Source organism: Crotalus tigris, unplaced genomic scaffold (genome assembly GCF_016545835.1).
Source record: "Crotalus tigris isolate CLP2741 ecotype Arizona unplaced genomic scaffold, ASM1654583v1 scf7180000018462.226286, whole genome shotgun sequence".
Classification (NCBI taxonomy): domain Eukaryota; kingdom Metazoa; phylum Chordata; class Lepidosauria; order Squamata; family Viperidae; genus Crotalus; species Crotalus tigris.
The window spans coordinates 75,749-147,837 of NW_024097016.1; the positions used below are offsets into that span (position 1 = coordinate 75,749).

Sequence of the window (72,089 nt, forward strand, 5' to 3'; positions counted from 1 at the left end):
ATATTGTATATTCTTGCTTTGACAATATGCAGAACTGTCTGGTATAATTGGGGTTAATACAGAGCAGAAGGGGTGTGGGGGCAAAGCCCGGGAAAGAAAGAGGAAGGAAACCTTTGATCTTCACACTGATTGGATAATGTGATATATGACAGCTAATTTAGGGAGGGAACAAGCTGATAACTTAACTGCTCAGAGGAAGAGAACTTAGATCTTAGCATAAAGCCTCCGTTGTGCCTGTGCCGACATTTTGTAACAATAAATGACTTTTAGGAAAATAAATGCCTGGAAGTTCTTTGAAGTGTTTCATTAGCCGGAACCATAACAACATGCTAAGATCTAAGTGAAAGCACTGCCGCTGCTGCAAAACCCGTTGTGCTGCAGCTGCTGCTGTGAGGCACATCCTGCCAACAATGCCACCACTGCGAGGCACATCCTGTTGCCATTGGTGCCGCCATCATGGCAGTGGCATTAGCAGCAGGACGTACCTCGCGGTGGCGGCAATAACAGTGAGGTGTGCCTCGCGGTGGCACAGCAACAGGAGTCCTGCGGCACGGTAAGTGGGTGTGGGGTGCATGGGGCAGCTCCCCCCTCTCCCTGATTCACCCCACCTTGTGTCTTAGAAAGTAAGTAGGGCTTATTTTGGGGGTAGGGCTTATTTGCAGGGAAACATGGTAGTTGACAATATTAATCAGCATTTTCAATAAAGCATCTTGATCAAGCAATGCAACAGGCATTTACTTTTCTGCCTTCTGAATTGGATCTGTCAATGATACAAAACATTTTTAATTTCAAATATGTGCCCTCTAGATGTGTGGGAACAATGTTTCTCAAACTTGGCAAGTTTAAGGTGTGCAGATTTCAACCCCCAGATATCCATTATTGGATCCTGATCCAATGTCATGGCTTTGTCTAATTACCAATTGCAGGTTGGATGAATTGAAAAAGAAACTTCTCAAAGGTGCAAACAAATTTCCTACTTCCCTACAGCCCAGGATGGCCATAACTGGATCAAAGATCAAGTAGTTCCATGTAAACAGCTTGTTTTACCCCTGGTTAACTTTGGGGGAGCTTAGAGTTAACTCAACCCCTGTGGCAAGTTTACCATTCATTCCCCCAAACGTGGGAATGCTCCCACATATAGATGGGGAACTCATCAATTTTGCAGACGACACCAAGCTGGCAGGAATAGCCAACACTCCAGAAGACAGGTTTAGGATACAGGAGGATCTGGACAGACTTGAACACTGGGCGCTATCTAACAGAATGAAATTCAGTGGTGAAAAAAGTAAGGTTCTACATTTAGGTAAGAAAAATCAAATGTACAGGTATAGTAAAAAAGATGTTGAGACTCTAGAAAAAGTACAGAGAAGAGCAACAAAGGTGATTAGGGGACTGGATGCTAAAACATATAAGGAACGGTTGCTGGAATTGGGTATATCTAGTTTAACGAAGAGAAGGACGAGGGGGGACATGATAGCAGTGTTCCATTATCTCAGGGGCTACCACAAAGAAGAGGGAGTCAAGCTATTTTCCAAAGCGCCTGAAGGCAGGACAAGGAGCAACGGATGGAAACTAATCAAGGAGAGAAGCAACCTAGAACTACGGAGAAACTTCCTGACACTTAGAACAATTAACCAGTGGAACAATCTGCCTCCAGAAGCGGTGAATGCTCCAACATTGGAAGTTTTTAAGAAGAAATTGGACAGCCATCTGTCCGAAATGGTGTAAGGTTTCCTGCCTGAGCAGGGGGTTGGACTAGATGACCTCCAAGGTCCCTTCCAACTTTATCATTATTAGTATTATTAAAATGAAGAGGGATTGTGTTGAGGACCACTTTTCTCTGAATGCAGTAGCTGCATTTGGTTGATTACAGAATTTACAAGTGATCTCCGTGATGAGATCACTTGTAAGCAGTCAGTAACAACTTCCTTCACATGTTATATCTGGATATCCTCATCACAGTGAACTGCTGTTACCTAAACTCTCTCCCCTAGGCTCCTGCACCCCCACCTCCTTTTACTCCAAACTCAGTTAGAAAAGGAAAAGAAAGGCATGATTGTAGATAGAGATGTCTCTGTCCACCAAGATCTCTTTACATGATTTCCTATGCACCTGTGTGAAGGAAAGCGATCCCTGACATCCCAGAGAAGAATCTCATGTCCTCTTCTCGTGTCTAACAAAATTGCAGCTGAAAGATTAGCCAGTTAGAAAAAGATCCTAAAGCAATGGTTCTCAACCTGTGGGTCGGGACCCCATTTGGGGTCGAACGACCATTTCACGGGGGTCGCCAAACAACGCAGTCCGCCATTTCTCCCCCCCTTTTCCTTAGCTGTGCTACTCCCTTTTATTCTATTGCAGTGGTTCTCAACCTTTTTAATGCCGTGACCCCCTCCAACCGGTCGTAAGTCGAGGACTACTCAACCAGTCCTAAGTTGAGGACTACTCAACTGGTGCAGCACCGTTTGCAGAATGGGACTTTTGGCGGGCTCAGCAGGGCAGAGACAGCCTGGACCATTCCTATTGGCTTTGGAAAGCCAATAGAATGAGACTCTATTCAAGAGGGTCTATTCTATTGGCTTTCAAAAGCCAATAGAATAAAAGGGAGTAGCACAGCTAAGGAAAAGGGGGGAAAAATGGTGGACTGCGTTGTTTGGCGACCCCCGTGAAATGGTCATTCAACCCCAAATGGGGTCCCGACCCACAGGTTGAGAACCACTGTTCTATTGGCTTTTGAAAGCCAATAGAAGAGACTCTCTTGAATAGAGTCTTATTCTATTGCCTTTCAAAAGCCAATAGGAATTGTCCAGGCTGTCTCTGCCCTGCTGAGCCCGCCAAAAGTCCCATTCTGCAAACGGTAGTGGACCCGTTGAGTAGTCCTCGACTTACGACTGGTTGGGGGTCGCGGCATTAAAAAGGTTGAGAACCACTGATATAGACCTCTTGATGCTATGGAAATAGTGGAATTTCCTTGGGGGAGACGAAGAAGAAATTATGAGTCTGGAGACCCACAGCCATATTCATAAGGCAAATGGCATGATATGAGAAAGTGAGATGCAGAGCTTTGCTATGCCAGGAAGCCTGAAAACCTGACTAGTTTTTCCCTCCCTCTCTGCGATCCTCCAGTGCAATGCCCCCCCAACCTTTTGGGCACCAGGGACCGGTTCCATAGAGAGAGTTTTTTTCCATGGACCAGAGGGGGCATAGTTTCATGTGCTGCCTGCATCCCATGGACGGGGCTTTGTAAGATGCTAAGAAAAAGACACAGGCATCTCTTGAGCAGAGGTTTGAAGCTGTAGGACACATCTTGACAAACTTTGAGTTTATTGCTTCTTATATACTTGTTACATACATAGGCTTTACCATTAAATGCTGACATTTCACATTCATAAGTTTAACCATTAGATGCGGACATAAAGTTTCTTCATTGGAAAATTCCTTCATATAAGCAACTATTTTCTAGTAACACATTACTAGACCAGGTAAGAACAAATACAGTAGATCAGTGGTTCTCAACCTGTGGGTCGGGACCCCATTTGGGGTCGAACGACCATTTCACGGGGGTCGCCAAACAACGCAATCCGCCATTTCCCCCCCCCTTTCCCTTAGCTGTGCTACTCCCTTTTATTCTATTGGCTTTTGAAAGCCAATAGAATAGACTGTCTTGAATAGAGTCTAATTCGATTGTCTTTCAAAAGCCAATAGGAATTGTCCAGGCTGTCTCTGCCCTGCTGAGCCCGCTAAAAGTCCCATTCTGCAAACGGTGCTGCACCAGTTGAGTAGTCCTCGACTTACGACCGGTTGAGTAGTCCACGACTTACGACCGGTTGGGGGTCGCGGCATTAAAAAGGTTGCGAACCACTGCAGTACATCAAAAGGAGAAAGAACTGACAAAGACAGGAAGAGATAGGAAGGAACTTAAGCTTATTATCTATTTAAGTAGGTGAGGCATTAAGTCAAAAGGGGATGACCTTCTGGCTGCTTCACTGGGACAAAGGATATCAAAAGGCACGCATTTTCCCCCACAGGGCTTTACTTATTTGCATGGCCAAGTTTCTGGCATGCCATGACCCAATGTTAGTCCATGGACTGGATGCTGAAGACCCTTACTCTAGTGAACAAGGCAGGAATCAACCTAATGTGCTCTCTCATGCTTTCCGTTTCCTGGGCATAGAACAGGAACCCAACCCTCTGTCTAGCTTCTCCATGGTTCTCTGAAATGCATATTTTACACATTCCTAACAACATTTAAATTTCTACTGGCATTGCTCCTCCAATATCTGGAGATGCTTTAGGGGAGTCAGTCTCAAAAGGTGGGCTGTGGTTATGTGCACAAGGAAATGAGTGACATCCAACAGACATCAAGAAAATCAGTGACATCAAATGAATATTGACTTACCCCCTGTTTACTTGGCAATGTACCACCACTCTTGATGCCACGTGAATTCTGCAAGAAGGAGAAAAAAAAACAGTCATCCTGGATTATAGATGTCTTTGGATGTATTTTGTCATGTTTTCAGCACATGCGAGAGCCATGCCTTGGCCACTGAACTTTATATCAATTAAATGGGAACGGGGGTTGAAGCCCTCAATGGGTAATATTATATTTTAAATGTAATTTATCTAATTTACACACCACCTGACCCCCAACAATGAAACCAACAGCATAACAATAATAATAATAGCAGCAGCAGCAGCAGCAACAACAACAACAACAACAACAACAATAATAATATAAGAAGAAAGAAAGAAATGGAAAGCTTAATACTGGCTGCTCAAGAACAAGCACTACAAACTAATGCCATGAAAGCAAAGATACAACAATCCACTGACAATCCAAATTGCCGACTTTTCAATGACAAAGTTGAAACTGTTTCACATCTAATCTGTGAGTGCAGCAAAATCGTGCAAATTAATTACAAAGCTAGACATGACCGAGTTGCTAAATTAATCCACTGGGCATTGTGTAAAAAAATACGACTTGCCTGTGTCCCAAAAGGGAACATAGTGTGGAAAAAGTTGTTGAGAATGAGAGGGTGAAGATCTTGTGGGAGTTCTGAATACAGACAGATCGCCATTTGGAACACAACATGCCAGATATCATAGCTGTAGAGAACCGAAGTGTACAGCTGATTGATATCACTGTACCAGGAGATGCCAGAGTTGAAAAAAAAAAGAACTGGAAAAAATTATGAAATATCGCAACCGAGCCATCGAAACTGCGCGATTATGGATGAAACGTGTAACAGTGATACCCATTGTCATCGGGGCACTGGGAACTATGTCCAAAAACTTTGCAAAATACATCAAGAAACTGCAGCTTCCTGCAATAATGTTACAAAATAATGTTACAGAAAAAAAACCTGCGCTACTTAGAACATCTTATATTTTAAGGAGATACCTGGTTGACACCTAGGATGCTGGTAGCAACCCGTGTCAACCATCAGCGCCAGCCAATTTGAATGTTCAGTGGACTGAGGTTCATGTCTAATGAATAAAAGTATAATAATATAAGAAGCGAATAAAACATGGAAAAAAAACTCTTCCTGATCCCACAAAGCACTAAACCCCTTGATCTTTTGTCAGGCAATGAAGATTTGCATGGTGCCCCCCAAACATTGGGACCGGGTAGTGAGTGGGGCCAAAGATATTGTAATATTTTGCTGGTTGCACAATGATTATTTTTCTTTGTGTTTTTGGTTTGGTTTATAGAAGATTTTGATGGGCTGTCTGTCAAAACAAAGCAAGATTATGGCATACACTTGAAAGGAGACCAGGAAGGCTGTAAGTGGGGAGGTTGTTTGGAAGAACAAAGAATGCTTATTCACAGGGGATATGCACGTGTAAAGCGTGTAACAATTCTGTGTGGTCAAAAAGCTGATAAAAGTAACAAAAGACTTAGGCATCTTGCAAGCTCAGCTAGAACAGTGGTTCTCAACCTTTTTAATGCCGCAACCCCAACTGGTTGTAAGTTGAGGACTACCCAACCGGTCGTAAGTCAAGGACTACCCAAACGGTCGTAAGTCAAGGACTTTCCCTGCCAGGGAGTGCTGTGCATGCGTGGTGCCGCCCCCTGCACCGGCCGAGGCATAGCTGGCAAAGGGCAGCTACGGCGCAGGCCGACCACCGGCTGGGCCACCAGCTGGCCCAGCCCAAGGGAGGTAAGGCACCTGCCGGGCCCCACACGCACCAGCAACCCTCCCTGCACCCGCCGGCCTCCCACCTCCCACCCCTGGCCTCTTTTACTTACATTTTTAGTAGTTGCTCAGCAGGAAGGGGTGGAAAGTTCCAGACAGCTCGCCTTCGCTGCAGACAACTTGCAGCACCGTTTGCAGAATGGGACTTTTGGCGGGCTCAGCAGGGCAGAGACAGCCTGGACAATTCCTATTGGCTTTTGAAAGCCAATAGAATTAGACTCTATTCAAGAGAGTCTATTCTATTGGCTTCCAAAAGCCAATAGAATAAAAGGGAATAGCACAGCTAAGGAAAAGGGGGGAAAAAATGGCGGACTGCATTGTTTGGCGACCCCCGTGAAATGGTCGTTCGACCCCAAATGGGGTCCCAACCACAGGTTGAGAACCGCTGAGCTAGAAGCTAGGAATAGAGATGGCCTGGAGGAAATAGAATGTGTATTAGATAACTCCTGAAGCATTCATTAGCCAAGGCTTAGGAATAGGGAACGCTAGAGACCAATAGAATAATTGTTAGATTATTATTGAAATGTTTATTAGATGATATTTCTTATATATCCCACCTTATCCCGCCTTCTACTTCAGAGAAAATGTATAAAACTTTATTAATTCTGTGGTTCGAGGTTCCTTGGAATTTTGGCCAGGATCCCTTTTCTTGGAGCGCTTTAATAAAAGACAACAAAATCTACACCTCGTGTCTGGTGTTCTTTATTGGCCTCAGCACCAGGCTCAGACCTGAATTGGGGACAACAATTTAATCATTTTGAAGTGAACTGAAGGCACTTCAAGTCACAGGTTCAGACAAGCACAAATTACAGGGCTCACTTCCTCTGATTTAGGCCCAGTGAACAGCTGCCCATTCATGCTGAACCATGCTTAGTTGGTTGCCCTCCTCTGTCTAAGTCACAGTGGGCTACTTTATTTAATTATTAAATGCATTCTTTAACTCCTGAAAACAAGGCTGGAAAAATGAGGTCTGGAGACCTCTTGACCCTAGAGTTATCTCCAAAGCTGATGGGACCAATTTTTGCACCCCATTTTGGTACTTATTGGACTCAGCAGCCAAGTGAAATTAGCACATTATATTGGAGGCATCTCAAAGCAAGCAAGCACTTGCTTGATGGGGCACTTTCCGCCAAGTAGTTTCCACATTTGAGTCAATCACACTCTTAGCCCAATGTTGTATGGAAAAATTAAAGGAAGGTGTGTTATCTGTATGGTGTTAGCACTTCACAGTGGATAGAGACACTCTGCTGTTTTAGCTTCAGCTTGAACATAGATGATGGAACTGTGCATGATGCAATGAAGCCTTAAGATTTCATTGTAAATAAAGTAGCAATAGAGGCATTGTGTTTGGGCAACGAGGCCTAAGGATTAAGGTATCAAAATGTGTCAGTGCTACTAAATAAAGTCACTTAGAAGAACAGGAAGAACCAGAACAGTTGAAGAGCAGCAAATGAGATGCATCTCCTTTTAACCTTTGCTTTGACTTTTATGCTTTCTGCACAGCAGGTAAGTCTAAATTTTGTGGATTGCAATTGCTTTTCAAATGGGGTGCCTGCAGATGAAACAAGTTAGCATCTTTTTGAGCTTGTCCCCATGCTTGTCCCCACTACTGGGCCTTGAGCTGTCAGAACTGGCCCGCTGAAACTTGCGTGAGCATCAGGCAAGCGCATGCACACATGCTCCATTTATTAGGCACTAGTGATTGCCTAACTAAGTTTAGTTCCAGTGCCAGATCCAGATCCAAATCCAAATCAGTGTTGGGTTTCTGAGCTGTGTATCGATCTCACTTGATTCAGGCAGGGATAGAAATATCCCTGTGAGAATAATTAACCAGTGGAACAACCTGCCTCCAGAAGCGGTGAATGCTCCAACACTGGAAGTCTTTAAGAAGAGACTGGACAGCCATCTGTCCGAAATGGTGTAGGGTTACCTGCCTGAGCAGGGGGTTGGACTAGATGACCTCCAAGGTCCCTTCCAACTTTACTACTACTACTACTACTATTATTATTATTATCGATCATCGCACAGTCAGCCAGATGTTCAGACTGGATCTGGCATTTTGTCTACCTATTGAGTCCTTACCAAGGACCTGGGATAGGCAGATGTGGATGTTTGATGGTATTACAGATATCGTCGCAAGATGGAAGCAGTTCCTAGTAAGGCCACCTTTTGCAATTGACTAATGGCAAATTTGTCAATGTCAATGGTGTTCAAGTGGTGCTCCAGTTGTTTTGGGATTGCACCCAACGCGCCTATTACTACTGGTACTACCCTTCCTTGCTTTTGCCACAGTCTTTCTATTTCTATTTGTAGGTTTTTGTATTTTGTTATCTTCTCCAGTTCTTTCTCGTCTATTCTGCTGTCTCCAGGCACTGCCACATCCACTATCCAGACTTTTTTGTCTTTCTTATCGACAATTGTTAAGTCTGGGGTGTTATGTTGCAGGTGCTTGTCTGTTTGAATTCTGAAGTCCCAGAGCAGTTTAATTTTATCATTTTCTATGACTTTCTCTATTTTATGATCCCACCAATTCTTGCTTACAGGCAAATGATATTTCTTGCAGATCTTCCAATGCACCATTGTTGCTACTTTGTCATGCCGCAGTCTGTGCAATCTTCTTGCAGCAGCTTACCAGGTGGTCCACTGTTTCTTCTTCTTCTTCTTCTTCTTCTTCTTCTTCTTCTTCTTCTTCTTCTTCTTCTTCTTCTTCTTCTTCTTCTTCTTCTTCTTCTTCTTCTTCTTCTTCTTCTTCTTCTTCTTCTTCTTCTTCTTCTTCTTCTTCTTCTTCTTCTTCTTCTTCTTCTTCTTCTTCTTCTTCTTCTTCTTCTTCTTCTTCTTCTTCGTAGTATTAGTATTATTATCTGTTCTGGTCAGCATTAAATCACAATGGATATATCAGTATTAGATGTCTCTAATACATTTTTTAATTGTTTTGATGATTTCCCTTGGCTTTCCCAGGCAGCTTATCACCTTCTCATTTCTGATCTTGTCAACCCAGCTTATACGTAACAGTCGGCTGTAAATCCACATTTCAAATGCTTCTAGTCTCTTCAGGTGGCCTTCTGTCAGAGACCAGCTCTCTACTCCATAGAGCAGGGTAGAATAAATAAATAAAGTAAATTAAAAAGAAGTGAAGAAAACCAAATAAAATCTCAGAACACGGTTAATTCAGATTTGTTTTTTTGGTCCTAGCGTTCCCATTTATGATAACAAATATGTGTTTCCTAACTGGAGAGAAATAGCAGTTCATGGATAGGATATCTAAGTTGCCAGTGAGAACATGAGAGGTCCTGGATGTCCTGAAGTCTCAGGTTTCTTTATGCATATTGTGCTTGTGTGAATGTGGAAGAATATTGAAAAGAGAAAGGAAAGATAAACAGGTCTCAGAACATCATTAATTCATGTCTGAGTGTTTTGGCCTTGTCACCCCCTCTTGTAGCAAGAAATATGTGATTCCTGTTTGGACAATGCAGCCATTTATATGTGCTGGGATCTAGTGATGAGACAGTTGGAGAAGTCATATATGTTATCATGAGACCATCGGACTGATACCCTTCATTTCCCTTGTAGGAAAATGGCAGTGAAATGATGGAGAAAGTTATAGTAAGTAGTTCATTGTGCTCTAAACTTGTGTTCTTTTCTTGGGTCACTTCAGTCCTTGATTAGCAAATTTCTTGGAGGGTAAAAAGCAACCATCATCAAGATATGGATTCTTATTTCCACCCAAACTCAATAAACACCAGTTCATAGATGCTGCCATGAATTTGAGCTCTTTCATTTTGGAAATTAAACTTACACCTTCGCTTCCCTGCTTAACTGCTCATTTCAGAAAAAAAATATCAGAAAGGAACCACAGGCCACAAGGAAAACTGCAACTTGTGCCATATTCTGGCATGCCCATAAACGTCCCCTTCTTCCAGGTAGGCAGATAATCCCCCCACTGGCTGTTAGTGCCCACTAACCAGTCCCACTTCAGCCAGTGCCCCCCGTCAGCCCCACCTCACTGGCAGGTACCTCATCTTCCTTCACCAGCCATCACCATTAAGAGATTTCAAATTCTGGGCTTGGTTACAAAATAGCCAATGGCCTCTAACCTGTCAGTCTTGCTGCCAGCTGTTTGGGCACAAGGGAAGGCAGGAAAGAGGTCATCTTCCCTTGCGCCACGCAACCTATGGATTTCTGGGAAGTGTAGTCTGCAGCTTTCCCAAATTTTGTTTTTTTGGAAGCCAGGGATCCCAGCACCATGTATGTTACCCAATTGCAGGGATAGGCAACCTTGGCTCCTTTATGACTCGTGGACTTCAACTCCCAGAATTCCTCAGCCAGTAAGGCTCAGCTTGGAAACCTCTCCCTTTCCCCTCAGCGTGGCTGGCTGAGGAATTCTGGGAGTTGAAGTCCACCAGTCATAAAAGAGCCAAGGTTGCCTACTCCTGCCCTATTGGAATTACTTTGGTTCAAGAATGGTCGCCAGTTTGACTCAATTGAAGTTTATAGATGAACAGACTCAGGCATTTGAGGTAGTTTCTAGCCCTGAAGGTTGAGACTCATCACATATTCCTGCATCAGATGCAATTTTTCTGGTAAAATGGATTTCCCCCCTTCCTTTTTCCAGAGATTATTTTATTGAGCCATTTTTGCAAACCCATAAAGAAATATTTTACTCCCAAAAAATGTGTTAAAGGACTGATCCTTTCCTATTAGAAGAAGGAAGGAATTCATTTTTATCATATATGAGATGGCAGAGACACCAGGGTTGGAGATAACTTATATGTTCTCATGTGAGAAGAGAGATGATACCCTTTGTTTCCATTGCAGAATGCAATTGGTGAGGAAGGTCTAAAAAAACTAATGGTAAGTAGCTCTTTGATCATCTTCTTTCTTTTCCATGTGAAATAGCTTTCTTGCATGATATCAAGCAAGCCCTTTTGGGATTCTACCCCACCAAAATTTAGCAGATATATACGAAGTACTGACCTATATTAAGATTATATACAGTATTTAGAAAGATAGGTACTTTGTTTTGTTTTTTTTAGGAAAGCTGTGATAATAGAATAGAATAGAATAGAATAGAATAGAATAGAATAGAAGAGTAGAGTAGAGTAGAGTAGAGTAGAGTAGAGTAGAGTAGAGTAGAGTAGAGTAGAGTGGAATGGAATGGAATGGAATAGAATAGAATAGAATAGAATAGAATAGAATAGAATAGAATAGAATAGAATAGAATAGAATAGGATTATCAAATTATTCTCCAAAGTACAAGAGGGCAGGACAAGAAACAATGGTTGGAAACTGACCAAAGAGAGAAGCAACCTGGAATTAAGGAGAAAGTTCCTAACAGTGAGGACAATAAACCAGTGGAACTCCTTGCCTTCAGAAATCGTGGGCGCTCCATCACTGGACATTTTTAAAAAGAGGCTAGACAGTCACTTGTCTGAGATGGTATAAGTTCTCCTGCTTGAGTGGGGGGCTGGACTACAAGACCTCCAAGGTCCCTTCCAGCTCTATTCTATTCTACCTCAGGTTTCTCAATGCATACTATACTTCATTGAATGCGAAAGAAAACATTGAAAAGAGAAAGAATAAGGGGAAATAGCTTCAGAATACTGTTAATTCAAATTTGCTTTTTAATTCTACCCCTCTCTGTTATAATAAGAAAGGTGTGTTTCCTAAGTGGAGGAAAGCAACAATTCAGGTAAATGATATCTAAGATGGTAGCGATGGCAGGAATAGAGAGGTCCTGGGTGTTTTCATGTCAGAATACAATTTAACTTGCTTGTTTCCCCTTTAGAATGCTATGGATGACTACGATCTTGACAAATTAATGGTAAGTAGTTCTTTCTTGAACTTCATCCTTTTGTTTTGAATAATAAACGTCTTGCCTGCAATGAAGCATCCCTGTGTTAGAACAACACTGACCCCAAACCTACTTCATGTAGTTGTATGTGTGGACAAGGATTTTTCAGAGCTGTTCCCAAGGATGTTTTGCTCTGGGGAACATCGTCCTGGACAATTTTTTTCCCCCTGTAATTTCTGTCCCTTTTTGGTGTAACTCATCAGTGTGGTCCTAATGCAGTTTTGTTGATCAAGTGATGTATTTCTTCATCTCCTTGTCCAGGGTCTGTTTTATCAGGAAACGTTATGGAAAGGAAAAAGAGGAATTTTTCAAATGATCCAATTTTTTTTTAATGAAGCCTAAATCTTTCTCTTTTTTTAATAAAAAATTTTATTAATTTTTTTTTCATCAACATATGTTAATTTTTCCAATCAACAAGTTGTCTGGAAATGCTATGCTAATACATGTTCAATTCCTAATCCTTCGTTCTCTTCTCTAACCAAGAATAAAATAAATTCCAAATTTGATAGTAGTCTGTATCTTCTTTATCTTTCAATCTCACAGTTAATCTGTCCATCTCTGCACATTCCAATATTTTCCTGAGAATCTTTCTCTGGGTTACTTAGTCCACACTCCCTTATTTTGGCTACAAATACATCTGCATTTCTGGAATTTGCATAATATATTAAATACTAAAGTGATCAAATAATCTCCATTTCCATAATATAGTAAAGCATAAAAAAATCTAAGCAAGATTAAAACTATTCAAGTTTAGGAACCTGTGATAATGCAGCTACTATGTTATTATCTTGTTCTAGGACAGTGTTTCTCAACCTTGACAATTTTAAGGCATGTGGACTTCAACTCCCAGAATTCCACAGCCAGCAATGCTGGCTGTGGAATTCTGGGAGTTGAAGTCCATATGCCTTAAAATTGTCAAGGTTGAGAAACACTGTCTAGGATCATATACAGGTAACCCTTGACTTATGTCTTATGACCACAATGGAGACTGCCTATCATAGGCATAACTTGTGACAGATATAAATTGAGTCACCCATATGACCAATCTGTTTTTATGACTATTTTTGTGGTGGTGGTTAAGAAATGGGACACGCATTAAGCTCTGGACTTTTTTTTTTTAAAACGGAATGCATTTTCAGCAAAACTATTGTAAAACGCTATCATACGACCACAAGACACTACACACAGCTATAAATGTGGGCCAGTTGCCAAGTGCTCAACATGCAGAGACATGACAGCAATGGAGAAGGGTCTGGCTGTTGGAATTTGTAAGTACCCTTAGGGAGGTTTGTTGTAACTTTGCACAGACACACAGTGACCTGTCGTAAGTGAAGGACTACATATATGCAATGTAGAGATTTAATGCCAGATTCCAAAACAGCTAGAAATCCACAGCCTTCATTTGCCAGCAAGCATCTTATCTTTTCAAATAGTAATTTAATACAAGCATTATTCCACTGGATTCTCCGGCAGATTTGGGTTGTGTGACAGTGGAAGAATATTGAAAAGAAATCAGAACAAAATATTTCACAACACAACTCATCCATGTGTGCCTTTTTTTTTGCCGTATCAAAATCTGTTCTGAAATGTTAGTATCTCATCTGTAGAATGAAGCAATTCACATGAATGATATCAAAGGTGGTAGTAATGATGTGGCTATTTTTGTTTGTTTGTTTCAAAGATTCATATGGTGCCCATTTATGCAGCAGAAACCGGGTTAGAGAAGTCATATGTGATGTCATGTCAGAATAAAAATCATAGCTTTTATTTTCTTTTCAGGAATGTATAGAAAGACATTGTGAAATGGCTGATTTTGTGGTGAGTACCTCTTTGCTTATCCTGTTCTTTCCTTGTGAAATATTCTCCTTGCATGTAATGAAGTTCCCTTCTTGTGAGTCTGCTCCCAACCCAGAAACCATTACCATTGTCCCCAGAGCATCAAGAAAGAAGGCAAGGTTAAAATCCTGGGCCAGTTTTGATAAAGGTCCTTGAGACACCTCTTAAAATGCACCCACCACCTGCCCTATTATAAAACCAGATGCCCTAAAGCAGTGGTTCTCAACCTTTTTAATGCCGCGACCCCCAACCGGTCATAAGTCGAGGACTACTCAACCGGTCGTAAGTCGAGAACTACTCAACTGGTGCAGCACCGTTTGCAGAATGGGACTTTTGGCGGGCTCAGCAGGGCAGAGACAGCTTGGACAATTCCTATTGGCTTTGGAAAGCCAATAGAATTAGACTCTATTCAAGACAGTCTATTCTATTGGCTTTCAAAAGCCAATAGAATAAAAGGGAGTAGCACAGCTGAGGAAAAGGGGGAAAAAATGGCAGACTGCGTTGTTTGGCGACCCCCGTGAAATGGTCGTTCGACCCCAAATGGGGTCCCGACCCACAGGTTGAGAAGCACTGCCCTGAAGGCAGGGAGGGTCGATGGGATTATCAACTATTGTTGTTGTTATTCATAGTACTATTACTTAAAGTACAGATAGACAGGAATTGGGACCAGGAATTCTGTTGCTAAGCAACACGGTCAGAAATCATGAGGTCACATGATCATGTTCCTTAGGAACAACAATTCCACCAATTTTGCTTCTGTTCTTTGTATAAGGATAGGTCATTAAAGAAGTACCTTGTGTGATTGCAACTTTTGATTTCCTACCAGCTTCCCCACTGAATTTGCTTGTGGGAAGTTAGTAGAGAACATCAGAAATCACAGTGACATAACTGCAGGGATCCTTTGAGGAACTCCAAGGAGCCACTGTACATTCCTCTCATTCAGCGCCATTGTAATGGTATTCAAAAAATGGTTGTAATGCAAGGACTACCTTAGATATTGATTAAATTATTTACATTTAATAAATGTTTGGGCTCAATGAAGATGCTGAGACTCTAGAAGGAGTACAGAGAAGAGCAACAAAGATGATTAGGAGACTGGAGGCTAAAACATATGAGGAGCGGTTGCTGGAATTGGGTATGTCTAGTTTAACGAAGAGAAGGACGAGGGGGGACATGATAGCAGCCTTCCATTATCTCAGGGGCTGCCCCAAAGAAGAGGGAATCAAGCTATTCTCCAAAGCACCTGAAGGCAGGACAAGAAAGAACGGATGGAAACTAATCAAGGAGAGAAGCAACCTAGAACTAAGGAGAAACTTCCTGACAGTTAGAACAATTAACCAGTGGAACCACCTGCCTCCAGAAGCGGTGAATGCTCCAACAGTGGAAATTTTTAAGAAGAGACTGGACAGCCATTGTCTGAAATGGTGTAGGGTTTCCTGCCTGAGCAGGGGGTTGGACTCGATGACCTCCAAGGTCCCTTCCAACTTTATTATTATTATTGATCATCGCACGGTCAGCCAGATGTTCAGACTGGATTTGGCATTTTGTCTACCTATCGAGTCCTTACCCAGGACCTGGGATAGGCAGATGTGGATGTTTGATGGTATTACAGATATCGTCGCAGGATGGAAGCAGTTCCTAGTAAGGCTGCCTTTTGCAATTGACTAATAGCGAATTTGTCAATGCCAATGGTGTTCAAGTGGTGCTCCAGTTGTTTTGGGATTGCACCCAAGGAGCCTATGACTATTGGTACTACCCTTGCTTGCTTTTGCCACAGTCTTTCTATTTCTATTTGTAGGTCTTTGTATTTTGTTATCTTCTCCAGTTCTTTCTCTTCTATTCTGCTATCTCCAGGCACTGCCACATCCACTATCCAGACTTTTTTTGTCTTTCTTATCGACAATTGTTAAGTCTGGGGTGTTATGTTGCAAGTGCTTGTCTGTTTGAATTCTATTATTATTATTATTATTATTATTATTATTATTATTATTATTACAACAATTTGAAACTTCATGAAGGGGTGGATAAGCTGAAGATGTTGGGGACTCCCGGTGTAAAGAGCCCCTTGATGACTGAGTAACAAAGAAAGTGCCATGGGTTTCTCTGCGGGCAGGGGGTCAAGCAAAGATTTAGGTGTGGTGATGCCATCCTGCAGCTGTTGGGACATAAGAAGGTAATTTAGCTTCTTTGTGAGATCATGTCATGTCATTTGAGTAGAGATGAGAGTGGATTTTTGGAGGAGCCCTTCTATTTTAACACCTCTTGCTATATTCGACAGCACAGAATCAGCAATAGAGTCCTTCAAGTTTTGGGGTTCACTAATCTCCTAGGACTTGAAATGGATGCTTAACATTAGAACCATCATTAAAAAAGGTACAACAAAGAATATTCTCCCGGAATCAGGGAAGTTCAGACAGTCCCAGGAGCTGTTGACACAGTTTTACAAAGGAATGATTGAGTTTGTCATTTGTACTTCTATAACTGATGCAAAAACCAAACAGCAACAGGTATAGACTCCAACAGATAATTAGGACTCCAGAAACAACAGTTGCAACCAGCCTGCCTTCCATAGAAGACCTCTCTATTGCACAGGTCAGAAGGAGGGCTGAGAAAATATCTACAGACCCCTCGTATCCTGGACATAACTTGTTTCAACTCCTCCCCCCAGAACCTACCTCAAAGGGTTGATGTGGCTTTACGTGCCTTCTCTAGTGACATGAGACCATTCCCATCAATATCCCCCATGGCCCTCAAAGACCTACCAGTTTATTTTGATGCACTGCAGTGACCCAGGCAAGACCCACCTAGATGCTCATGTTGTGACAGATGGGAAATATCATAAGAAATATATTTTAATTAACAGGAGTGATGTGATGTAATATTATTATTCAAATAATATTAAGCTTTAAGTCATATTAGGGCCTGGCTAAATGAAATAACCTGTGTGCTAATTCTATGAAGAAAACATTTTACAAGAAGTGTCAACTGAAAGTCACAAATGGTGTAAGGTATTACCCGTGTAGGGCGGTGTGGTAAGATAGTCATTTGTGTGAACTTCTCTTTTTTCTAGTGTGTGGTCTCAAGATGTAAAAAAGATGTTGAGACTCTAGAAAGAGTACAGAGAAGAGCAACAAAGATGATTAGGGGACTGGAGGCTAAAACATATAAGGAACGGTTGCTAGAATTGGGTATGTCTAGTTTAACGAAGAGAGGGACAAGGGGGGACATGATAGCAGTATTCCAATATCTCAGGGGCTGCCATAAAGAAGAGGGAATTAAGCTATTTTCCAAAGCACCTGAAGGCAGGACAAGAAGCAATGGGTGAAACTAATCAAGGAGAGAAGCAACCTAGAACTAAGGAGAAACTTCCTGACAGTGAGAACAATTAATCAGTGGAACAGCTTGCCTCCAGAAGCAGTAAATGCTCCAACACTGGAAGTTTTTAAGAAGAGACTGGACAGACATTTGTCCGAAATGGTGTAGGGTTTCCTGCCTGAGCAGGGGGTTGGACTAGATGACCTCCAAGATCCCTTCCAACTTTACTACTATTATTATTATTAAGATATAAACTTCTCCGTTTTAGTGTGTCCAAGGTATATAAGAGTCATCCTGAGTGCAAAGCGTGGGTGACCAGCTGTATAAGAATAACGCCCTGGGAGTAGCCCGGGGTTCAGAATTTGTCATGAGAATGCTCTGAACCATTTTGCGCAAATAAACCTGTTTTCTCCAACCCTTTGTGGTCTTGTCTTCTGATGTAAGTATCGTGGTTTTTCCACTACAATATCATGCTCTGGCAAAGCCTATTTATGAAGGAATCCATAAAAGAGGATAATGGTTTTTCTCCTTCCTTGAAGGACCTCATGGAGAAGATGTTAAATGCTCTTAAGGAAATACCACATGGCGATAAACTGATATATAAATTGATGGTAAGTCGATATGCACTTACGTTTTCTCATTTCATCTATGTCTTCTATGTTATCCTTCTTCGATGTGACCACAGCAGTCCCCTTGAGCCTCACTCCACCCCAAAGGAGCTCCAGATATTTCCATAATAATCGCAGCAGGAAGCTATAAGCTCATGGGGACATTTAAAGGACGGGAAAGCTTTGACTATTGTCGGAAGTTGAAAGAGTCTGGCTTTACAGATCTTCCCTGGGGCTTAGGAAAAAGGTCTAAAACAGTGGTTCTCAACCTTTTTAATGTCGCGACCCCCAACTGGTTGTAAGTCGAGGACTACTCAACCAGTCATAAGTCGAGGACTATTCAACTGGTGCAGCACCATTTGCAGAATGGGACTTTTGGCAGGCTCAGCAGGGCAGAGACAGCCTGGACAATTCCTATTGGCTTTGGAAAGCCAATAGAATTAGACTCTATTCAAGAGAGTCTATTCTATTGGCTTTCAAAAGCCAATAGAATAAAAGGGAGTAGCACAGCCAAGGAAAAGGGGGAAAAAATGGCGGACTGCGTTGTTTGGTGACCCCCGTGAAATGGTCGTTCGACCCCAAATGGGGTCCTGACCCACAGGTTGAGAACCACTGGTCTAAAAGAAGATATACTTCTATATCTTTCATTTTCCAGATAGGAGCTATGCCTTTCTAAGTACAAATGGAGTGATAAAGCCTACTTAATAGCATTCTGTGTCTTTTTTTTTATTGAAAAGTTTTATACAAATTTTCCATTTTATTACAATAATATCCCTCCCTCCCTCCCTCCCCCCCAACCCTACCCCCCCCCTCACTTCCCAGATCTGATTACAGGGTTACAAATAAGCAAACAAATTCTAACTAAGCTTATCCAACTATACCAATAACCAAATCCGTAAAATACTTCAACTCAAATACAAGAAGATTTCAAAAAAATTAAAAACAAAAATAACAATATAAACAATTCCCACTTTAAACTATAAATTATTCCTTCTGTGTCTTGTTATTGTGAGCAAAGAGCTTTTGTGATTTTTTTTCCTCTTAAAAGACACATTATTGCGCAACTGTTCTAAAAGCTTTGCTATAGATCAGTGATGGCGAACCTTTTACAGACCGAGTGCCGAAAACCCGCCTCCCCGCCTGCCCCACCCTACCCCCACCCCATCCACGCTCCGCCCCCTGCTCCACCCCCACTTCGTGCTCCTCCCCGCCCACAGGGCCACTCACCGCCTCCATGGCCTGCTGCAGCACATCCAGGTGGCCCAGCAGTGCCATGGCGACCATGCCCTCCACCTGCATCCCGCGGCACCAACTGCATGTGATGGGGCACGAGGGCAGTCTTGTCCTTGCTGCCTGGCTGCCATGTTCTTGGCTGCGCTGCTCTGCGTGGGCCACACCCGGGGGCGAGTCTCCACCGGGGGGGATGTTGGTGAGGAGGGGGAGGTGGGGCTGGGGCAACGGCAAGCGTGCCCACAGAGAGGGCTCTGAGTTCCACCTTCAGCACGCATGCCATAGGTTTGCCACCATTGCTATAGATGAAATCAATATATGGTATTGAAGTTATCTGTGATGGCATAGTTATTGATAGTTACCTTATCAGAACAGAACTGATCCCCTTTTGCTTCCTTTGTAGAAGGGACTTGTAAAACACGGTCCTCTGGCTGAATTGGTAGTAAGTAGCTTTGATTTATCTTCTTCCATCTCTTTCTTTAAATTCTTCTTGCATCTGAACAAGGATCTCCTTGTTCAGGGACATGAACAGTATTCCATGGGGACATGATAGCAGTATTCCAATATCTCAGGGGCTGCCATAAAGAAGAGGGAATCAAGCTATTTTCCAAAGCACCTGAAGGCAGGACAAGAAACAATGGGTGGAAACTAATCAAGGGGAGAAGCAACCTAGAACTAAGGAGAAACTTCCTGACAGTGAGAACAATTAATCAGTGGAACAGCCTGCCTCCAGAAGTGGTGAATGCTCCAACACTGGAGGTTTTTAAGAAGAGACTGGACAGCCATTTGTCCGAAATGGTGTAGGGTTTCCTGCCTGAGCAGGGGGTTGGACTAGATGACCTCCAAGGTCCCTTCCAACTTTATTATTATTATTATTATTATTATTATTATTATTGTTGTTGTTGTTGTTGTTGTTGTTGTTGTTGTTCAACTTTTTTCCCTTGGGAAGTCTGGGATACTATTCTTCGTGTCACAGGAATGCTGGGTTGTGTCTCATTTTTAGACACTATTGATGACTAGAAATGAAGACATGTAGTGCATGTTCCCAAAGCTTTTTTTTCCCTCCAAGTTTCATGTCTATTAAAGGACCTCTTATCTCTGAAACGTTGTTTGTGTTCATGTATAAATTCAATGCAAACTTCAGTACAGGTTTATTGGGTTTCTGAAAATGCTTGCACTGAATTTGTGTATCTGTGTTAATGTGGAAATAATATTGAAGGGAAAGAAAAGGACAAGGGGTCACAGAACACTATTAATTCTCACCCTGGTTTCTCTCTCTCTCTCTTTCTCTCTTTCTCTCTTTCTCTCTCCCTCCCTCCCTCCCTCCCTCCCTCTCTCTCTCTCTCTCCAGTATCTTTCCACACTGACACAATTAATTAATTTTGTTTTGGTCTCAAATCACTTCCTGATTTAATAAATAATGTATGTTTGCTACTTGAAGAATGAAGAAATTCATTTTTATGGGATATGAAATGGCAGGTGGTTGGAAAAGTTATAGATGTTCTCCTGCGAGAATAGAGCTGATACCTTTTGTTTCCATTGCAGAATGAACTGAGTGAAGAACTTATGTTGGAAATAATCGTAAGTAATTCTTTGACCATCTTTCTCCCTTTCCTAAATATCTTTAAATATCTGTAAATATCTTTTTTTTGTATGCAATCAAGCAGCCCTTTTCAGATTTAACCCCACTTCCACCAAAATTTAGTAGTTATATACAAAGCACTGAGATTTACCCAAATTATATATTTAGGAGGATAGTTATCTTGCTTTATGACAAAAGCTATGATATGCATTCTTAAAACAATATTGCACACTTCCACTGATCCCTAAAGTTTGGGGAGTGACTGATGGTGTGTGGAGTACCTAAATAAGGCTTTTAGGATTCAGAATAGCCAAAAAAAAATTGAATCTTTTTCTGACAGAAAATGCTCTGAATTTGAGCTGATTTTCTTGTAGCAGTTGGAAGAGGGAATGGAATGCTATTGTGGAATTTCAATAATCCCCTTTCCTCACATGGCTACACTGAAAATCAACTAGAGCAAATAGAAGTGAAGACATAAATCTGCATATTCGATTTACATATATACATTGCATATTTTGGCTGCATATATTGCAGACAAAAAAGCTAATACAATCCTGGGTTGTATAAACAGAGGCATAGAATCAAGATTGCACAAAATATTAATACTGCTTTATAAAACCCTAGTGAGACCCACACCTGGAATATTGCAACCAATTTTGGTCGCCATCCTACAAAAAAGATGCTAAGACTTTGGAAAAAGTTCAGAGAAGAGCAACTAAAACAATCAAGGGCCTGGAGACTAAAACATATGAAGAATGGCTGCAGGATTTGGGTTTCGCTAGTCTAAAGAAAAGAAGAAATGGGGGGGGGGACATGATAGAGTATTCCAGTATTTGAGGGGCTGCCACAAAGAAGAGGGGTCAAATTATTCTCCAAAGCACCAGAGGGCAGGACAAGAAACAATGGTTGGAAATTGATCAAGGAGAGAAGCAACTTGGAATTAAGAAGAAACTTTCTGACAGTGAAAACAACTAACCAGTGGAACAGCTCGCCTCCAGAAATCGTGGGCGCTCCATCACTGGTGATTTTAAGAAGAAGCTGGACAGTCTCTTGTCTGAGATGGTCTAGGTTCTCCTGCTTGAGCAGGGGGCTGGACTAGAAGACCTCAGAGGTGCCATTCTATTCTATTCTATTCTATTCTATTCTATTCTATTCTATTCTATTCTATTCTATTCTATTCTATTCTATTCTAATAATAATAATAATAATAATAATAATAATAATAATAATAATAGTAATGATGTTGGAAGGGATCTTGGAGGTCATCTAGTCCAATCCCGTGCTGAGGCAGAAAACCCTATACCATTTCAGACAAATGGCTGTCCAATCTCTTCTTAAAAACTTCCAGTGTTGGAGCATTCACCATTTCTGAAGGCAGGTTGTTCCACTGGTTAATTGTTCTCACTGTCAGGAAGTTTCTCCTTAGTTCTAGGTTGCTTCTCTCCTTGATGAGTTTCCATCCATTGCTTCTCGTCCTGCCTTCGGGTGCTTTGGAGAATATTCTATTCTATTCTATTCTATTCTATATTGATATGCTGATATGATTATATGTATATGTATATGTACACCTCACATTTGAACTTATTTGGAGGAGGAAAAGGCAGAGAAGGTAGAAGAGAAGGTGCCTAACTGAAGTGGAATAAGCAAACATCCCATTATAAGGATGTCTTTACCTGTATAGGTTTATGACTAATGTGAATATAAATTCACGCATGAAATGTGGATCTGTAGAACAATGTTCTCAAAAGAATGTTGTCCCCCCAAGGGGGGGGGGACAAGCTTCTCTTTTCTAAGCAATCATCTTATCTGCATAGCTGCAACCATTATACCCCAGGATTTTTAAATGCATATTTTTATTCCATGATCGTTGAACAAAAAATGAAAAGAGAAAGAAATGGGAAAAGAATCCTCTGAACACAGTTAATTCAACTTCGTTTTAGAGATGAACCCTGTTGTGATAAGAAATGTGTGTTTCCTAACTGGAGGGAAGAAGCAATTCATGTAAATTCATGTAAATTCAAGTATTAATACCACTCTTCAATGCCTTGGTAAGGCCACAGTTGGAATACTGCATCCAGTTTTGGTCACCACGATGTAAAAAGGATGTTGAGACTCTAGAAAGAGTACAGAGAAGAGCAACAAAGATGATTAGGGGACTGGAGGCTAAAACATATAAGGAACGGTTGCGAGAATTGGGTATGTCTAGTTTAACGAAGAGAAGGACAAGGGGGGACATGATAGCAGTATTCCAATATCTCAGGGGCTGCCATAAAGAAGAGGGAATTAAGCTATTTTCCAAGCACCTGAAGGCAGGACAAGAAGCAACGGGTGGAAACTCATCAAGGAGAGAAGCAACCTAGAACTAAGGAGAAACTTCCTGACAGTGAGAACAATTAATCAGTGGAACAGCTTGCCTCCAGAAGCAGTAAATGCTCCAACACTGGAAGTTTTTAAGAAGAGACTGGACAGCCACTTGTCCAAAATGGTGTAGGGTTTCCTGCCTGAGCAGGGGGTTGGACTAGATGACCTCTAAGGTCCCTTCCAACTTTACTACTACTATTATTATTATAAATGATATCCCAGATGGTAGAGGTGGCAGGGATAGAGAAGACCTGGGTGTCTTCTTATCAGAATAGAATTTGATGTGCTTGTTTCCTTTCTAGAATGCTTTGGATGCCAGAGCAATTGAAAAAATAATGGTAAGTAGTTCTTTTTTTTTCATTTTCTGCCGTTTTGTTGAGTGATATTCTTCTTGCACGGAGTGAAACTTTCCTTTTGTGATTCTGCCCCTCCCAAAAAGCATCTACAGAATTCCCAGAGCATGAACAGAGCAGGAATGGCCAAAACATTTCACCTGTTTTCTTTTTGAAATAATTTATCCCTTAAGAAAATTCCCCACTGCCAAATCGGGTGATGTTTCCCCTGGGAATGAGTAGCAAAGTCAGGGACCAGGTCTCAGCCATGGGGTGTGCCTTTGGAAAAGAGGGGGAAGGTGTACCATGTGTGTAATTTTGTCATTCTGCAGTTGTTGGGATTCGTGTCATCTGTTGAGACGCAGGTAGATAATTGCAGCTTTTTTGTGATGATACTGCATCATGCCATGCATATCAAGGAGAGAAGCAACCTGGAACTAAGGAGAAACTTCCTGACAGTTAGAACAATTAACCAGTGGAACAACCTGCCTCCAGAAGCAGCGAATGCACCAAAACTGGAAGTTTTTAAGAAGAAACTGGACAGCCATTTGTCTGAAATGGTATAGGGTTTCCTGCCTGAGCAGGGGGTTGGACTACATGACCTCCAAGGTCCCTTCCAACTTCTTCTTCTTCTTCTTCTTCTTCTTCTTCTTCTTCTTCTTCTTCTTCTTCTTCTTCTTCTTCTTCGTCTTCTTCTTCTTCTTCTTCTTCTTCTTCTTCTTCTTCTTCTTCTTCTTCTTCTTCTTCTTCTTCTTCTTCTTCTTCTTCTTCTTCTTCTTCTTCTTCTTCTTCTGATTATGATGATTATGATGATTATGATGATTATGATGATTATTATGAATAGAATAGAACAGAACAGAATAGAATAGGAGTTGGAAGCGACCTTGGAGGTCTTCTAGTCCAGCTCCCCTCTCAAGCAGGAGAACCTATACCATCTCAGACAAGTGACTGTCCCTTCCAACTTTATTAATAATAATAATAATAATAAGTCCCTGATGATCTAGCTTGCATGAGCAGAGGACTACCAGAACATTTTATCACATGCCATTTGCCATAGCATCTTTTGTTTTTAAACTCTGGTGCCCCCAGTATTAACTCATCTGATAGTAAACTTTAAAATGTGCGTCCCTTTTACATCATGTAAAAGTCACATGTGATATCTTTTCAAAATAAAAGTAATACTTTTGTTTCCATTGTAGAATGTGGGTAGACATCAAGTTGATAATTTTGTGTTAATGGTAAGTACCTGCTTGTTCATATTCTGTCCTGTTTTTGAATCATCTTCTTGCATGCAATAAAACATCCCTTTTGTTATTCCAGACCAGGCATCTTCAAACTTGGCCCTTTTATGACTTGTGGACTTCAACTCCCAGAATTCCTCAGCCAGGCATGCTGGGAGTTCAAGTCATAAAAGGGCCAAGTTGGAAGACCCCTGTTCAGATACCCCAGAGCAGAAACCAAATAGGCACAGCCAAAACATTTCACCTGTTTTAAGTTTCCTTTTAAAACAACTTCAAATACCTACTATATTCCTTATAACAAGACCGACTCCCAAATTGCAATGATGATGTCTCTGGGTACCCATTAGCAAAGGGAGAAACTTACATTTTGCCATTGTCCCCAAGGGATACGTGTTTGAATGGGGAGGGTTTCTCCAAAGTTACTTTTCCCTAATTGTGTTTTTTTCTCTCTCTGCAAAATGGTAGGTTGTGAGTTCAAATGGTCTTTCTGTCAGATACCATTTTCTGCTAAAACAGTGTTTCTCAACCTTTACCATTTTAAGGCATGTGGACTTCAACTCCCAGAATTCTGGGAGTTGAAGTCCACATGCCTTAAAATGGTCAAGGTTGAGAAACACTGTGCTAAAATATATTTCCACAATTTTATCAGAATATGGTTTGGAAACTAATTTGACTTTGTTCTCTTTGAAAAGGAGTGGTGAAGTTTTGGATAGGCTTTCAAGATTCTGCTAATATACCCAACCACATTATAGTGGTTTTCCATGAATCGCTGTCATGGCTTTCCTTACCTCAAAGGTTGATGTGGCTTTATGTACCTACTCTGCTGTTGTAAATTCATTCACATCAGTGTCCTCCATGGCCCTCAAGAGCTCACAGTTTATTTTAGTGGACTGTAGTGGCCCAAGCAACACCATTCATATCATGCACTGGCACAACTTATGAAGGAATCTATAAATAGTTTTTCTTCTTCCTTATAGCCATTTAGAAAAGAAATAATGCCTATTATCATGAAAGCTAATGATGGCAAAGGACTGCCTAAACTGATGGTAAGTAAATAGAAAGTTAAATTCTCTCATTTCTTCTATGTCTTCTATGTTACCTTTCTTAGCTATGATCACAGTAGCCCCAAGAATCTCCAGACATTTGAGAAAATTCCAGCAGGAAACTATAAACTCTTGTGAATATTTAAAGGAGAGTACTGATTTACAATCACAACTGAACCCACATTTTCTGTTGCTAGAAAGATAGTTGATAAGTGAGTTTTGGAATGGTTTTATCTACTTTGCTCAAACCATGCCATTGATATTAATACCCTCTGTGGCCCTCATTTATTTATTTATTTATTTATTAGTAAAATTTATATGCCATCCAATCCCTAGGGACTCAGGGCAGCATACAACATTAAAACAACAAGTATAACAATTAAAAATGAATACATTCACACAGCATGTCCCAATCGAATCCCAGCCCCCCCGGGGACATCAACCCCAGGCCTGCCGGAACAGGAGAGTTTTAATAGCTTTCTTGAAGGCCGGCAAGGTGGGAGTAGTTCGAATCTCGGGGGGAAGTTGATTCCACCACGTCGGAGCCACCACAGAAAAGGCCCTTCCCCGAGGGCCCGCCAGTCGATATTGTCTGGCTGACGGGACCTGAAGGAGGCCCAATCTGTGGGACCTCACCGATCTCTGGGAACTATGCGGCAGTATGCGGTCCTTTAAGTAACCTGGTCCTAAGCCATGAAGGGCTTTAAAGGTGACAACCAACACCTTGAATTGCATCCGGAGACCCACAGGAAGCCAGTGCAGCTCGCGGAGGATAGGTGACACGTGGGTGTACCTTGGTGCATCCAATCGCTCTCGCGGCTGCATTCTGAACCAACTGCAGCCTCCGAACGCTCTTCAAGGGTAGCCCCATGTAGAGCGCATTACAGTAGTCCAGTCTTGAGGTGACAAGGGCAAGAGTAACCATGAGTAGAGCCTCCCGTCCAAATAAGGCTGCAACTGGTGCACCAGGCGAACCTGGGCAAAGGTCCCCCTGGCCACAGCCGATAGATGTTGTTCCAAATTTAGCTGTGAGTCCAGGAGGACACCCAAGTTGCGTGCCTGCACTGAGGGAGGTAAATTTCCCCCCCCCCCAGGACTAATGATGGACCATCAGAATGACCCTTGGGGGGCAAGACCCAGAGCCACTTGATCATGGATCCACTCTTGATTTGAACAAAGATGGTATAGGTTCTCCTGCTTGAGCAGGGGGCTGTACTAGAAGACCTCCAAAGTCCCTTCCAGATTCTATTCTATTCTATTCTATTCTATTCTATTCTATTCTATTCTATTCTATTCTACTCTACTCTACTCTACTCTACTCTACTCTATACTCTACTCTATTCTAGTGGTCTAGGCCAGATGCACAGAAATCCTCATAGGATACATTGCCGTATCATAATTATAAAGGTATGCTTTTGTTTCCATTTTAGAGTATGCTCACTGGTGATACAAATGCAAAACCAGTAAGTAGCTTTTGTTTATTTCCTGCCATTGCTTTCTTCCATATTCTTTGAACCATCACCCCTCTTATCTTTCTTCTGCCTAAACCAAAAGCATCTCCAGAGCATCATCACAGCAGGCAGAGCCAAAATATTTTGCCCGTTTTTAGTTTTCTTTCCAATAACTCACTCCCCCAGCAGCCATATTGGGGGGAAGATTCCCCCTGGGGACTGAGCAGCAAAGGGGGGGGGGAATTTAGATTTCAGCCAGGGATGTCCATGTGGGGAAGATGGGAAGACATGAAATGGGCTTGATGATGTCTGCTGATTTGTGGTGATTTTTGCCAGCAAGGAAGCAATATCACAATTGTTATGATAATATTTCACATGTGTATCATTGTTTTTCAATTTATCAATTGAAATTTTCAATTTTATTGTTCTCTGGCTGCATCCAGCCAGTCTGATCAACCCATGGAGTTAAAGCAGAACCAGTTGGTGGCTGCAATTCTGCTGCTTCCTCCAGGCCTTCTTTTCCCTATCACATTGGGGGGATTAATTGTTGGCAGAAGCCCTTTTCCCACATGGAAAAGCTGATACAAGGCACAGGTGCAAAAAATGCCAACACAGTGCTGGGCTGCATTAACAGAGGGATAGAATCAAGATCCCGTGAAGTGTTAATACCACTTTACAATGCCTTGGTAAGGCCACACTTGGAATACTGCGTCCATTTTTGGTCACCACAATGTAAAAAAGATGTTGAGACTCTAGAAAGAGTACAGAGAAGAGCAACAAAGATGATCAGGGGACTGGAGGCCAAAGCATATAAGGAACGGTTGCTGGAATTGCCTAGTTTAATGAAGAGAAGGACAAGGGGTGACATGATAGCAGTCTTCCAATATCTCAGGGGCTGCCACAAAGAAGAGGGAGTCAAGCTATTCTCCAAAGCACCTGAAGGCAGGACAAGCAGCAATGGGTGGAAACTAATCAGAGAGAGAAGCAACTTAGAACTAAGGAGGAATTTCCTGACACTTAGAATAATTAATCAGTGGAACAACCTGCCTCCAGAAGTTGTGAATGCTCCAACGTTGGACGTTTTTAAGAAGAGACTGGACAACCATTTGCCTGAAATGGTATAGATTCTCCTGCTTGAGCAGGGGGTTGGACTAGAAGACCTCCAAGGTCCCTTCCAACATTATTATTATTATTATTGATCATCGCAGAGTCAGCCAGATGTTCAGACTGGATTTGGCATTTTGTCTACCTATCGAGTCCTTACCCAGGACCTGGGATAGGCAGATGTGGATGTTTGATGGTATTACAGGTATCGTCGCAGGATGGAAGCAGTTCCTAATAAGGCCGCCTTTTGCAATGGACTAATAGCAAATTTGTCAATGCCAATGGTGTTCAAGTGGTGCTCCAGTTGTTTTGGGATTGCATCCAAGGCACCTATTACTATTGGTACTACCCTTGCTTGCTTTTGCCACAGTCTTTCTATTTCTATTTGTAGGTTTTTGTATTTTGTTATTTTCTCCAGTTCTTTCTCGTCTATTCTGCTGTCTCCAGGCACTGCCACATCCACTATCCAGACTTTTTTGTCTTTCTTATCGATAATTGTTAAGTCTGGGGTATTATGTTGCAGGTTCTTGTTATTATTATTATTATTATTATTATTACTATTATTATTTATAAAGTTATATACATTAACCTTATTATATATTTTATATGTATTGTTGTTATTGTTAATTGCGAAGTTATGTCCGACCCATTGCGACACCATGGACAATGTTCCTCCAAGTCCTCCTCTACCATCTTCTGGAGTCCATTGAAGCTCACGCCTCCTGCTTCAGGGACTCCATCCAGCCACCTCCTTCTCTGTCGTCCCCTTCTTCTCTTGCCCTCCATCTTTCCCAGCATCAGGCCCTTCTCCAGTGAATCCTTCCTTCTCATTAGGTGGCCAAAGTCCTTGAGTTTCAACTTCAGGATCTGGCCTTCTCAAGAGCAGATTTTATATGTGGCCTAAGCCAATTCCTCTTCACCCAATGCAGCCCAGGCAAGACAAAAGGTTGAACATGCATAGACTGAGTGGGTGCACTCCAGCCCCCCCCCCATTCTATTTGACTGGTTCAAAAATCACAGTTGTCTTTTGCAGTAAAGTCATTGGTTTGGTCCATTATTTTCTTCTCCCCCAGACTCTCCCTTACCATCAACCTGTGCCTGGTGGACTTCATCCTGGGATGTCTGTATATGTGCAAGGGACAGTGCCCAAACACGCCAACAGGTAAATTTCCTTTGTGGGATCACAAGAAGGGCAAGATAATAATAAGATTATTATTATTATGTTAGGGGTAGTTTATATAATCCAAATTCTGTGCCAAGAATAAAACCTTTCTTAATTCTGTGGATAGTTACACTTCCTGCTTTTTCTAACACCAACTACGCCGTTGACTCTTCTCTTCAAGCCAAAAAGCAGCAGATTCTTGCTTCAAGCAAAAGAGAAGGGAGCAAAACTCTGCTCCGAGGTCCCATTTAATTTTCATCTTCTGTTTTCCTTGTTCTGTTCCAGATTCCTCTTGGACTTTGCCTGTTGCCAGCACGATGGGGCTGACATTCCCTTCCACGTCAGCCCTCAATTTGATGCAGAGAATATTGTGCTCAATACCTTTCAGGCTGGCAGGTGGGGAAAGGAAGAGAAATACAAGATGCCCTTCCAAAAGGGCGACCCTTTTGAGGTCATCTTCATCCTCAGTGGGGTCGGATACGAGGTTGGTACATGGAACAGAAGCTCCTTTGGGGCTGCAGGTGCCTTTTCATTCCTCCCCCCCCCCCCAGAATTCACCTTTTGTTTGGAATGAACCACAAATGTATTTAATACTGACTTTCCCAAGTTCATATCTTTTTTTTTAATTTTCTTTTTCACCATACACTAAAACAAACTTAAAATACATAAACATAAATCTTTTCTTTTAACAGAACAGTGCTGTACATTTTAACCATTCTTTACATCTTCTTTACACTTTATTTACATCATTGTCCTAGTAGACAATCACCTAAATAGGAGCCAGCAGTGTGCTGCAGCTGCCAAAAAGGCCAACACAGTGCTAGGCTGCACTAACAGAGGGATAGAATCAAGATCACGTGAAGTATTAATACCACTCTTCAGTGCCTTGGTAAGGCCACACTTGGAATACTGCATCCAGTTTTGGTCACCACGATGCAAAAAAGATGTTGAGACTCTAGAAAGAGTACAGAGAAGAGCAACAAAGATGATTAGGGGACTGGAGGCTAAAACATATAAGGAACGGTTGCTAGAATTGGGTATGTCTAGTTTAACGAAGAGAAGGACAAGGGGGGACATGATAGCAGTATTCCACTATCTCAGGGGCTGCCATAAAGAAGAGGGAATCAAGCTATTTTCCAAAGCACCTGAAGGCAGGACAAGAAGCAACGGGTGAAAACTAATCAAGGAGAGAAGCAATCTAGAACTAAGGAGAAACTTCCTGACAGTGAGAACAATTAATCAGTGGAATAGCCTGTCTCCAGAAGCAGTAAATGCTCCAACATTGGAAGTTTTTAAGAAGAGACTGGACAGCCACTTGTCCAAAATGGTGTAGGGTTTCCTGCCTCAGCAGAGGGTTGGACTAGATGACCTCCAAGGTCCCTTCCAACTTTACTACTATTACTATTACTATTAATTATATCTTTTTCTTTCTCTGTTCTAGCCAATTATAACATTCATTCCAAATTTCATAAAATTCTGTCGCCTCCTTGTCTTTTAATTCTAGTGTAAGTTTATTCATTTCTGCGCATTCCAACCCAAGTTCGTATCTTGCAGATAAGGTTTAAGTAAGGTACAGGTAGTTCAGGTTTTGCAACAACTGGGATTAGCATCTTAGTTATTAAGTGATGGGGGGTCCCTAAGTGAAACCAGGACTGTGTTTATGATCAAACCTCAGCTTTTCTTTATTTTAAAGACCTGTGAAGATTGTAAATGCATGCTTTGGTCACAAAGTTATTATTTTATCACTATCTTATTTGCAAACAGTCAAACAGTCCCTCTAGCTTAGTGGTGGCGAACCTAAGACACGGGTGCCAGAGGCGGCACTCAGAGTCCTCCCTGTGGGCACGTGCACCATCGCCCCAGTCCTAGGCCTTCAGCTGAGTTTTATAAACCCTTTTTGCTTTAGGCCTCCACCGCCGTGTACAAAAAAAAAAAAAGATTCAATCAATCAGTCAATTTCAACTTCTTGCGGGAAAAAAAAGATCTTGCAAAGTTGGAATTGATTGATTGAACTTTTTAGTCCCACCCAGTCTGCCGTTACCACCGCAGCCACGCCCACCCAATGGGCCATGCCCACCCAATGGGCCATGCCCACCCTGCACCAGACAATGCATAAGAGGGTTTTGGGTTGCAGTTTGGGCACTCGGTCTCTAAAAGGTTCGCCATCACTGCTCTAGCTGAAGTGGAAACCTTTTGGTGGTAGTGGGGGGGATGATGGGTATCAGTGAAATAAAGGCCTCTCCATTTTTACAAGCACACATTTCCGTATTTTTGACCCCCCCTATTGCTTCCTTGGGGTGGGATGTGTTCCTGGCAAGAACAAACGTGTTTTTTTTTCCCCCTGCAAATAAAGATGGATGATCCCAATTGTGACATGATCCCGTCATCTTTGTCCTCTGGCAGGTAATAGTGAACAAGAAGCCTTTTTGTACCTTCAAGCACAGAATGCCACTACAAAGCGTGCAGAACATCCATGTTGATGGAGACCTGGAGCTTCAATCTCTGGCTGTCATGGAAGGTCCAATGATGGGAAACATGGTCAGCATTTGCTATGGACAAGTTGTCACCTCCTGACCCTTGATCTCTCCTTGGGAACTGATTCTGGGTTTGTTCTACCCTCAAGCTGTCACTTTCTCTTTTTTCTCTCTCCAGTCTACCTTTTTCTAAGCTTCCTGCTCCTCAAAGAATGGCTGTCCTCAATCTTCTTGTCCTACTATTCTGCACACTAGCCAAAATAAGCATTCCAGAATGATGCTAGGACCAGCAATTGAACAAGGAGCCAAGGTTTAGAATAGAATAGAGCTGGAAGTGACCTTGGAGGTCTTCTAGTCCAGCCCCCTGCTCAAGCAGGAGAACGTATACCATCTCAGCTCTTGCTCTCTATCTTGCAGATGTCCATAAAGTGGTATTTCTTGATCTGGCACTTTTAAGATGTGTTGCCTAAGCTCTCGGAATGGGTTAGCAAACACTTGTACATCCTTACTAACAAAGGCCAGGAAGGGTGCAGTGGCTAAATACAACAACCTACCTCTTCAGTCAGAAGTTTAGAAATCTGTTTCCTGTGCTTTCTCTATTGCAAAGCCAGACTTTGAGATGCAGGATGGTAACCTTCCATGAAATACCTACAATAGATAGTTAGGCCAAGGCCACAGTATAAGTTTTGGCTTGGTCCAAATTACTTTTCTAGGTTTTGTACAACAAAAGTGACAATCCCCAACTGTGTCTTAAGAGCTGAGTTCAGTTGCTTGTCCTGGTGCAGGCTTCAGATACACACACACACACACACACACACACACAAAATTCAGATCAGATCTTGGCATGATGTCCTGGTTCCGACTAATGAAACAGTTCAAAGAACTTCCAGGCATTGTTTATCCTAAAAAGTCTTTAATGGTGAAACATATTGTTGGCACAGCATGGTGGATGCCAAGATCTGAATTCCCCTCCCCTGAGCACATAATATTCCAGCATATTCCCCTCCTCTAATTTGCAGTCATAAATCACATTCTCCAATCAGTTTGAAGGGCAAAGTTTCCCTTCTGTTCTGTAGCCTGTGGTTTCTTATCTTAACTAATCCCCACACACATTCTTTCTCCTCCCCTCCCAGCATCATCTAATTTAACTCTAAAAATACCACACTGCTTATACAGAGAGTGGCTGCCTTCATATTTTGTCAAAGCAAGAACATCCAATATTAGCAGCGTTGACATTTTTAGCTTTTTCCTTTATTTCTTCCTTCTCTTTTTCTCACGTTAATTTGTACCTTCTTTTAAAAATATATAATAAAATTATATATTAAAATATATAAAAAGAATCTTGTACGCCTGAATTTGCTTCCCCCTCCTTCTGTTTATCTTTGGTGAACTAGGTAGGGCTTGTCTGAGAAGTTTTTCTTGTGACTTTCTTGGCTGGGTCTCAAGCCCCTCTTCACTGGCCATTATTTTAGTAATAATAACATTTTTTAAAAAAACGTACTGTATTCTACCTTAAGAATCCATCTCATTTGGGAGAAAAATGGCTTTTCTCTTAGTCATACAGTATCTTAAGAGCCGAGGTAGCGCAGCAGTTAGAGTGCAGTACTGCAGGCCACTTTAGCTGACTGTGTTCAGCAGGTCAGCGGTTCAAATCTCACCGGCTCAAGGTTGACTCAGCCTTCCATCCTTCCGAGGTAGGTAAAAGAGGACCCAGATTGTTGGGGGCAATGTAAATATATATATATATATATATATATATATATATATATATATATATACACATTGCTTACTGGTGTACACCGCTTAGAGAGTGCTTGCACTTAAAGCGGTATATAAGTCTCATAAAATAAATAAAATAAATAAATAATCTTGTCTGTCTAAACTTCCCTTTCCGCAGAGGTTGGTCTCATATCCCCAGAACACCCTGGCTAGTCAAAACTGCCTTGAGCCTTTCTACAAATACATATAAATAACTAACCCCCCCCTTTAAATCTTTGGAGGGGAGGATGTTAAAAAGAACAACAAATTAACTTCTGCCTTTGATAAAGACTGATGATGCATTCTCAATCCAGGTGGTTGAGCATAATCCCTCCCCAAATTAATTCATCCCAAATTAGGGAACATTTCTCTAATGATCACATGCAGTAGGGATGTCAACACTGCAAATACTGTATATTCTTGCTTTGACAATATGCAGAACTGTCTGGTATATTTGGGGTTAATACAGAGCTTAGAGGGTGGGGGTAAAGCCCGGGAAAGAAAGAGGAAGAAAACCTTTGACCTTCACACTAATTGGATAATGTGATATATGACGGCTAGTTTAGGGAGGGAACATGCTGATAATTTAACTGCTCAGAGGAAGAGAACTTAGATCTTAGCATAAACTTCGTTATGCCTGTGCCGACATTTTGAAACAATAAAAGAATTTTAGGGAAATCAATGCCTGGAAGTCCTTTGAAGGGTTTCATTAGCCGGAACCATATCAAGGAGATGCAAACTTATTAAATGGTTTCATCATTTTTTTTTCTTTTCCAGAATCTCCCTTACCATCAACCTGTCCCTGATGGACTCCTTCCTGGGATGGCTATATATGTCCAAGGCACATTGCCTAAATACACTAAAAGGTAACATTCCTTTGGGGACTCGCAGGAAAGGCAAGAGGCTACCATAATCCAAATAATAGTACAAAGATTATTATGTTATTAAGGTTGTTCATATAATCCAAATTTGTGCCAAGATTAAAGCCTTTCTTAATTCTTTGGATACTTCCACTTCCTGCTTCTTCCAACTCCAGCTAAGCCATGAGGGTGAGGAGCTTGATTCTTTTCCTCAAGCAAAACTTCAGCATCCTACAGATCCCACATTCAGGCCAATGGAGAAGGGGGGGGACAGAACTCTACTCTGAGATTCCTGTGTTGTGGTTCCGGCTTATGAAACTTTGCAAAGAACTTCCAGGCATTGATTTTCCTAAAAGTCTTTTATTGTTACAAAATGTCGGCATAGGCACAACGGAGGGATGCTAGGATCTAAGTTCTCTTCCTCTGAGCAGTTCAATTATCAGCATGTTCCCTCCCTAAATTAGCCCTCATATCTCACACTATCCAATTAGGGTGAATGTCAAAGATTTCCTTCCTCTTTCTTTCCCGGGCTTTACCCCCAACCCCCCTTCTGCTCTTTATTAACCCCATATTTACCAGACAATTCTGCATATTGTCAAAAGCAAGAATATACAATATTTGCAGAGTTGACATCCGGCCCCCCTTACAAGAAGGACGGATCCTGTAAAGTAAACAAAAGCATATGTTAAGGGTTATCTTTGGTTTGTTGGGGTCTCTGGCCGGTGAAGACAGGGTCTGACAGGCTTCCTGCTGGGCTCCCCACTGCTCTTGTGCCCCCCCAGTTGCTGTAGGTCCCAATCTGGCTGCAGATTTATGCCCATGGGAACCCTTTGTGATTCAAGCTGATGCCAGCGATGTGGCAGTTAGAGCTGTGTTACTGCAAAAGAACAAAAATGGAATCCTAGCATGATGTTGTGGTTCCGGCTAATGGAACATTCCAAAGAACTTCCAGGCATTAATTTTCCTAAAAGTCATTGATTGTTACAAAATGTCGGCACAGGCACAACGGAGGGATGCTAGGATCTAAGTTCTCTTCCTCTGAGCAGTTCAATTATCAGCATGTTCCCTCCCTAAATTAGTCCTCATATCTCACACTATCCAATTAAGGTGAAGGTCAAAGGTTTCCTTCCTCTTTCTTTCCCAGGCTTTACCCCCAACCCCCCTTCTGCTCTGTATTAACCCCATAATTACCAGACAATTCTGCATATTGTCAAAAGCAAGAATATACAATCTCATTTAATTTTCCTCTATTTTTTTCCTCTCTCTCTCTTCCAGTTTTTCAGAGTTGTTTCGGGTGAACTTTGCATGTGAGGGGGATGATATTCCTCTCCACTTCATCCCTACCTTTGTTTGGAATCACATTGGGCTCAACACATTTCAGGATGGCAAGTGGGGAAGGGAAGACAAACGCAACATGGTCCTCCGAAAGGGCGAGCATTTTGAAGTCATCTTTATTGTCACTGAGGCCAGATTCCAGGTTGGTACATGTGACAAAGGCTCCTTTGCAACTGCAGCTGCCCCTCTATTTCCTCCCTAGAATTCACCATTGATCTGGAATGAACCAGAAATGTATCTAATATCGGCTTTCCCAACTTCATATTTTCCAGATAGGGTTTAAGTCAGTGGTTCTCAACCTTTTTAATGCCACGACCCCCAACCGGTCGTAAGTCAAGGACTACTCAACCGGTTGTAAGTCGAGGACTACTCAACTGGTGCAGCACCGTTTGCAGAATGGGACTTTTGGCGGGCTCAGCAGGGCAGAGACAGCCTGGACAATTCCTATTGGCTTTAGAAAGCCAATAGAATTAGACTCTATTCAAGAGAGTCTATTCTATTGGCTTTCAAAAGCCAATAGAATAAAAGGGAGTAGCACAGCTAAGGAAAAGGGGGAAAAAATGGCAGACTGCGTTGTTTGGCGACCCCTGTGAAATGGTTGTTTGACCCCAAATGGGGTCACAACCCACAGGTTGAGAACCATTGGTTTAAGTGATGTACAGGCAGGCCTTGTTTATGGACCACTGAGGCCAGCAGCTTAGTCATTAAGTGAGGTGGTCACTTGGTGAGTGTGTTTATGATCAGACTTCATTTCTTTTCTTTGCAGTCCTGTGAAGGCTGTAAATGCCAGGATTGGTTGCAAGGTTACTATTTCATCAGTGTCCTAACAGTCACTAAATGAAGATGACTTGCTGCAGAATGTTTGGTTCAGGGGGGGAAATAGATATGAGGGAAATGAAGGCCTCCCCCTTTTTACATATATTCATTTTAACTTTTTTTTTTGTAACAATTTTTATTTTCAACTTTACCATACATAACAATCTTACAAATACTTCAGATAAAAAATAAAACAAATTGATACACACCACATTCGGTCTTGCCCGTCCATTTCCCCCCAAACCGCATCCCACCTCAAACCAACTTGCTTCTTTCCCTCTTTTTCTTCACTCACCCCCTCCCCTCCTTCACCTCCACCTTCCTACTTACTTCTCATCTTCTTCTCCCTCTTGATGTGGTGCAGGGGAAATGCCCGAGCAGTTCCTCTCTCAAAATTAAAAGATTAATATTATATACAATAAGACTATTTCTACTTTATCTGAACTACTTAAACTTCAACCCATCCACCCCACCCCCTCCCCCCACCCCCCTCCCCCCACCCCTCTCCCCCCCCGACTTCCCAGAGCAAAATACAGGATTATGCAAACATATTAAACATAACCTATTTAAGTTTACTAATTATACAATGAACAAAATCATAAAAACCCTTAACTCTCTTCAAACTTTAACATCATAAGTTTATAAACAAAATCATTACTCATAGAATAAGTGAAACTTTGTAGTTCCATATTTCTTCTGAACATATTCTATCCATCTTCTCCATACCTTAAAATATCTCTCCTCATTTTAACCTTTTTGATCCCCTCAATGCCTCTGCTTATCTGTTCAGCTCTGGAGTGGGATGTGTCACTGGCAAAATAAACATGTTTTTTCTGCAAAGAAAAGTGATGATCCCAACTGAGACTTGATCTCTTCTGCTTTGTCCTCTGATAGGTCCTGGTGAACAGGAAGCCCTTCTGTACTTATAAGCACAGAATGCCACCACAAAGCGTGAGGGACATCAATGTTGATGGACACTTGGAGCTGCAATCTTTGACCGTGATAGGAGGACCAATGATAGGGAACATGGTACGTGTTTACTACAAACAAATTGGCACCTCTGATCCTTGATATCTTTGGGAATTGATTCTGAACAAGTTTGATCCCTGCCACTTTCTCATTCTGAGTCTGAGCCATGATTGTTGTTGTTGTTAACTGCGAAGTCGTGTCTGACCCATCGCAACCCCATGGACAACATTCCTCCAGGTCTTCCTGTCCTCTACCATCTTCTGGAGTCCATTGAAGTTCACGCCTACTGCTTCAGTGACTCCATCCAGCCACCTCATTCTCTGTCGTCCCCTTCTTCTCTTGCCCTCAATCTTTCCCAGCATTAGGCTCTTCTCCAGTGAGTCCTTCCTTCTCATTAGGTGGCCAAAGTATTTGAGTTTCAACTTCAGGATCTGGACTTCTAAAGAGCAGTCGGGGTTGATCTCCTCTAAGACTGACTGGTTTGATCGCCTTGCAGTCCAGGGGACTCGCAGGAGTCTTCTCCAGCACTAGAGTTCAAAGGTCTCAATTCTTTGTCGCTCAGCCTTTCTTATGGTCTGAGCCATGATATCACTGTTCTTTTATCTGACTCTGTAGCAGGATAGAATTCCTGCCACCCTTAAGCACCACAAGGTCAACATAACATTAGTCCATTTCCTCCATTCACACATCAGAGTGATATGCAACAGGTGGGACTATCTACCCAATCCAGGTTAAAACTGAGCTGAGCAAGTGATGCAAAGGCACCCAGGAAAGCTTCAACTGACTTGGGTAAATGTGCCACACAGACTCAGCCATTGTTGATGAAGAGTCTCATTCATTTAGGTAGAGTTCTCTGGAAGTTGAGTCACAGCAACTGGACCTCTTTTTTTGTTTTTGCTTTGAATATTTTGCTGCTTATCCAAGTAGCTTCACAGAGAAACATTTCAAACCAAAAAGAAAAGAAGTCCAGTTGACCATGACTCAACTTCCAGACTCAACCATTGTTGTTTTCCTACCCTTTAGAGTATGTTGCCGAACAATGGATATGGAACACCAAAAAATCTTCCTGTAAGTACTCAGAAGGAAAAAAAAAAGCAGTGGGCAGTGGGCAAAGACACCCAGGCCTACGGCTATGGATTTTAGCTCTGTTAACATGGCGTTGCTAACAGTCTCTTTGGATTTCTTTCTTCCCAGATACTAATGGGTTCTGTGATCTACTACCCCGTAAGTACCAAGAGACTTGCTAACTCAGCCTGTCTCTCCTTACATTAGCCCAGATTTGGAGGATGGGATAGAAACCAGGAGTGGAGACTCTGCATGCATTCAGGTAGAATTCAAGGAGACTTGTATTTCCTTGTGTTTTGGCTTATATCAGTGATGGCAAATCTTTTAGAGACTGAGTGCCCAAAAACTGGCCCCGCCCCCCACTCTGTCCCCCATTCCCCACCCTGCCTGCCCGCAGGGCCACTCACCGCCTCCAGGGCCCACCGCAGATCACCCAGGCAGCCCAGCAGCACTATGGCGGCCACGCCCTCTGCCCACATCCTGCAGCATTAACTGTGCATGATGGAGTGTGAGGGCAGAGTCTTGTCTACGCTGCCTGGCTGCGCTGCTCTGTGTGGGCCATGCTCAGGGGTGACTCTCCTTCAGGGGGGCTGCTGGAGAGGAGAGGCTGTGGGGAGGTGAGGCTGGGGCAATAGCACATTTTACCCACAGAGAGGTCTCCGAGTGCCACCTCTGGCACTCGTGCCATAGGTTCGCCACCACTGGCTTAGATCATGCTCACAGTGAACAAGAACAAGGACTGCCAAGTATTTAATTGCTTGGTCTTCCAAGCCTCTAAAACCACATAGAAAGGAGAAAAAAGGAATACTGAATAGAATATTTAAGGGAAAATTAGCGTCTTTATGGTTGAGGAAAGGGATTAATCTTAGTCCCTTTCTTCCATGTTAAAAGCTACCCATTCCCCATTGCCCAAGAAATTTCTAGTTGAACAAGAGAAGTTGGGATGGAAGAAGTCTGTTGGGCCAATGTGGGGCAGAGTAGAAAGCAAGACTTATATATTGCACAAGGAAACCAGCTCTTAAAACCAAGCTTTACGATTTGATCTAGGAACTCAGTCTTTTATGATGCAATCAACTAAGGGCATTCACAGCATGGGATTAAAAATGTCAACACAGCAGCCATGCTGACACCGCCACAATCCCATCTATTCTTTTGTATTCATTGCACATAAAGCAATAGGCTGGACTTCGATGGCACCATCCAGGCTGCCATCTTGACTGTTTTGACCACAACCTGCTGAGCAAACTGTTGTAGAAGTGAGAGACTTGAGTCAGCTCTTTTGTGGAAGGAAAGTTTATTTGCGCAGGTTCAGAGAGCTAATCACAGCTAAAAGGGTCTGAACGCCCAACAGGGGCATGGGTGATCATATTTATAACCCTCAATACGTACGTATTTCCTGATCATGACATATTCCATACATGGTTACATTCTATAGTTCCTTATTCTAACATAGGAAGGCTACTAGACATGGTTATAATCTATAGTTCCTCATTTTAACATAGGAATGCTTTTAGCAGTTTGCAATATTTCAAGTGATAGGCAGTTTGCAATATATCATGTGATAGGCAGTTTGTAATGTATCATGTGCAGTGTTAAAAACAGGATATCTGGCATTTCTAAATTTAAGTGTCGTCTGGGAACAAGAAAACCTCCCTTTCACCCACAATTTCTGTCAGACAATCAGTATTTTCCCAGCCTCCCACTTTAAAACAAATTGCTTGAACCAACTGCTATCTTACTTTTTGAGGCCAAAAATTACTTGCCTGGTTAAGGGAAGAGATGCTTGTGTCCACAAAGGAATGCAGGAAAAATCCATCAGAGACAAGATTCCAGAAGTTGCCTTCCACCCATTTTGTTGGTCTCCTGCTTGGTATCCCAAGACTTACTGGATTACAACTACCTTTACCCCCCCCCACACACACACACACTAGGAGGGATAGGAGCCACAGAGTCAAAGGAGTGTGTTAAGTATAACCTGGATTCTTGTCTATTTCAGCCGATGCCTTACATGGGCTACATTCCTAGAGATCTGGGAGCCAACAGGACCATCTCAGTGCAAGGCTTTATTCCAAAGAACACTAAAAGGTCTCAGCTCTCTTTTCTTTGCATGCATTTTGGGATTCAGGCGGAGGAATGGAAATGTAACCATTGCACATCACTGTCCTTCCATAGTCAGGGCCACGGAGCCCATCCTGCCAGGTTTTTTTTTCTGGCATCACATATTTCAGCCCCACTTGTCCCCCGCCTGCGAGTTCAACACTAGGACTCCAACTTAGCTTCGGCACAGCCAAACTCCAGTGTTAGGGCCTATTTATTTATTTATTTATGTATTTATGAGACTTATATACCGCTTTAAGTGCAAGTACTCTCTAAGTGGTGTACACCAGTAAGCAATGTATATATATATATATTTACATTGCCCCCAACAATCTGGGTCCTCATTTTACCTACCCTGGATGGATGGAAGGCTGAGTCAACCTTGAGCCGGTGAGATTTGAACCGCTGACCTGCTGAACACAGTCAGCTAAAGTGGCCTGCAGTACTTGCACTCTAACTGCTGCGCCACCTCGGCTCATTATAGACCTTTCCCAGTTTATCTCCTTTCTATGAGTTTCCCATCTCCTCTGCATATCTTCAGGCTCAGCCCAAGGACAAGGAGGTTAAGGAGAGTGGAAGCACAATGTAGAATGTAGTCTGTGGAACTCATTGCCACAAGAATAAGCAAGGGGTCTTTTTTTTCCAAATTTTATTTATAATACAGTTAAAAACAAACAAACATTGGATTTAACGTGACATTCCAGTATATACATTCTTATCAGATTATCCCACTTTTTACAATCAATTCTTCATCTCTACATATACATCTAAGTTTTATATACAATACTTATTCTAAAATAACATATATTTCTATCTTAACATTCATCTTTAATCCCAACCGTCCTCTTCGAATTCCTCCAGCGGTAAAATTTATCCCAGGTTTCATAATAAACTGATCCACATTTGTCTTTTAATATCATTGTGAGCCTGTCCATTTCCGCACATGCTAATATTTTATGTATTAACTCTTCCTCTGTGGGAATTTCCTTGCTCTTCCATTTTTGCGCAAAAGCAAGCCTAGCTCCAGTCAGGATGGGTAGCAGCAGGTAGATGGTTCCCTTGTCGTATTTTTTTGTCGTTATTCCCAACGAGGAGAGTTCAGGTTTTAACTCTAAGCCCAGTGTTAATATATCCCTCAACCAGTTTCTGTCCTGTTCCAATACTCATGAGTCTTTGGGCATTCCCACCACATATGGTAGTATGAACCTATTGCTGTTTTACATTTCCAGCATAGGGGTGAGATGTTTGGACCCATTTTGGCTAGCCTTACGGGTGGGAAATGCCATCTATAAAACATCTTGTAAAGATTTTCCTTATAAGAGATAGCTAAGGTGAGTTTCCTATTCCTTTCCCACAGTTCTAATAAGCAAGGGGTCTTAGCTTAGGGCAAAGCTCCCCAAAGTGAAAACTTCTGAAACTTCATGAAGGCACTGATACGTTGAAGAGTCTGGCTTAGGAAGTGGCTTTAAAGAATGATTAGGACCCAAACTGTCATTAAGCAGGGATCAGGAATAAGCAATTCTTCCTCAGAAGAATGCTATTGTCTTCTAGACTGCCGCTGATTATATGCTTTTAGTACAGTGGTTCTCAATCTTTTTAATGCCGCGACCCCCAACCGGTCGTAAGTCGAGGACTACTCAACCGGTCGTAAGTCGAGGACTACTCAACGGGTGCAGCACCGTTTGCAGAATGGGACTTTTGGCGGGCTCAGCAGGGCAGAGACAGCCTGGACAATTCCTATTGGCTTTTGAAAGCCAATAGAATTAGACTCTATTCAAGAGAGTCTATTCTATTGGCTTTCAAAAGCCAATAGAATAAAAGGGAGTAGCACAGCTAAGGAAAAGGGGGGAAAAATGGCGGACTGCATTGTTTGGCAACCCCCGTGAAATGGTCGTTCGATCCCAAATGGGGTCCCGACCCACAGGTGGAGAACCACTGTTTTAGTATGTGTTTGTCTGATGGATAACTCACTGAGAGTTGCTGTGATGGTCAGGATGTAAATGTAATGCATAAATGCCTGAGAAGCTAAACATATTGTCCACATTCAGCAGCAGTCTATCAATAAATAATATTTGGAAAAAGGAACAAGAATTGTTTTTTTTCCTCTTTAGCCTTCATCCATGGAAGCATCTGGCAGGCTAAAGAGTGGGGGAGGAATCAGATTTCCTTTTATTTATTCCAAAGGTCTAGTCTTCAATGCCTGTTTGTTTCTCTCTTTCCAAGGTTTGAAATCAAATTTATGGCTGGCCAGGACATCGCTCTGCGCATTAATCCACGCATGAAAGAGAGAACTGTGGTGCGCAACAGTTTTCTGAATGGCAGGTGGGGACTGGAGGAAAATTACCTGCCCTTTAACCCTTTCCAATATGACCAGTACTTTGAAGTGAGTTGACTTTGATTCCATTAGGGAGGGGTATGGGCAGGGAGGTCAAAAAAGTCAATATGGCAGCTACAGCTATGCAATTCATTTATTACTCCTGTTTTATCCAATTCAGGCTGAATTCCAGCAAAGTGGTTGGCTGGTGAGAAGGTAGGGAGGCAGGCAGGCAGTGGGGAATGGAAAGACAATCCAGCTGGTGCCTTCCAGAGGTGTAAGACTCCATCTCCCATAATCCCATAGAATCATGGGTTCTATACCATAGAGCCAACGTGGTCTAGTGGTTTAGCACAATGCTAAAAAGCAAGATATTGACAGTTTAAATCCCAACTTAGCCATGAAAACTGGCCGAGTGATTCTGGGCCAGCCACTCTTTCTCAACCTACCTCATTCAGGTATTGTGGAGAAAAATACAAGGAGGGATGTGTGTTGAATTTGTTTGCCATCTTGAGTTATTATTTTTTTTAAAAAAAATAATAATAAAGGCAGGAGACAAATAAATGAATTAAATAAATTCCCAGCTAGCACAGCCTTGAGGAATTGAAATCTGAACCTCTGGAATGCTGGTGGGATAAATAAAATTCTCTCGTGGAGAAGAGTGGAATTGCCACTCCAGAAGGCCATTCAGAATCCCAAAGATGGTTCTTCATGAGGCAAATGGACTTTCTTGTTTTTCCTTGAAGACGTTTTGCTTCTCATCCAATGCGAAACATCTTCAAAGAAAAACCACTTGCCCCGTGAAAAAGCATCTTTGGCATAACTATGACCTGGATGGCTGAGAATCTCCATAGACGTTTAGAATCCCTTTGTTATTTCTCACTCTAGAACAGTGGTTCTCAACCTGTGGGTCGGGACCCCATTTGGGGTCGAACGACCATTTCACGGGGGTCACCAAACAACGCAGTCTGCCATTTTTCCCCCTTTTCCTTAGCTGTGCTCCTCCCTTTTATTCTATTGGCTTTTGAAAGCCAAAAGAATAGACTCTCTTGAATAGAGTCTAATTCTACTGGCTTTCAAAAGCCAATAGGAATTGTCCAGGCTGTCTCTGCCCTGCTGAGCCTGCCAAAAGTCCCATTCTACAAACGGTGCTGCACCAGTTGAGTAGTCCTCGACTTACGACCGGTTGAGTAGTCCTCGACTTACGACCGGTTGGGGGGTCGCGGCATTAAAAAGGTTGAGAACCACTGACTTAAACCCTATCTGGAAGATATGAAGTTTGGAAAGCCGATATTAGATACATCTCTGGTTCATTCCAGATCAATGGTGAATGCTAGGAGGAAATGGAGAGGCAGCTGCAGTAGTCCTCGACTTACGACCGGTTGGGGGTCGCGGGATTAAAAAGGTTGAGAACCACTGCTCTAGAAAATTGTCCTTATGTTGCCCTATAGGGTGGGGGGTGGGAAAAAGCAGTGTGTGGCAATTGCGACCCCCCCCATCAAAGCACCCACCCCTTATGTATTGGAGGTATAGAAAGCTGCGGATGGTGTGGACTGCAGACCCTGCTTTATGGAGGATCAGAGGTGATTCAGATGTGCTGATTTGGCTGCAATAACATCCTTCCTCTCTTTCCAGCTCTCGATCTGCTATGACAAGCACGAGTTCCAGGTTTATACCAATGGCCATCCCTTCTTCAACTATGCCCATCGTTATGTTCCTATTGAACACATCCGCACTCTCAAGATCACAGGAGACGTGACCCTTTCCTACATCAAGTACTAAGCAATGAGATGGGAAAAGACCAATAACAGCACAGACCCCCTCCGCCCTCTTTCTCTGTCTGCCAGTATATTTAAAATCAAGTTTTTAAGAAGAGACTGGACAGCCATTTGTCCAAAATGGTGTAGCGTTTCCTGCCTGAGCAGGGGGTTGGACTAGATGACCTCCAAGGTCCCTTCCAACTTTACTACTATTATTATTATTAAGTGATATACAAGCTCCAGTAAATCAATCAATCAATCAGACACTTAAGAAAAATTGAGATTAAGCAGCATCTTCAATAAAACATCTTGAGCAAGCAGCGCAACTGGTTTACTTTACTGCCTTCTGAATTTGACATGAAGAAGATACAAAGCATTTTTTAAAAAAAAATTGTTGCCCTTCACATGTGTGGGAACTTGGCAAGTTTAAGATGGATGGATATCCCCAGCCTCTATTGGATTCTGATCCAACTTATAATCTACAAATTGCAGGGTGGGTGGATTGAGAATGGAACTTTTCAAACAAATTCTCTATTTTCCTAGGACACCCATAACTAGATCAGTTAAAGACCAAGGAGCTCCATTCACACAACTCATTTTAACCTTGGTTAGCTTGGAGGAAGATTAGAGTAAATTCAACCCACGTGGCAAATTTACCATTCATTCCCTCGAATGTGAGAATTCAGTAGCCAATTAAATATATCATGTGGACCCAACCCAGATAATTGGTGTGTCCAGTTGAAGGGATTGGTACCTTTGTTTTTTTTTGCCTTTTAGTACTGTCCATGGGGTTTAGTACTGTCCAGAAGATGGTAGAGGACAGGAAGACCTGGAGGAACGTTGTCCATGGGGTCGCGACAGGTCGGACACGACTTCGCAATTAACAACAACAACCTTTGTTTTGCTTCAGAATTAGGCCTTCCAGCATCACCCAGGAGGTCCATGTCCAAGCCCCACAGGACTGCCTGATTGTACGGCATATGCTGTAGGAGAGAAATATGAAGATGACTAGTGATGTACTATGTTTCTAGTCCTCTTGAAGACAAAAAAAGTGTGCTCATTTTTAGAAAGGCCCAGCAGTTCAAACTCCTTTATACACCAGAATTTTTGGTCTGGGGTTTGAAAAATGTGGCTTCAAATTGCTGGGGAGAATCTACAAAAGCCTCATGCAGCCTGAGAAGAGTGAATGGATCTGGATCACCATTAGCAATTTCTATAACTTGTTAAACACCTATGTCAGGTGAGCTAAAATGGTTCTTCTGTGATATACTACTCCAAGGGAAAATTATAAATTGGATGCATGGATGGATGGAAAGATCTAGCTAGAATCAGATTGGCCCTATTTCATTGGCTTGATTCACAGAATCTCCAATTCCCAAAGACATCACATTATGGTTTAGCAGAGGCACTCCAAAACCCCAGTTAGTCTAGATCAGAAATGTCAAACTCACCATGTCATGTGACGTGTCGTGACATGTCGCAACTTTTTCCCCATTGCCGGAGCTGGGTGGGCATGGTTTCAGCATGACGCATCCGGCATGTGGGCTGGCAGTTTGACACCCCCGGTCTAGATAGTTATTGAATCCTACCAACCTGATGGGATTTAAGAAAGCCATTAAGACAGGTCCCCTTGCAGTCATATATAGCTAGTCTTCACTTAACAACCATCATTGGGACCGGCAACTCTCTTACTAAGTGACAAGAGTCATTAAGCGAGACATCACACCATGATTTGAGATTACACTGCCAGCTTCTCCATTGATTCTGCTTATTGGAAGTCAGCTGTGATGTGTGCAAATGGCAATCATGTGGCGACGACATTGTGGCAGTCATAAGTGCAAAGATCAGTCGTAAAGTTACATCTTCAATAACATTGTAACTTTGATCACTAAGTGAGGAAGTTGCTAAGCAAGGTCTTCTAGTGGATTATGCTGATTTATGAAATGACATCGTAGGTATGATGAATGCTTTGTGTGATTGGGCTTTGCTATTTTGGTTATTCTAACCTTTAGAATGCACCTGGGAATGTAACTAGTCACAAGGGAAGCAGCAGTTCAGCTTGAGCAAAGTAGATAAATCAGTACTGGGCTGAATTTAACAGGAATTTGGCTCTGTGCAGGTCTCTAACCCTTGTTTATTCTGTCCTGGATTTTTTCCAGTTGATTTTCTGATTTGTTGGTGGCTCCCAACCTGTCAGTCTCTACTTGCCAATAAAATTTCTCTAACTTGCTGTTACCTCTATTTCTGCTGTTGCAGAAGGTTGATGTTAAGACCATGTCATCCACCTTGAGAGCTGATGCAAAAAAATGAGTCAGAGTGCTGAATAAACATGGTTGACTCTTCTCTTTAAAACAGTGGTTCTCAACCTGTGGGTCGGGACCCCATTTGGGGTCGGACGACCATTTCACGGGGGTCATCAAACAATGCAGTCCGCCATTTTTCTCCCCTTTTCCTTAGCTGTGCTACTCCTTTTTATTCTATTGGCTTTTGAAAGCCAATAGAATAGACTCTCTTGAATAGAGTCTAATTCTATTGGCTTTCAAAAGCCAATAGGAATTGTCCAGTCTGTCTCTGCCCTGCTGAGCCCACCAAAAGTCCCATTTGGCAAATGGTGCTGCACCAGTTGAGTAGTCCTCGAGTTACGACCGGTTGAGTAGTCCTCGGCTTACGACCGGTTGGGGGTCGCAGCATTAAAAAGGTTGAGAACCACTGCTTTAAAAAGAGATCAAATTTCCAAATTGCATAGCCTTCGTGAAACTTCTCCAAGAAAATGGCCAAGCTCAGAGATCACCAAGGGACCCCCAGTTCAACCTAGAGCTATGTATATTTACTTCTATTGGTACAGCTGTTTATGTGTATTCACTTTCATTGGCACAGCTGTTTACTGTTTATGAGCAGCATCAGAGTTACTGAAGGGAAGCTGCATATTTATTGATCCAGTCACTCTGAAACCTCTGATGAACCCTCCTCAAATTCTCAAAACTATTTTCACTTGGGAAAGGCATCACTTGCATGGCTGGTGTGCCCCCAGTCAGAATGGTGTTGCATCCATTTCCTGCCCCAGAGATGCTTCAGATTGCATTGGGTGGAGGTCCCAGCAGAGCCCCCCAGAGAGCAGGGAGGGAAGGGTCCCCCATGGCTCCTTTGGGGGCTTCAGCCCCAACCACAAAAGAGGCCTGCCCTGTTCAGGCTCTCCAGCTCCCCCCTGAAAGGGACAGAAGGAAGAGGGGAAGCCGCTGCCCAGACAAGTTGGGACAGAATCGAAAGAAAGGAGGAGAGACGACAACACACACGTAACTCAGAGGAATAGGAGGAAGCAAACCAATCAAGCGCAGTTGAATCAATTAGGCCCGGTGACGAGATCGAGGAGCCGGGCGCAGACTCTGACTTGCCTATAAAAAAACTCTCACACTTTCTGGCGCTCTAGCCCTGAGGATGCCGGCAGGGACGGCGAAAGCTTGGCGCTTTTTAATTAAACTTTTATAGTTTTACTACCCTGGTGTTCATTTTATTTCTTGGTATCTATCTATCTATCTATCTATCTATCTATCTATCTATCTATCTATCTATCTATCTATCTATCTATCTATCTATCTATCTATCATCTATTATCTATCTATCTATCTATCTATCTATCTATCTATCTATCTATCTATCCTATCCTATCCTATCCTATCCTATCCTATCCTATCCTATCCTATCATCTATCTATCTATCTATCTATCTATCTATCTATCTATCTATCTATCTATCTATCCTATCCTATCCTATCCTATCCTATCCTATCCTATCATCTATCTATCTATCTATCTATCTATCTATCTATCTATCTATCTATCTATCTATCATCTATTATCTATCTATCTATCTATCTATCTATCTATCTATCTATCTATCTATCTATCCTATCCTATCCTATCCTATCCTATCCTATCATCTATCTATCTATCTATCTATCTATCTATCTATCTATCTATCTATCTATCTATCTATCTATCTATCATCTATTATCTATCTATCTATCTATCTATCTATCTATCTATCTATCTATCTATCCTATCCTATCCTATCCTATCCTATCCTATCCTATCCTATTATCTATCTATCTATCTATCTATCTATCTATCTATCTATCTATCTATCTAACCACACAGTTTTTAACTACCGTATTTTCCGGCATATAAGGCGACTCGGCGTATAAGACGACCCCCGTTTTCGGCGCTGATTTCCATGCCTAGAAACTCGTCTTATACGCTGGAAACTACCATAATTTCCGGCGTATAAGATGACTCGGTGTAAGACGACCCCCGACTTCGGCGCCATTTTCAACGCTTTAGAAAGTCGTCTTATACACCAGAAAATACGGTACATTAGGACATTGCAAACATTATCAGAAAATAATATTTCTAAAACAGGGGTGTCAAACTCGTTGTGCCATGTGACGTGTCGTGACATATCACAACTTTTTTCCCCTTGCCAGAGCTGGGATGGACGAGGCTTTTGCATGATGCATCCAGCAGTTTGACACCACTGTTCTAAAATGAGTCCTTAAATGCAAAACTAAGCAAATAATAACGTACATCAATCCATTTCAATGAAACTTACGTCTTTAGGAAAGAATGCTGGGATGGGTCTTTCTGAAAGTTTGGGCCATTGTTGGAAATAAAGGTTCTCAGGTGCAAATTCCCACCGATAATGAAATCACCAGAGTTGTAATAGTCTAATTTTTCCTGTAAAGTGGTCGTCAACACACATACGGTTTGCATCCTCTTAGCAGTAGTTGGAGCCAGGAGCTAGAAGAACAGCAACAGATGAGGCAGTTCAGTCATTCTTGTCATATAAAAAAAGATGTTGAGACTCTGGAAAGAGTGCAGAGAAGAGCAACAAAAATGATTAGGAGTCTGGAGGCTAAAATATATGAAGAATGATTACAGGAATTAGGTATGTCTAGTCTAATGAAAAGCAGGACTAGGGGAGACAGGATAACACTGTTCCAATATTTGAGGGGATCTTACAAAGTTGAAGATGTCAAACTATTTTGCAAAGCACTGAAAGCAAAGAATAGATGGAAACTAACCAAGCAGACAAGCAACCTAGAACTAAGGAGCAATTTCCTAATGATAAGAGCAATTAACCAGTGGAACAGCTTGCCTTCAGAAGTTGTGGGTGCTCCATTACTGGAGGCTATTCATTAATTTTTTTTATTAAAAGTTTTACAATTTTACAATAAAATCCCTCTCCCACTACCTCCCTACCCTCCCAAAAAACCCTCCCCCCCTCTTCCCAGAGCTGAATACAGGGTTAACTAGAACTAAAATACAAAACATTTAAACTTAAATAAACCTCAAACAAAAGTTACATTAAAAGAAAAAAAAATCCAATATATATATAATAAAAAACTCCAATATATATGTTATGTCCCGAGCCTTGCAAACGGGCTCGGGGCGTTTGCAGGCAGGTCCCGGTGCAAGCTGCCCGGGACCAGACAGGCTGTCGCCAGCGCCTGTGCGCATGCGTGGGTGCTGGCGCGGGAAAAGTAACACATTGACCCGGGAATTGCCTATATAAGAGGCTGGGAGCTTTTGGGCGTTGCTGAAGACTTCACCTGTAAGCTGAACACAGAATAAAAGAAAACCTGAGAACTACAACTGCTTCTCGTGTCTGCTTTTCGCCAAGGACTCAACAATATATATATATATAATAAAAATTGCTTATTATCTTAAACTTTAAACTTTAAACATAAATTATTCAAAAGCTAAATAATATCTTTTAATATCATACTTATACTGTATAAAGTTTATCCATCTTTTCCACGCCAAGAGATATTTCTCTTGTGATTGATCTTTTAAATAAGCCAAAATTTTTGCCATTTCAGATAGATAAGAAACTTTAAAAAACCATTCCTCCAAGGTAGGCAAAAATTCCTTCTTCCAGTATTGTCCTATCAACAACCTTGCCGCTGTAATTAAATTTAACATTAAAATAATTTCTTTATCATCACAATCAACAATAATACCTAACAAAAACAATTGTGGAGTGAATATTCCACCATATCTTTATCCAAAAAGCTTTAATACTTTTACATGACCACCAAATATGATAATACGTTGCATCCAAACAACCACATCTCCAACATTTAGGCTGCAAATTTGAATACATCTTTTGTGGATCATGGAAATGCAAGGAAATACAGATAGTTCTTGACTTACAACAGTTCATTTAGTGTCCATTCAAAGTTACAACATCACTGAATAAATTGACTTATGACCGTTTTTCATACTTATGACCATTACAGCATCCCTATGGTCACATGATCAAAATTCAAATGCTTTGCAACTGACTCATATTTATGCAGGGTTCAAGGGTCACGTGATCCCCTATTGTAACTATCTAACAAGCAAAGCCAATGGGAGACCTGATTCACTTAACAACTATGGCAAGGAAAAGTTACAAAATGGGGCAAAACTCACCTAACAAATGTTTCACTTTGCAACAGAAATTCTGGGCTCATTTGTCGTAACTTGAGGACTATCTACTATATAGAGTACTTTGACTTCAGCAAAGCATTTGGCAAGCTGAATAAATGTACTGTATACTTGAAGCTAGAAGGAGAGACATTAAAGTTGAAGACTTCATCTAGTCCCTTTGTTTTTCAACGTAGTATACATGACTTGAGAGGGGAAAATAACCTTTTAGAGTATTGTTTCTCAACCTTGGTAACTATAAGGTACATGGACTTCAACTTCTAAAATTGTCCATCCAGCTTGCTGGCTAGGGAGTTCTTAGCTGACTGTCAAATCCATCTGCTCTGTGGATTAACAAAAAGAGTTACAAGCATGTTTCCCCCCATCTGGTGCGTGAAGAGTAATTATTGCTAAGTAGACAAATGTTTTTCCATGCAATTATCAGATCAACAGTAGTTTTTAATGTATCCTCTGTGGATTTCTACCCACAAAAAATATCCAAGATAAAATCTGCCTTAAAAAAAAAAACATTCTGAGATCTCCCACTGGAGGTGAGACATGTCATCTTACCTTGTGTTGCAAAGAGTTGACACTGGGATTTGTTGACTCAGCTGGCCTTAATTTACTGTTTGGTCAAAGTCCAAATACAGGCAAGAGGAAAAACGTTTCATATAAATTTGCATCCAGGTGACATGACCTCTGCAGAGATTTCAAGTGCTACCTGTAATTCACCTTCCGCAGAATCTTGATTTCTGATCTAAGAGAGAAAGTGATGAGAATAACTGGGCTGCCTCTTTTGCTGCTGCTGCTTTTTTGGTTCCTCCCTCCAACTTCTGCAAAGAGGATGAAAAGCACATGTATGTTGAGAAACCCTTTCCAGAATCAGAAAGGCTATTATAGACCTGGTAATCTTATTATTGGTGGGAATTTACCACTTGCAACTATTTTACCCATGGAACCAGACTTTAATCAACACCCATTTCTTCATTTTGTCTTATTTTAGTAAGTTTCACCTCAAAAAAAAAAAGATATATATATATATATTTGCTTTGTTCTTTATTCAGGGACTACATTCAGAAATACTTGGTGTAGTGATATCTGCAATGTCCTACTGTAGTTCAAAACTTTGTATTTTTCTCAATAAAGAACCCAGTTCAAGAATTAGATTAGAATTCTGAATCCTTCCGGCACTCTTAACTAGGAAGAAGATAACAAAAAATAGAAATACAAAGTGAGAAGGAACAACACATTAGAAATTGTGGTGACCTGCTGCAGAAGTGAACAAGTAACATTAATTTTGATGGAAAAATCATGAAGAAAAACTCATAAAAACACAATCCTTTACCAAAGTGGGGTACTGTAGAAAAGACAAAACTCAGTTTTGGAATCATGAATAATGGCCTTCCGTAAATCAGTGTTGTGATTCCCATGGAAGTTTAGTGCTAATAGTCTAGAATGCAGCAATAGTTAGAATGCAGAATTGCAGACTAATTCTGCTGACTGCCAACTGCCTGCATTTTGGCAATTCAATTTTCACCCGGTCAAGGTTAACTCAGCCTTCCATTTTTCTGAGGTCAGTAAAATGAGGAACCAGATTCTTGGGGACAATATGCTGACTTTGTAATCTGCTTAGAAAGGTCTGTAAAGCATTGTGAAGCTGTATATAAGTCTAAATGCTATTGCTAACTCATCTATCTAGCTATCTAGCTATCTATTTATCTATCTATTGTCTCTTGCTCTCACTCTCTTGTTCTGCTGGTGCAGTGGTTAGAACACACTATTTCAGGCTGACTATGTTCACTGCCATCAGTTCGATCCTGACAAGCTCAAGGTTGACTCAGCCTTCTGTCTTTCCAAGGTCAGTAAAATGAGGGTTTGTTGGGGGAATATGCTGACTCTGTAAACCGCTTAAAGAGGGCTGTAAAGCGGTATATAAGTCTATGTGTTATTGCTATTGCTATTGCTAAGCAGTGCTAACCAGACCTGAAAAAGCTGTTCAAAGAAGGACCCAGTGGTGGGATTTAGCCAATTCGCATCACTTCGGCAGAACCGTTAGCTAATTTTTTGTTGTCAAGGTCCAGAATGGACTTCCAGAAGCTGCATCCACACAGAGAACCGGTTGTTCACATATTTGAATCCCACCACTGGAAGGACCCAAATTGATTAGGGTGCTAGAGGACCAAATGGAAAGGATTTCTGCCACTGGAGGCTGAAGTGAGAAAAGAGGGACAATAAAGGAACATTAAGTGATGTTCAGGGAGCAGCTGTCCAAATGAAGTCATGGAGGCTGACATGTACTTATAGTTTCATATAAATATATTTTACATCAATATTTACAGCAAACCAGGTAATCTGGCAAACTGAAGTAAATCATGAGGTAAATCACAGTGCACACAGAAGAAAAAGGTGGGGAAAACAGAGAAGCTCCCACAGCAACCAATCACAGTGCAGATTGCCTCATGCAACAGTCTTCGATCGATCAACTATAACTGTGTGTTTTGGCTCACTGCACAATCCCAGCAAACATACACACTGTAGAGGTGAGAGACAAGCAAAGGTCATGTGCAGAACACTGCCCCTCCAAAGCCTGTGTACCCCTCCTCTCTGCATCTATCTTGCTCACATCACCATAGTGATGTGGAAGTATGTAGGTCTGTGTGACCTTGGCCAGTTTGATAAGGCTGGCTGGTGAACAACAAGTTTCCCTGTTTATGGCCTCTAGCTTTTTACTCTTGAGGATTGGTAAAGGATTTTAGCCAATGAAATGCTATTGCCATGCAGTAACTTTTGCTATTTGTAAAACTCTATAAAAACAAATAAATGCTGTGTGTGAGCAGCCATTTCTTTGCATCCTTCAATGACTAAGGACTGATTACTACAACACACAAAATAAGGCAATTCAAAATCTGCCAGGACATAAAAGATTGTCCGCAACATTTCTGAATATATTTTTTTTCATTCTAGTTTTATACCCAAGAACTACCAACACTTCATGGCTTTGGCATTTGCAGTCACAGAAGTGAACAAAGATTCCATTCTTCTCCCTAACATCACCCTTGGCTTCCAGGTCTATAGCAATGTCCAGGATGAGAGATCAGTTTCCTCAAACAGCATCTCCTTGCTTTCCACAAGAGGCCGAATGGTTCCAGGTTATAAATGTGACAAGCAGGACACTCTGCTCTCTGTGACTGGAGATCTCAGCTCCAGATACGCAAAGCTTATGGCCTCCATCCTCAGCATCTTCAAGGTCCCACAAGTAAGGAGTTTCCATAGGATGCAGCATAGAGTAGACAAACAACAGATGCACAAACAGAAGCCAAAGAGGAAATCAAAAGGGTTTCTATATGACTTAAAGATCCATGATACATCTGACTTCATTTATATATTTAATAATAACAATAATAATAATGTTGGAAGGGACTTTGGAGGTCATCTAGTCCAACCCCCTGCTCAAGCAGGAAACCGTATACTATTTTGGACAAATGGCTGTCCAGTCTCTTCTTAAAAACTTCCAGTGTTGGAGCATTCACCGCTTCTGGAGGCAGGTTGTTCCACTGGTTAATTGTTCTAACTGTCAGGAAGCTTCTCCTTAGTTCTAGGTTGCTTCTCTCCTTGATTAGTTTCCATCCGTTGCTTCTTGTCCTGCCTTCAGGTGCTTTGAAAAATAGCCTGACTCCCTTTTTTTTTGTGGCAGCCCCTGAGATATTGGAACACTGCTATCATGTCCCCCCTTGTCCTTCTCTTCATTAAACTAGACATACCCAATTCCAGCAACCGTTCCTTATATGTTTTAGCCTCCAGTCTTTTTTATATAACCCCAAAGAGATAGGTAATAATTCTAAAAGCCTGCATTTGCAAAGACAGGCAGATCATGAATAGGAGACTTAGAAAATCCGTGCTAGAGTTGAATTCATTTTTATATTTGATACGTCAAGATATGTTTTAATATAACTCCAAAGAGATTGGTAATAAGATCATTCTGAAATGCTATACTTGTCAATAGGAATTCTTTCCTAATTTATTCTTCCTAAAGGCATGGCCATCCTTTCAGTGCAATTTGTATAAAAAAACCATCATACTGATGGTTTGTTCCCTTGACTTCTGACATACACCCAGGCAAATAACTGGTGGCTCTTTCTAATAAGAGAGGAAGATGAAACTTGCTACTCAAATTGAGTCAGTTTGACTGGTGGGGGTATAAATCACACAATGGGGATACTTAAAGTCACCATAAAACTTTATTTTGTCTTTTAAAGAGGATTCTCACTTTTTCCAGCTCGGGGTTGGCTTTGAGTTCCTTCAGGGAGACAGAAGAGTTTATCCTACCTTCTTCTGGATTAATCCCAATGAATTTCCTCAGTATGTGGGTTTGGTCCAGCTGCTCCTGTATTTCCAGTGGAACTGGGTTGGACTTATGGCCCCCGAAGATGACAATGGACAACATTTCATCTCATCTCTCATGCCAATGCTCAAGGAGAAGGAGATCTGCCTGGCCTTCACTGAAATGATGCAATCTGATTATCACATTCAAATATACAAATCAGATAGAATTTTCAAAACCTTTTCTAAAGCTGAAGTGATTATTGTGTTTGGAGACCGTTTTAGTATTGCAAATGTACAGGTGGCTCAGTATAATTACGAACAATTGAAAAAGACATCACTTCTGAAAGTCTGGATCTTAACTTCCCATTGGAAGCTTAATGTGAGAAAGTCTGAAGACATATTGAGAAATGGAAAGCCTTTCCATGGGGCTTTGCATTTTAGGGACCACACTGGGGATGTCTCAGAATTCAGCCATTTCCTGCTGACTTTAGACCCCTTGAACACACAAGGGAATGTTTATCTCCGTCCATGGTGGGAGAGGGTCTTTGGCTGCACGATGCCCAAACCAGGCAAAATCTTTCAAAATGGGAAAAAAATATGCACAGGAAAGGAAAATTTACAGAAACTGCCAAAATACATTTTTGACACAAGCATGACAGGTGACAGTTACAATATCTACAATGGCGTTTATGTTGTGGCACATGCCTTACATATAATGTATGGATCTAAAACCAGACAAGCCATGATGAGACTTGGAAAGAAGACCTCCAATTTCCAGCCATGGCAGGTAATCTCTGTGATTTTATATCTAATCCACAGATCCTTAGAAAGGAAGCTTTTTAGATGTATATCCTGAATTACCAATTAAAAATCTCTATGCCATTTGTCTGAAATGGTATAGGGTTTCCTGCCTGAGCAGGGGGTTGGACCAGATGACCTCCAAGGTCCCTTCCAACTTTATTATATATGGATCATCGCACAGTCAGCCAGATGTTCAGACTGGATTTGGCATTTTGTCTACCTATCGAGTCCTTACCCAGGACCTGGGATAGGCAGATGTGGATGTTTGATGGTATTACAGATATCGTCGCAGGATGGAAGCAGTTCCTAATAAGGCCGCCTTTTGCAATTGACTAATAGCGAATTTGTCAATGCCAATGGTGTTCAAGTGGTGCTCCAGTTGTTTTGGGATTGCACCCAAGGAGCCTATGACTATTGGTACTACCCTTGCTTGCTTTTGCCACAGTCTTTCTATTTCTATTTGTAGGTCTTTGTATTTTGTTATCTTCTCCAGTTCTTTCTCTTCTATTCTGCTATCTCCAGGCACTGCCACGTCCACTATCCAGACTTTTTTGTCTTTCTTATCGACAATTGTTAAGTCTGGGGTGTTATGTTGCAGGTGCTTGTCTGTTTGAATTCTGAAGTCCCAGAGCAGTTTAATTTTATCATTTTCTATGACTTTCTCTATTTTATGATCCCACCAGTTTTTGCTTACAGGCAAATGATATTTTTTGCAGATCTTCCAATGCACCATTGTTGCTACTTTGTCATGCCGCTGCTTGTAATCAGTCTGTGCAATCTTCTTGCAACAGCTTACCAAGTGGTCCACTGTTTCTTCAGCTTCTTTGCATAGGCGGCACTTACTGTCTGTTGCTGTCTTCTCAATTTTGACTTTGTATGCATTTGTCCTTAAGGCTTGGTCTTGTGCAGCCAGAATTAGTCCCTCGGTCTCTTTCTTCAATTTTCCTGCTCTTAGCCATTGCCAGGTTTTATTATTATCTGCTTTCCCAGCTATTTTTTTCATGTATTGGCCATGTAGTGCTTTGTCTTCCCATGCCTCTATTCTGTTCTTCATTTGGTCTTTCTTGTAGGCCAGTTTGGTCTCTCCAGTAGTTAGTAAGCCTTCCTGATATACTAATTTCAGTGCATCTTCATCATTGTTCTTCAGATATTCTTCCAAAGCCATTTTTTCTTCTTCAACCATCTGATGTACTTGTAGCATTCCACGCCCACCTATTTGCCTTGGTAGATAAAGTCTATCAATGTCACTGCGTGGATGAAGGGCATGATTCATTGTCATTATTTTTCTGGTCTGCCTATCCATTGCTTTTAGTTCTGCTTGAGTCCAGTCCACTATTCCAGCTGTGTACCTAATGACTGGGATTGCCCAGGTGTTGATTGCCTTTATGGTATTTCCTCCATTGAGTTTGGATTTTAAGATCTTCTTCACTCTCTTGATGTATTCACCTCTAATCTTTTTCTTGACTTCAGTGTGCTTGATGTTGTCAGCTTGAAGGATACCCAAGTATTTGTAGTACTCTTCCTCATCCAGACTCTTAATGTTATTTTCGTGGGGCATCTTGATTCCTTCAGTTTTCACTATTTTTCCTTGTTTGATAGTAAGTGTGGCACATTTGTCCAAGCCAAACTCCATTACAATATCTTGGCTATATATATGGACAGCGTTGAGCAGCGATTCTATTTCAGATGATGTTTTTCCATACAGCTTCAGATCATCCATGTAAAGGAGGTGGGATAGTCTGGCAGATGTTTTTGATGTTTGATAGCCATGTCCTGAGTTATTCAGTATTGTTGACAGAGGAAACAGTGCAATAACAAATAGTAATGGTGATAATGAATCTCCTTGAAATATCCCTCTCTTGATATTAACCTCTCCCAGCTTCTCACCATTGATCTGCAACTGTGTCTTCCATTGTGCCATCGATCTTTGCACAAATTTTCTGATGTTTCTACTGACTCCTGTTATTTCTAGGCACTTGATTATCCAATCATGTGGCAGAGAGTCAAATGCCTTTTTGTAGTCAATCCATGCCACATTCAGGTTGGTCTTCCTTCTCTTGCAGTTTTCCAAGATCATTTTGTCTATTAGGAGTTGATCTTTTGTTCCTCTGCTATTGGGGCGGTTTCCTTTCTGCTCAGGTGGAAAGAGATTGTTTTCAACTAGATGCTGTTGTACTGCATCAGCTACCACACCAGTTAGTAATTTGAAAGTTGTTGGTAAGCAGGTAATTGGCCTGTAGTTACCTGGTGTTGCCCCTTTTGCTGGATTTTTCATTATTAGGTAGGTTTTCCCAGTTGTTAGCCACTTTTCAATTTCTCCTCCTTGTAGTATATTGTTGAACTGCTTGGCAATGAGTGGGTGTATAACAGTTAGATGTTTCAACCAAAACCCATGCAGTTCATCTTCACCTGGTGCTGACCAATTTTTGATTTTCTTTGCTCTTTTTTCTACCATTTTTGTTGTTATTACTAGTTCTTTCATTTCAACTTCTGTTTTATTTGCATCCACCTCTTTTAACCAAGCCGCATCCTTGTATTTCTTTGGGTTATCCCATATCTGCTTCCAGAACTGCACTGTTTCTTCCTTGTCAGGTACTGACTGATTCCTTGCAGTTTCTCCATTGATGGATTGGTAGAAACGTTTCTGATTGGATTGAAATTGGAGGTTCTGCCTATAGTTTGCAATTCGAGCTTCATATCTACTGATTTTCCTGGCTATAGCTGTTATTTGTTGCTTTATTATTTCCAGTGCTTCCTTGATCTTCCTTGTTTCTAAGTGGTATTTCTTGATTAGGTATTCTTTGGTCTTCTTGTTCTTCAGCTTCTTTTCTTTCATCTGTTCTAGCTTGCTTGCATGTGATCTTAACTTGCTGATCTTATTTTCTAGTCTAACCTTCCATTTTTCTGGTGCACTGTTTGTTTGTTTTTCTTCTTTGTTGATTTTGCATCCCAGGTATTCTGTTATAACTGCAGCTGTGCTGTACATTAGTTGGTTTGTTTCTTGCAGTGAATTGGTGCTTATACTTGATATTGCAGTATTTGCATCTTTTAATGCTTGTGCTAGCTGTTTCTTTGAAACAAGCTTCAATGCAGGCAGCCTTATTCTGTTGTTTTTGTGCTGTTCTAGATGCTCAGTTATTCTTTGTTTCAATTCTTTTATTTCTTTAGTTAGAGGGTTTTGTTCTTCCTGAGGAAGAGGTGCCTGGTTTCCAAATGAGAACAGTTGTATATCTCTGCTGGATTCCTTCACTGCCAACTCCCCCTGGTTTGCCTCTACATTCTGAATTACTTCTGGTAAGGCTTTGATTTCTTTGCCCTGGGTAAACCTTTGCAGTTCGTCCAATTCTGTTTCTGTGTAATACTTTATTTCGTATTATAAATCGGCGTTGATCTGCTAGTCTCTGTTCTGTTATTTCTGATTCTGGATGTTGTTCTTTCCAGAACTGGTGCATTCGTTTTAGATATCCTCTTCTTGTTGGACTTGATCTGTAGTAACAGATCATTATTTCTTTGTTTTCCATCACTGTGTATCTGCGACGGGTAAACACCTTTTCTTCCAGTAGTTCTGCAGCTGCTGGCCCTGGTTGCTCAGCCAACAGTCCTGAGTCCTGTAACCCATTTTTCACCAGATATCCAGGAACTCCAATATCTAGCGCGGACCTTGTTAACCCGGGCGACATCCGAGCCGGTATGGCATTCTGAAATTTACGTCTCACCATATTTTTTATGGGAGAGACACTCTTTGTCTGACTCCTCTGATGAGACCTGTCCAGTATGGTTGAACCTCTGGCATAGCTCTCATCTTCCTCAGAGTACACAAGCCCCACAACCACGTCAAGGTAGTGCCTCACTGGGGGTTATTATTATTATTATTATTATTATTATTATTATTATTATTATTATTATTATTATATATATCTAAGAAGAATTTAGCAAATGTAAGACCATTCTTCGAATATTGCATCCTGTTTTGGTCACCACAATATAACAATGATGTTGAGACTCTAGAACAGTGGTTCTCAACCTTTTTAATGCCGTGACCCACAACTGGTCATAAGTTGAGGACTATTCAACCGGTCGTAAGTCGAGGACTACTCAACTGGTCGTAAGTCGAGGACTACTCAACTGGTGCAGCACCGTTTGCAGAATGGGACTTTTGGCGGGCTCAGCAGGGCAGAGACAGCCTGGACAATTCCTATTGGCTTTTGAAAGCCAATAGAATTAGACTCTATTCAAGAGAGTCTATTCTATTGGCTTTCAAAAGCCAATAGAATAAAAGGGAGTAGCACAGCTAAGGAAAAGGGGAAAAAATGGCGGACTGCATTGTTTGGCGACCCCCGTGAAATGGTCATTCGACCCCAAATGGGGTCCTGACCCACAGGTTGAGAACCACTGCTCTAGAAAGAGTACAGAGAAACAAAGATGATTAGGGCAGGGCTTTTCAACCTTTTCACCGACTGTACCACTTTTAGGCAATGGCAATATTCAAGTACCACCTAGCAAGGTGTCAAAAACTTGATGACTAGAAAAAACAAAACACCTGTTCAAAGTTGCAATTGCACTGAAATGACTTATGACCATTTTTCATACTTATGACCATTGCAGCATGCCCAGGGTCATGTGATTTATATTTGGATGCTTGGCAACTGATTCACATTTATGATGATTACAGTGTTCCAGGGTCAAATGATCCCTGTTTGCAACCTTTTGACAAGCAAAGCCAATGGCAGGGCTGTTAGTGGCCAAGTGCTAAGGCGGGACTTCCTTCCTTCCCTCCCTCCCTCCTTCCCTGCCTCCCTCTTTCTCATGCCCACTTCCTTCTGAAGGAAGAATTTGAAACCCCCCCATATTTTCCTTCTTCCATATATTCATCAAACAAGGAAAAGCCTCCAGAGACAGAAAAATGAAGCTGCTGAGGGAACTAGCTTAAAAAGGCACATTCCCCTTTAAGAATTAGCTACTGGCTAGAAAGGAAAGTTAATGAGTGCAGCTGGCACTTAAGGAAGAAAAAAAAATGTAGTAAGTATTGGCTGCCAACTAAGGGGGAGGGTGAGCCAGAAGTGAGCCTGGGGTGAGGCTCAGCCTCAGCCACTCTGCAGCTCCAGAGGACTCTCACAGTAAGTCCTTGGTTGTTGGGAATGAAGAAAGTAGCATCAGCTGGAGGTAAGACATGGAGGGAGGGAGGAAGATGGAGAATGGAAGGATTCTTATGTGCTTTTGTGACTTTGAAGTTCTGGGATTTGTGCAATGTGGGCTTTGTATTCTTATGGAGTGTTTGGCAATTTCTATTTGGGTGATGGCTGATGTCTCCTGTTAGCTTCTATTGTTCTGCTATTGTTAGCTGTACGTTTTGCTGCAAGGGATTTTGAAGTATTTTTCTCCTGAATGGATTTTGCCTGTAGCATTCCTTTACTTATGAATGGAGCCATTTGGGGAGGCTGCCTTAGCCAGCAGCCAATACTTACTACATTTTTTTCTTCCTTAAGTGCCAGCTGCACTCATTAACTTTCCTTTCTAGCCAGTAGCTAATTCTTAAAGGGGAATGTGCCTTTTTAAGCTAGCTCCCTCAGCAGCTTCACTTTTTTGTCTCTGGAGGCTTTTCCTTGTTTGATGAATATATGGAAGAAGGAAACTATGGGGTGGTGGTGGTTCAAATTCTTCCTTCAGAAGGAGTTGGGCATGAGAAAGAGGGAGGCAGGGAAGGAGGGGGGGAGGGAAGGAAGTAAGTCCTGCCTTAGCACTTGGCCACTAGCAGCCCTGCCATTGGCTTTGCTTGCCAAAAGGTTGCAAAAAGGGATCATATGACTCTGGAACACTATAATCATCATAAATGTGAATCAGTTGCCAAGCATCCAAATATAAATCACATGACCCTGGGCATGCTGCAATGGTCAAAAGTGTGAAAATGATCATAAGTCATTTCAGTGCAATTGCAACTTTGAACAGGTATTTTGTTTTTTTCTGGTCATCAAGTTTTTGACACCTTGCTAGGTGGTATTTGAATACTGCCATAGCCTAAAAGTGGTACAGTCGGTGAAAAGGTTGAAAAGCCCTGCCCTAGTTTGCAAAGTTACAAGTTACATTTCCCACCCCAAATTGCTGTCATAAATCACATTCACCAATTGTTAGAAAACGCGGGCATTCCTCCCAACTGCTCCAGTCTGCCAAAATGTTATCAGCAATGACCTTGGTTCCCATGCATGTGAATTGTTTTGGCTAACTGAGAATTACCTCCCCCTTCTCCTTCTAACTAAAAAATGTGGCAACAAAGACAAAAGGTAAATGGCTTCAATTTGGTTTGTCGCAGCATTGACACTTGATTGTCCTTCTGTAGAAAGTGGTAAGGACATGTGACACAAAAAATGCAGGCCTTGCTGTGCCCGTTTCATCAGTGTCTCACTGTTGAATGACCAAGCCAGCCTAGTTGTTAACTGCATACCCAGGAATTTGATGGTATAGGGTTTCCTGCTGGAGGATGGGGCTGGACCTCCAAGGTCCCATCCAACAAAACAAATTGTCCATAAGATTGATAGAGGAAAGAACTTCCTATAAGGTCCCGAAAGCTCTTCATGTTCCCTAAGCTTCAGGAGGTGACCACTCCTGGAAAGAGGTGTCAGATGACAATTGGGTTGTTTCTGCAAGACAGTTCAACAAGTAAATTGAGGTCTTGGTGGACATCTTTGCAGAATAAACTCAATTTCCATCAATATATAGCCTAATACAGTCTATTAAAAGACACTCAACTTGATTCATGTTAACCTTGATTTATGTTTCTTTGGCTTAGTGTTCTGTGTGATCCCACCACATTTGTTCATGATAAATGGAAACTTTTGTAGTATTGGGAAGTACCTAAGCATTTAGTGTTACTCCTGATGCTCAGATCTCTATTTAGGGATCTCCACTAGGTTCTCAAACATAGACCCACCTCCTAGAATGATGGCAATCACAAAATCATAGAATCCATGATATCTCATTTTTGGCTTTCAGCCAAATACTCCAATTTCTGAAGGTCTCTTTTCTTTCAGATTCTTCCTTATTTGAGGAGGATCCACTTCAACAACAGTGCTGGAGATGAAGTCTCCTTCTCAGAAAATGGACTGGGATCTGCTCGTTATGATCTGCTCAACTGGGTTTTCCTACCTAATCAATCTTTTGTCTCTGTGAAAGTTGGGCAAATAAATCCTGGGGCGACCCCAGGTCAGGATTTCACCATTAACACAGATGCAATCATCTGGGTCACAAAAGTGAGCTGAAAGGAAATGTAAACTCATTGAAAGATTTATTCTCTGCTGGGGATGTAGAACTTCCTTCATCCTGGAAAATGCATTAATTTAAACAGAAAACATGGCAGTCATTTGCTGAAAAAAACTGCTTTGTATGTAACAGTTTTGAAGTCTGATTTGTGGCAGGTCCACGAAGGGTTGAGATTGGGACAAACGTCTTGGAACATAGGATGCCCTTAGAGTAGGCAACAGTGTCACCCTTGGACCTTTCCCATTCAGTAGTACTGCCATGATTCTTTCTTTTTGAAAAGAATCAAAAGGAGCCGAGGTGGTGCAGCAGTTAGAGTGCAGTACTGCAGGCCACTTTAGCTGACTGTGTTCAGCAGGTCAGCGGTTCAAATCTCACCGGCTCAGGGTTGACTCAGCCTTCCATCCTTCCGGGGTAGGTAAAATGAGGACCCAGATTGTTGGGGGCAATGTAAATATATATATATATACATTGCTTACTGGTGTACACCGCTTAGAGAGTGCTTGCACTTAAAGCGGTATATAAGTCTCATAAATAAATAAATAAATAAATAAATAAATAAATAAATAAATAAGTTGTAGAGGAATGACTCCAGCCTTCCTTTGCATGCCAAGCTGGCAGTTCTAATCTCCATCACCCATTGTGGGTTGGGAATGACACTTCTGATTTCCCAGGAACTGTTCCATAGACCCTGGTGATCCATTTATTCTAAAGACATTGTGAAGATGAACAAATGAATGTGGAAGTAAATAAATGAAGGATATTCATTCTGTAGGTTATCTCAGAGGATTTCTCTTTTCTCTTTTAGAAGATGCCTTTTGCCAGGTGTGGCATGAAGAGGTGTCATGCAGGAGGCAGGAGAAGTGTCCCAGAGGGCAAGCCAGTTTGCTGTTACCAATGTGTCCCTTGTCCAGAAGGGACCATTTCTAATCAGACAGGTAGAGCATACTTCTATATAGTTTTTCCAGGATCAAAGAAGCCATTTAGTAGATCCAAATATTAAATCATTTTGTCATGCCTGTTATGATTGACATGCCTCAGAGTATTCATTGTTCTCAACAAACTATCTAAAATGTCTGTTCCACATAAGCCACCATTCTTGCTCCTTGGCAATTTAATGGGGGGGTGGGTATTTTCAGGGCACAATTTATGGGTCCCTATAAGCAGTTAACTGCTAGTCCCACCTAGCAGTTTGAAAATATGCAAATGCATGTAGATAAAAAAAATACTATTTTGGTGAAATTGTAACAGTATTTCATGCACCTTTGGCATATAGCTTCCATCACCACAGAAATGTATTCAGACAACGCTGGCCCCCTTGGCTAAGAAATGGAGATGTGCACCACACCCTAGAGATGGACATGAGTGAGCACAAAAACCTATTAACCTCACAACTCTTAAGGAAAACCAAGCAACAATGTTTTCCTGAAGGCATGGGGTATAAAAGTCCAAGCTTTAATTTTTATTATTAAGGTGCACTTCTTCTGTCAGCACTATCAATCCCAGGAAATTGATAGACCTGTTGGGGAAAGAGAAACATAGAACATAGAATCATAGGACTGGAAGCGACCTTAGAGGTCTTCTAGTCCAACTCCCTGCTCAAGTAGGAGACCCTATACTATTCTGGACAAATGTCTGTCCAATCGGTTTTTGAAGACCTCCAGTGATGGAGTGCCCACAAATTCTGGAGGCAAGATGTTCTTAGCCTGTCCAGAAAATGACAAACTCAGTGTGCTCATCCTAGCTCTTTGGCTTCCTTGAGAACAAGGCAAGACACCCCTTCCAATCTGCCTATGAGCTGTGGTGGCATAGTGGTTAGAATACAGTACAGCAGGCTACTTCTGCTGACTGCCAGCAGTTTACAGTTTGATTCTCACTGGCTCAAGGTTGACTCAGCCTTCCATCCTTCCAAGATCAGTAAAATGAGACCCAGATTATTGGGGGCAAGACGCCGACTCTGTAAGAGTTAGCTGTAAAGCACTGTGAAGTGGTATATAAGTCTAAGTGCTATTGCTAAATGCTATTGCTATAACTCTGGGGCACTTACTCATAGTTTATCATAACTCTGAGGCACTTACTCATAGGAGATTTGTCTATCCATGTTTGTTAATTCTTTCATGCATCAAAAGGTTAAATAAGTGGATATAAAGTACAAAGCAGAGACATTGAGCCAAAGAGTGCTATTTTAGATCTGGATCTTGTTTCTTTCTCCCTCTTGGAATCAATTTCCTGCAATTCACTTCTGATTAGGAAAAGAGATCTTTCTCTCTTAGAATGCAAAGTGCTTGCTTTAATCTCCTTTTTTATGACCTGTGACCTTCTCAGCACACATCAGTAGATAATACGCAGACATAGAAAACAATAGGATAGCTGTTTGACACATCTATCAGTCTGTTGAGGATTGCAGTATAAAATGAGAAAAAAATAGAATTGACAACCTTTCTGATACTAAAAAGCATGACAATGGAAGTGCCCAAAGACTGGAGACACCTTTTCCCCCTAACATCCACCCTTTTGGAGCCAAAAGGGTCCTTGTCTCTAGTTAATCTAATCTCAGAATCATCATGAATAAAGGATGGTTTGTTCTTTTTGATATACCATAATATACAGAATGCATCAATCTATCACTACTTTTCTGAGTTGGCCACAGCAGAAAGGGGACAGTCATATAACTCTTGGAGGAGGGATAATGCTTGTGGCAGATGCCCCGGAAATCCTTAGACAAAGATTTTTTATTTCAGACGCAGCTCATTGTGATCCTTGTCCAGAAGATCAATATCCCAACAAGAACAAGGACCAGTGCATTGCCAAGAAGCTCCACTTCCTTGCCTATCAAGAGCCTCTGGGATATACTTTAGCTTCTCTAGCTTTTTTTCTCTTTCTGATTACATTTGCAGTCCAGATGATTATTCTTAAACATCATGACACACCAATTGTGAAGGCCAACAACCAAGATCTTACCTATATCCTCCTGGTCTCCCTCCTGTTCTGCTTTCTCTGCTCCTTCCTCTTCATTGGTCAACCAGGGAAGATCACCTGTCTCTTCCGACAATCTGCCTTTGCCACTCTCTTTTCCCTTGCAGTTTCCTCTGTGTTGGCAAAAACTGTCATGGTGGTTGTGGCCTTCATGGCCACCAAACCGGGGAACAGGGCAAGGAAACTCTTAGGAAAACCATTGACCAACTCCATTGTCTTAATTTGTCCATTGATTCAAGCACTTCTTTGTGCTACCTGGCTTCTAACCTCTCCCCCATTTCCCAACTTGGATTTCAACTCCTTGGTAGGAGAGACCATCTTGGAATGTAATGAAAGCTTAGCTTCAATGTTTTATGCTGTCCTTGCCTACCTGGGCTTTCTGGCCCTTGTTAGTTTCACTGTAGCCTTTTTGGCTAGGAAATTGCCTGACAGCTTTAATGAAGCCAAGTTCATTACTTTCAGCATGCTGGTCTTCTGCAGTGTTTGGATCACCTTCATCCCCACCTATTTAAGCACCAAAGGTAAGTCCATGGTGGCCATGGAGATCTTCTCCATCTTGGCCTCTGGGGCTGGTCTCTTGGCTTGTATCTTTTTCCCTAAATGCTTCATTATTTTACTGCGGCCTAATCTGAATTGTAGAGAAAATATAATGAGGCACAAGAATCTGTGATTTATACTAGGATGTGGAACTTTTATTTTGATTTGAGGGCATTTTTTAATTTGATCTGATTTCTAAAATATTATATAATGAGATATGGACTTGTCTATTAAATCACTGGAAATCATATTATGTGACTAATGACGATCTGTCTGTTAATCAGCAACAATCACCTCCCTCCCTTTTATTTTTCATTAATGCCTATTATCCCAAGGGAGAATCTAATGATAACTTTGAAATAAACATTGATATTTAAGACTTTCCACTAGGACAGGTTCTCACTTCATTTATTTTAATCAAAAGTATCTTTAAAAATATGTTGGATTGGCTATGGGTGTTTTTAAAAATGTACTGAGTTTCCTACTAACTTTTTCATTTAATCAACTATTTCTTTAAAAAAAATCTGGAGTATAAATGAGCCACATTGATTCACACTATATTTACTTGAGAAATGTACTTTATTAATAAATAAAATCATGTCATGTAGATATTAATGATATGTTCCTCTCCCTCTTACTATTTATTTATACTTTCCAACTATTATGAAGGAGGAAGAATGGGCAGATTAAAGGAAAGGATGGGTGAGAATATATATACAAATTCCCTTCTCATTCTGATATGCATCTTCTTCAGTCTTGGACCCTCTATAAGGTTGAGGGTTCTGTGCAGGATCATAGCTGTTCCTAGCACTGCAGCCTTTTAGACAGAGAGATCTGACATTGTTCCTAGTATCTGTTGGAGCCACTTCCTTAGATGTAACAACCCCAAGTGCTTCTACCAACATTGGAACCACTTTAGCTTTTATATTCAACATTCTCTCCAGTTCCTCCTTCGGTCCTTGGTGCTTCTTCAGCTTCTCATATTCCTTCTTCCTGATGTTACTATCATTGAGTACTGTATCATCTATCACCACTGCTATCTCCTGGTCCTTGTCTTCTACCAAATTGTCTGCTTGATTGGCTAGTACCTGCCTATCTGTCTGAATTTGGAAGTCCACAGAATCTTGGTTTTCTGGTTTTCCACAACCTTCTGTGGGATCTCCCATCTGGACCTAGGAGGGTCTAACCCATATTCTGTGCAGATGTTCCTGTACACAATGTCACTACTTGGTTGTGCTGTTCAATGTATGCTATTCCTTCCTATGTATTCTATGGTATACTTGTAACTGGTCTGTATGTCTGGTATGTGGCCTGCTGATAGTTCCACCCCATCAGCCTTTACTACTTTCCCTCTCTCGACTACCATCTAGCCACACTTTTCTAATTTGTATGATATTCTGATGTCCCCATTATAGATCCACGTCAGGTGGATCAGTGAGCTGAGGTGTCATGTATGTCTTAGCGTACAACTTGATATTATTCATGTAGAGGAGGGTATAAGGAGAAATTTACCTCCAGAAGTTGTGAATGCTCCAATGTTGGAGATTTTTAAGAAGAGATTAGACAACCATTTGTCTGAAATGATATAGGGCTTCCTGCCTAAGCAGGGTGTTGGACTAGAAGACCTCAAAGCTCCCTTCCAACTCTGTTATTATGTTATTTTGAATACTGGTAAGGTAGGTGCCAGCCTGGATTTGAACCCTGCTCTCCCACATCCAAGGCAGTGCTCTAACCATTATGCTATCCAGCCACTATAAAACATATCAAACACCAAGAGAAATAGAGTGAACTATTCACAAGAGGCTCTTGCCAGAGAGCTGCAGAACCTCTGTTTCCCATGATTATCTGGAACAATTCAGTCATTAACTGTAGCTGGATGAATCTGTGTATCATGGGACAGTGTAAAAGGTGATAAAATGGGTAGAACACACAGAAGGCATGACAATGGATGTAGAAAAGAAAAATGAACTGTGATGAAAAATTGAACATGGTTAACAGGAGACTGACACATTCATGGTTGGAAGGAGATAAGTGGAGTCTACCAAAAGAACCTGGAAGAATTACAAGCACCAACTACAGAATTACTGCAACAACTACAGAATCATTCAGCCAGTAAATAGCAGTGTTTAGTGTGCATCTATAGTTATAATCTATGTTTTGAGGAGAGTTACAGTTGTACAGTTATGTAGTTGAGCAGTAAAGAACATGGCGACTGTACTCTTTGTTTGCTCTATGTAGTCCCTTATATAAAACATAATTTCTAATAACCTGGATTATTTGCTTTGAGTCCTGCATTCTGATTCCATTTAGGGTGCAGGACAAACTCCATTTTGTGTATGGAGGCCACAGATATCAAATACTCAACTTCACCTTGACACAAACTCCGTATGAACTCCAGATTAACAACAAGAGACAAAAAGATGTTTTTTTCTCCTTCTGATCTACAAAAGTGCTAAGTAGGTAGGACACTTGCAATTATCAGAAGAATAGTAATTCTTAATGTATCCCCTGTAGATTTCTACTCACAACATTCCAAAATAAAATCTGCTCTAAATTATATCTCTGAGTTCTCCAGGTGGGGACACAATATGTGTCAGCCATCACTTTATCTTTCCTTGGAAAGAGCTAACTCTTGAGTTTGGTGAGATGCAACTGGCCATAATTTTGTCTTTGGTTATAGCCCAAATGCAGGTAAGAAAAAGCATGGTTGCGTTGGAAGAAAAATCTGGTCTGGTACCAAGCCCAGAGAAAGGCACTAGAAATAAAATGGAGGCTGATTGGAAAGAAGGACTCTGTTTATTGATGAGCAGAACCACCAACAGCATGCAATTCTGGGACAGCTGACAAAATAGTTGAATGAGCGGATGGATCTTTACAGGTTTATGTGACTTTGAAGTTTGAACTGTTCTTGGGATTATGCCATGAAGGGGCTTTTGTGTCTTTTGCTATTTCAGTGGTGGTGGGTTAATGCTATTATGTCCTAAAAGGTCATGTCCTTAGAATTTGGGTGGGGGAATGCAAATTCTTAATCCCATCAATTGGAGCTGAAGATGTTTTATTTGTGAATAGATTGGCCCAGTCTTTCTTAATGGGCACAAAATATCCCTCTCTAAAGACTGTTAGGGGGCTATTTTACTATGCAGGAAACGGGCTGCTTTCTGTCTTTAATAGTATGTTTCTCCATTTCTTCTTTGGGGAAATATTATATTCTGTCTCTTTTGATATCCCCCAAAATATTTCATTCTTTGGGGATGGGGGGGGGGTTTCCCACAGTTGGAATAAATTTGCCCCGGAGATATCCAGGTGGCATGACCACTCTCTATTATGCTAAAACTCTGGTGAAATTTCAAGTGCTGCCTGCAATTCAGTTTCTGCACAAATGTTGATTTCTGATCTAGGAGAGAAGATGATAAGAATAACTGGGCTGACTCTCCTCCTGCTGCTGCTTCTCTTCTGGATCCTGGCTCCAACTTCTGCTAAGAGGATACAATCCAAATGTGTCTTGAAAAAAAGTGTCAGTGCTACTTACTTTTACAGGCCTGGTAATGTCATTATTGGAGCGAATTTGCATTTGAAAACCTTTTTTCCTGTCAAGAAGTCAGATTTTCAAGAACACCCATCAATGCTTTCTTTTTATACTACGTAAGTTTCACTTAAGGGGATAGATGTAAATAGTTCTCTGCTCTGGTTTGGATTTAGGGACTCATTTCAGAAATAGTTGTTCCAATGATGTTAGCAATGTCCTAATTTGCTTCAAATCTTTGTGCTTTTCTCAATAAAGATAAAGAATACTCAGTCTTTCAGAACTCTTAATCAGGAAGATGATAAAGGAAAATCAAAAGTGAGGATGGACAACACATAAAAAATTGTGCTGTCTTCGTGAAGATTTTGAGATATAATATTAATCTGGAGAGAAAGACATAGTGAAAAACTCAGAGAAATGTCCTGTCCTTTCCAGAATAGGGAAGTGTAAAAAAACAACAACCAATAACAAGCACAGTTTTGGAGTAAAAAGGGTTCTTGAATAAGTCAGGAAGTCCAGCTTGTGACCTGCAATGGAGTCTTGTAGTCAGCAATGGTCACCAGACCTGAAGAAGCTGCTCAACCAAATTGATTATATTGCTAGAGCAGCAGTTCTCAACCTGTGGGTCGGGACCCCATTTGGGGTCGAACGACCATTTCACGGGGGTCGCCAAACAACGCAGTCTGCCATGTTTTTCCCCTTTTCCTTAGCTGTGCTACTCCCTCTTATTCTATTGGCTTTTGAAAGCCAATAGAATAGACTCTCTTGAATAGAGTCTAATTCTATTGGTTTTCAAAAGCCAATAGGAATTGTCCATGCTGTCTCTGCCCTGCTGAGCCCGCCAAAAGTCCCATTCTGCAAACGGTGCTGCACCCGTTGAGTAGTCCTCAACTTACGACCGGTTGGGGGTTGCGGCATTAAAAAGGTTGAGAACCACTGTGCTAGAGGAACAATTGGGAAGGATTGCAGCCACTGGAGGAAAGTGAAAGAGAAAAGCACAATAAAGGGGGATAAAACGGTCCATGATAGGGAGAGAAAAGTTATTCTCCTTTCTCACAAAACTATTCAAATTTAATGAAGGAACATCATTTTTTTAAAAAAAAAATATTATTCATGCAAAAAACAAACAAAGGGAAGGCAAACCCTGACAGCAATACATATGAGATTTCTTGTAATGTTCCCCAATGCTTTTCTAACTATAGATTATTACCCAAGAATTACCAGCAATTCATGGCCTTGGCGTTTGCTGTCACAGAAGTGAACAAGGATTTACTTCTCCTTCCCAACACCACACTTGGCTTCCACATCTACGAAAATAAAGAGGTTGAATTTGTCACTATCTCAAACAGCCTCTACCTTCTCACCACAGGAAATCAAATAATTCCAGGTTATAAATGTGGCAGGCAGTACACTCTACTTTCTGTCATTGGAGGTCTTGATTCCACATCCTCAAGGC

At 41.5% G+C, this 72,089-nt stretch overlaps 2 protein-coding genes across 5 annotated transcripts in view; both read left to right on the forward strand.

Moving 5' to 3' along the window:
• The window catches only part of LOC120312223, a 58,587-nt gene extending 58,489 nt beyond the window's left edge, over positions 1-98 (forward strand). For all 3 annotated transcript variants that reach the window (XM_039352625.1, XM_039352626.1, XM_039352627.1), the window contains one exon: positions 1-98. This exon is cut by the window's left edge and continues 459 nt beyond it. The gene's annotated coding sequence lies outside the window, so the exon portion shown is untranslated.
• Positions 99-7,602: 7,504 nt separating this feature from the next.
• On the forward strand, positions 7,603-46,988 carry LOC120312224 (galectin-4-like). Of its 2 annotated transcripts, none has more exons than XM_039352628.1 (23): positions 7,603-7,700; positions 9,765-9,797; positions 11,010-11,045; positions 11,980-12,015; positions 13,825-13,863; positions 17,736-17,807; positions 19,438-19,476; positions 20,580-20,615; positions 23,280-23,315; positions 24,509-24,547; positions 25,528-25,596; positions 27,024-27,056; positions 29,222-29,310; positions 29,596-29,794; positions 31,714-31,848; positions 34,320-34,408; positions 35,678-35,879; positions 37,448-37,582; positions 38,546-38,590; positions 38,717-38,746; positions 40,584-40,672; positions 42,908-43,067; positions 44,634-46,988. In XM_039352628.1, the coding sequence occupies exons 1-23, from the start codon at positions 7,650-7,652 to the stop codon at positions 44,778-44,780; spliced, it is 1,839 nt and encodes a 612-aa protein (XP_039208562.1). In that variant the 5' UTR covers positions 7,603-7,649; the 3' UTR covers positions 44,781-46,988. The 2 variants fall into 2 exon arrangements, with proteins under 2 accessions (XP_039208562.1, XP_039208563.1); XM_039352629.1 differs by having other exon boundaries at positions 42,908-43,006.
• The last annotated feature ends 25,101 nt before the right edge of the window (positions 46,989-72,089 follow it).

Excerpts from the sequence above, each read along its gene's own strand:
- LOC120312224 (XM_039352628.1), top strand. The coding sequence starts at position 7,650 with ATGCATCTCCTTTTAACCTTTGCTTTGACTTTTATGCTTTCTGCACAG. Across the intron at positions 12,016-13,824 it reads ACGATCTTGACAAATTAATG|GAATGTATAGAAAGACATTG; the intron begins GTAAGTAGTTCT and ends TTTTCTTTTCAG. Across the intron at positions 19,477-20,579 it reads GTCCTCTGGCTGAATTGGTA|AATGAACTGAGTGAAGAACT; the intron begins GTAAGTAGCTTT and ends TTTCCATTGCAG.